The following is a 71657-nucleotide window of genomic DNA, read 5'->3' as shown; positions in this document are numbered from 1 at the left end:
TAAAATGTACTTGTGCCTTAGAAAAAATACTGTTAGAAATTCGCTCAATATATATTACCGTGACATAGGTTGACTTATATTCGGTGTTTTTTTAATAGTATTTTTTCTATTTTATTATTTATAACACCTTTTATCGAACTTACCGTGTTTAAGAGAGAGTCGGCCGCCATTTTGAATTGTCCAATACATCGGTAAACACTGCATGTTTTTCGAGCTGAATAAATATGTTACATCGAATAAAAACACAAAAAATATATCCAGTTTGCTAGAAAAGTAACTTATCTTGCCTTTGATAACATTTATTTGTTATATATTTGTTTTTTTGACAACTTTTTCGAATCTGTGTACAGACAAACCCAAACTATGACTATTGGCAATGTTTAATTAGAAAATCCAGCAGAAAATGCTATAATTGTAGGAAGGGCAAACTTATTTTTGCACCTTTTTCAAAATAATGTACGGAGGCCTCTAATTAATAGTCCGGTTATTTACATAATTTCGTCAACAGAGAACGTTAACATAAATTTATTATGAGTCTGTGCAGTTCATTAAAAAGAAATCTATTAGTTTTACAAAAGGTAAGTCTTATATTATTTTTTATCCATTTTTTTTTATTGTAAATGTTTATTTATTCATAAATTTCTGTATTAAAAAATGCATAAGTATCGATTATCTTTTAGTATGTGTAGATTATGATAGTTTTTGCAGCTTTTATTCTACATTAGTAAAACTATGAATTGTTTAAATTGTCATGAAATCACGTGACGCAACACTAGATTTTGCCGAGTTTATTTGTGCCACCGCCCGCCCGCTCTCTCCACATAAATTCATAAAGTTACGAACTAAACATTCACCGAAATCCCGTCGACTCGTTCTGTTTTGACTCGATCTTGGTTTTTGATCGCAAGGTCAAGACTGCTTTTTGGTTTATGAAATGGCAACTGAAGACCACGTTGATTTTTTTTTTTTTTTTTTTTTGGCTTTTTGAATGTTTACCCATATTTAATCGTGCATTTCTCTAGTTTCGATGGATAAAATAAATCAACGTTTTGCACGAAATCTTCATGTAATAATGTTTAAGATAAGAAACATTTTGAATACCTTATTTGGTACTTGTACAGTTTAATCAAGACATTAAAAAATGAAAATATCGAAAAAAGGTTATATTGCACATATCCGTTTTGAACTGAAGATTCTCCGAAAAAAAGAAAAATCAATTCGATCGAGTAGTTTTGTTTTTGTTTTTTGTTTTTTATGAGAGCGCGTTGAAGCAAGACCGTCTTAAAAGACAAGATGGCCGGTGGGCAAAAATAATTTAATCTGCTGACGTCATCACGGATAGTCCTTACCGGTGACACCGGTAGACACCGGTAGGCACTCGTAACGTCTTGGAGTCAGTGTAATATTTCTTTTTTTATTAAAATGCCTTCACGGTGCGTTCCAAATTGCTGAGGAAATTAACATAAAGGACCAAAAAGTGACAGTATTTTCATTTCCGAAAGATAAAGAATTATAATGCAGTAAAAAAAAAAAAAGATTTTACACCATCTCCATTCAGCAAAGTAAGTTTTAACGTGCTCCCCCCTGTATTTAACACGATGTAACTATAATTTAATTCAATATTTTCATCCTAAATTTTTTACCATTCAAAAGAAGAAGCTTCAAATAAATTGCTAATATTAAAAAAAAAAATTTTACAGCATACAAAACTAATGAAAATGCGAGACAACATCGATTCTTTAAAACACGTGTTTTAAAAATCTAGCAAAAATTAATTTTCCTGAAATTTTTCAATATTTAAAAATAAATTATGCCGGCTGATAAAATTTTTAAACTTTTTTTTTAAAGCTAGAAAGATAAAATTTAAAAATACTTATTTATATATATATAATATATATATATATATATATATATATATATATATATATATATATATATATATATATATATATATGAAACTAAACTAAAAAAAAAAAAACGCGCGTTCACTCGTGGTCTTTTCATTTCATTTCATTAACGTAATTGGGTTTGTATTACTGTACACATAGATTCGAAAAAGTTGTCAAAAAACAAATATATAACAAATAAATGTTATCAAAGGCAAGATAAGTTACTTTTCTACCAAATATTTTTTGTGTTTTTATTCAATATAACATGTTTATTCAGCTCGAAAAACATAGTGTTTACCGAGGTATTCGAAAATTCAAGATGGGGTCTGATTCTCTCTTTAACACGGTAAGTTTGGGATAAGGTGTTATATATAAAAAACTATACAACATACTATTAAAAACCCGTCGAATATATGTCAACCTATGTCACGGTAACATATATTGAGCGAGTTTTTAACAGTATTTTATCCGGTTTTGTATTTATAACACCTTTTCCCAAACTTACCGTGTTAAAGAGAGAATCAGACGCCATCTGGAATTTTCGAATACATCGGTAAACACTGTTTTTCGAGCTGAATAAACATGTTACATTGAATAAAAACACGAAAAATATATCCAGTTTGGTAGAAAAGTAACGGGTTTGTATTACTGTACACATAGATTCGAAAAAGTTGTCAAAAAACAAATATATAGCAAATAAATGTTATCAAAGGCAAGATAAGTTACTTTTCTACCAAACTGGATATATTTTTCGTGTTTTTATTCAACGTAACATGTTTATTCAGCTCGAAAACCATACAGTGTTTACCGATGTATTGGAACATTCAAGATGGGGTCTGATTCTCTCTTTAACACGGTAAGTGTGGGAAAAGATGTTTTAAATACAAAACCGGATAAAATACTGTTAAAAACTCGCTCAATATATGTTACCGTGACATAGGTTGACATATATTCGGCGGGTTTTTAATAGTATTTTGAATAGTTTTTTTTTTATTTATAACACCTTTTTCCAAACTTACGGTGTTAAAGAGGGTGTGAGACGCCATCTTGAATTTTCGAATACATCGGTAAACACTATGTTTTTCGAGCTGAATAAACATATTACATTGAATAAAAACACAAAAAATATATCCAGTTTGGCAGAAAAGTAACCTATCTTGCCTTTGATAACATTTATTTGTTATATATTTGTTTTTTGACAACTTTTTCGAATCTATGTGTACAGTAATACAAACCCACGTATTTTAACAAACTGAAAATATGGATATAAAAAAATGATTTTGCATGTTATTTTTGTTATGTGGTGAAATAATCTTAAATAAGAAACATGATTTTTTCTTTAGGTTAATTATTTTTTTACTGTGCAATATTTCATGAATTTATTAAAAATATTGTTTTTGATTTTGAAAAAATATTGTGGTTCATTTTGATTAAAAAATATTCATTTTGATTAAAAAAAATATTGTTCATTTTGATTAAAAAATATTCATTTTGATTTAAAAAAAAGTTTAATTTTAATATTTGTTTATTGTCTTAACTCATATCAAATGTTTTGCTTGTGTTCTGCTTCAAATATTCATAATCTTACATGCATAATTTTCATTTAATCATATTAAATAACCTTCAAGTTTATTTCAAATCAAATCGTATTCCTTCACTTTTTAAAATGTAATTTATAAGTAATTAAAGAACGCATTCTAATCTTTAAAATCTATAATATAACGAAATATTCAATTGCTAATATACTTAAACAAATAACTTGTTTTTTTTTATTTTTTTATTATTAATATTAGATGAGTTTCAGTATAAATCATCGTGTTCTTTCTTTATTTCTTTATTTTAATCCAATTTTGAAGTTTTATAACGCTGTCTGTAAAAATTACTGTTCATTATTGACAGTCTAAGAGTTCCACATATCTTGCTTGTTGGGACCTCGGCGATGACGTCATTTTTTCAGCTGGCCGGCCATCTTTATAACGAAGGCCACGGTTGAAGGCTTGTAAATTTTGGTTTGAATTTTAGAAGCACAACGGGGGAGATAGCTCCAGTTAAAGCGTCGACACTCCCTCCCCATCTTTGATACTAGCTTTTCTTCCTAAAAATCGAACCTTTTGCTCCGTATCATAACAAATTGTTTTTCGCTGTAAAAAAAAAACAACAAAAAAAACTACTTGATGAAATTTAGTGAAATTTTTTTTTTTCGGAGAACTTCATTCCATGACGGATGTGCAATATAACCTTTTTTTTTTTTTCGATATTTTAATTTTTTAATGTCTTGATTAAACTGTACAAGTACGCCTTATTTTTCTCGCTTTACGTGCAAGCCCTATTTAGTGACATTACCAGATGAGAATAGTAGTCTGAAGAATTCATATAATACGAATAATCATTCCTCATCGCCAACATTCAGAAATATAACAAGAAAAAAAAAACAGAACGTAAAACAAAAGTGAAAACAAATGGTATCAGTCAAGCGTTGAATTTTTCTTTATTTTTAAAATCAATAAATTTTCATGACAAAAATGAATTTATTTTATTTCTGTATAACTTGTAAACATTGCATACAGTACTTATTTATATTAAGGGAGATGCAAAATATGGCAGTTCAAAATAAAATAACAGGAAAACTTGATGTATATTACTTATAAATTGAAAATATGAAAATTACGAAAAATTGTTGAGTAAAATTTTAGTAACTTAGGAGTGTTTAGCAACACCGGTCACTGCTGCAGTGCTGCTATATTTTGTGATACTATCGACCCCCTCCCCTCTCATAAAATATTAGGAAGTGCAAAAAAAAAAAAGAAAAGTAGTTGATCAGGAGAACAAAGGAGCTAATAGTGAGATTGGTACACAGACATTGGAGAGGAGGAAGTTGCTCACCAAAGACACAAAGGAAAGCTGAAATAGAATTGTTAATCAAGGTGTGGCAGTTACTGAGACAAACGATCGGAGGAGTCAATATATTTAAAGTTAGTTTTACGACAGTTTTCAATAGTTAGGGGCAGTCTTGAGTTTGTGAGAGTTGAGGACAGTTTCCAGTTAGGGACAGTTGAATGTAGCTTGTGATTTAGAGCAGATCGAGTTGAGCTGACGTCAACTTGTAACAGAGATGCTAGCGCTGTTAGCAGAAGCTGCAGTGTATGACAGCTAACATATGCAAATGACCAAGCTGTGGAAAAGAAAAAAGATAAAATGAAAAAGTTTAACAAATTATATTAGGATTTATTTATTCATGCTTTTGGGCGAATTTTTTAGTTTTCTTTCTTTGTTTTCTTTTATTACCTTTGCACAGGTTTTAATAAAATTCTTGTAGAGAATTTTTTTTTTGGGGGGGGGTATATGAAGATATGTAACAGAGCTGCTAGTACTGTTAGCAGCAGCATATGACAGCTAACATATGCAAATGACCAAGTTGGCTGCTTGATGTGACATTATAGCATAGACAAAAGGACATGTGGACAAGCACATGACCAGAGAAGGACGGAGAAGCACATGTTTGAAACATGGCTGGAAAATTTCAGCAAGTGACACATGGGCGACGGAAATATCTTAAAAAGACATGTCGATGCAAGAAATGAACTGCTTTAAACAAGACGCAGTGCATTGTTGTAAGTACCAAATGTAAATGCCTTTTGTAAAAACTGAAAAAAAAATGAGTCAAATTTCTTTCCTTTCACTTTCCTCTGTTTTCTTTGTGAGACTTTCATTTACAATGTGTTGGGTCGGTTAAAAATTATTCTGAATCATTAAAAAAAGGTGTACAATAATACAAGCTGATGAACACAGCCTCGGGAGAAAACTAAGATGTGGACATTAGAGGATCATTTTCCACGATGGTGTCACATACGCACCCAGAACTGAATGTGCAAAATAAGCAATGGCACAAAAAAAAAATGACAGAGGACTATGGTTTCTCGCAGCGATGTGTTTTGGATTTTGCGTGTGCTATGTTACTTATTACTTGACGAAAGACTACTAAAATTTACCGTTTTATTAACAAAAAGTCTTTTTGTTTGTTTATTTGTTTGTTTACTTGCTTCCCCACGAGGGCAGAGTTAGACACAGAGTCGGGTTTTAATGTGGGGAGAAACTAGCTCCCCAAAAAGGGGCACTCTGGATAGTAACAAAAATATAAAAATGTATCAGTTATGAAGTAATGTTGACAGGTTTCTTACTGGCCTCTGCGACAAAAAATAGTTTGTCTCAAAGTTGTATCCAGAAGCAGAACGTGATGTAAGAACAAAAAGATGAAATCCTATCCTATGTAAACGAAATGAAACTTCTTCCGTTTTTTTTTTGTTTGTTTTTTTTAATTACTACAATAATTAATTTTAATTATTTTCTTCTGTATCTTCACTTTTAACCGCCACAAAAAATAAAGTAGAAAAACATTTTGTAATAAAAATATTAGGTGCATTCAAAATAATTAAAAATAACAATTCACCATTTTGGGGAGTTATGTTAAGAGGAGCCAACAAACAAAAAAGTGACAAAGGCAAGATAATTTACTCTTCTACCTATCTGGATAAGTTGTGTATTTTAATGCTTTTATTCGGTTCGATAAGTTACTCTTCTACCTATTTGGATAAGTTTTGTGTTTTAATGTATTTTAATGCTTTTATTCGGTACAAAAATGGCCATCACATATAACATTATAACATGTAACATTTACATTGCTTAATATCCAGAAAACTACAACGATGGCTGCTGCGTTACATTACATGAAACATGCAGAAAAGAAAACTTGGAGTGAATAGTTTACTTGTGAACTCTTCTGTTGTGGGAATCTCGTAAAGACATCGCAAAAGTTTAGACAAATATTTCACTGTTTTTACGAACATAGACTAGACTATTTTTTCATTTTGTCGGTTAGCCTTATTTTCTATATTATACCTTGTTTCATTAAAAACTTTTAGCTCAGCTCGATTTCACCTGCCATGTTGATGGTATATTTCCAGGATGCATGCATTACAGTATGGCTGTAGTCGGAGAGAACTAAATACCTAGATCCTTCTAAGGGTCACCTTGGGCACTTAGTCTGTAAGTGCCTAGCTGGTTGGGAAGCTTGATACAAAAGTAGCAAAGGCTTTAGTTCAAGTATCACCTTCTTACTGAAATGCTTCTAAGAAAATTTCTTCAATTTATTGATATTGCTCATCATTGTCCCGACAACAGATATTTACTGAACAGAAGGATTGGTGAGCTTTTTGTTCTGCTGTATGTGCTGGGGAAAACCCTCCACTCTAAGATATCCTATTTTAATTTGGGAATCCTTTTTTGTTTGTGTGTTTTGGTTTTGAGTATTTTTCCATGTTCATTTTTGTTGATGCACATTTCTGCCATATTCTGTGCATATGCGCCCCCGTGTTTGACATTCTCATTTCTTGTCGGATCGTTTGTTGCTACATTGTTTGCAGTGGTTCTATCTGATGGCATCTGCTTTCTGACTCTTTCTCTCTTCGATTTTGACCAATTGCTTTGTATGATTCATAGAAACTTTGTATATCCTATCAATGCGAGAGGTGTGCAATAAGTAATGCCCCTGACCCACTTCCCATAGCAGTAGAGCAACGAAACTTGGCACACTTATTAGTCTTTCTCTACATAGGAACCACCCAGAGTTATGCATTTCTCCCATCGTTTGATGCAGCTTTAGAGACCATTTTTGTAGAACACCCCAGGTTGGTCCTCCAACCACGGCGTGAGTTCAGAAATAAAGGCTGCATCATCTCGGAAACGCTTTCCTTTCAAAAACAACTTCCTGGCTGGGAAGTGGTAAAAGGCAGAGAGTGCAAGATCAAGAGAGTAGGGAGGGTGGGGGAGGATTTCATAACCACACACCCGTGCTTCTGATCTAGTGACATGCAAGTTGTGGACCGGAGCGTTGTCTTGCAGGAGGAGGGTACCTTTGCTGATCTTGCCCCGCCTCTTGATTTTGATAGCTTCCCTTAATTTTCTCAAAAGTGAAGCATGCTCCTGTAATTGGGGTACACTTTGCCAGGAAATCTGTCATCACTACTCCGTCCTGGTCCCAGAAGACTGTGAACATGACCTTGCCAGCGAAGGACTGCACCCTTGCCTTCTTTGGAGGTGGTGAGTACAAGTGCTTTCACTGCATTAACTGGGCTTTGGTCTCTGGATCATAGTGATGGACCCAGGTTTCATCCTGTGTAATCAATCTTTTGAAAAACTTTGACTCATCTTCTTGGCACATCTCCAAATTCATCCTCGAGCACTCGACGCGTTCTCACTTCTGGAATGGCGTGAGCAACCTGGGAATTCATCTGGCAGACACCTTATGCATATGCAAATGGTCATGAATGATAGTTTCCACAGACACTGTACTAATTTTGACATCTTGGGCTATTTGGCGAATAGTAATGCACCGATCTTCCAAAATGGCAGCCTCAATTTGACGGACAAATGCCTCATCAATGGCAGAAGGAGGGGGGACCAGGTCTGGGAGCTGTTTCCACAGACTTCCGGCCATGTTTGAATTCATGATGTCAGCGTTTTACAAGGTCATATGATGGGGCATTACCACCATAAGTTTCTTTCATTTCATCAAAAGTCTCATGTGGTGTACGTCCTTTCAAATACAAAAACCGGATCACTGGTCAACATTCAACAGGCTCCATTTCACACCTGACTCAGTTCAAACACCTGTAAAATAGAAACCACAATTAGTTCAGAGCTGTAATTTGCCACATAACCGTAGAGATATAAATCATTGGATATGCAAAATTTCAGCTAGATCAGACAATTGAAAGTGGGTCAGGGGCATTACTTATTGCACGCCCCTCGTATTTAGTTTCCTGGTATGCTAGTTCTTTCCATTTTGCTTTACGCTTTTTCTGAAATTCCGTTCCAGTGATAACTTGTTCTGTTAACTTTTTTTCAGTTTCCTGGATACCATTAATTCTTAGCTAGCTCAGGAATTAACACCTCATTTGATGCTGTAGGCCAGATAGTATTATAATTAGATATCATGTGCCTAACAAAGGTCATTAATCTAAAAATAAGGACGATTACATATTCAGACCCATGAGTAAGACCATAATCAAAATAAACATTGAGTAATAAAAAAAAAAAAAACAGAAAATCTAAAATTAAAAAAGCACCTAACAAAAATTATTTTTTCACAAAGAAATTCAAACTACTTTAAGGTTAAAAAAAATCAACCGAAGTAAAATGGATGAAAATATATGTTTGAAAGGATGGAGTATTCCCACATCTGGGCAGGGGCTGCTACAAGAACTTATCCTGCCTTGGCAGAGTTCAAAATAGACTTTGTAGCTTAGTGAGGGATGCCCTTTTCTCTTCCCTGCAATCTCTCTCCCACAGAAGAGACGTTGCAAGTCTGTCTTTGCTTTATCATTATTTTCATGGTATGTCCTCGTCTGAGCTTCAATCTATGGTTCTCCCTTGCCACATTTTCATGAGAAACATTCGTCTAGCGGAAAGCGCTATCAATAATTTCGCCCACTCTTTATCTGTGCCTAAACCTAAATGTAGATTCCATGAACAAAGTTCTTTCTTAGAACGGCATACCTGTGGAACTCTCTTCTATTTGCCTGCTTTTCGACTGACTATAATATGGTCATCTTCAAGTCCAACGTAAACAAGTTCTTGATGAACCGTTCCCTTTAAGTCATCCAATTTACCAAATTTCCACTAACATTACTACGACATTGTCTGATTGACCACTGTATGCGTGATAACCCTTATCCTCGATTGGCCTCTGGGCATTGATAAGTGGTGACTCCTTTGTAAAAATAAAAGTTAATGACAGTTGTATCACAAACGAACCACACACACATGAAACATATATCCATATATACACATAGTGGTAAGCATATACATTTATGCATGAACACATCCGGTAACATCCACGCATTCATAATGTATAGAAAGCTCACTGAAATAACATTGTCTCCTTGAAGATGTCCCTGTCCGTCGCCAGTCGGTCTGCCAAATTGGCTCTTAGTTTGTCTACAGTATTTGAACAGAGTCAAATTTGTTGTTCAATCTTTTCTTATTAAGTTTTAATAGTTTCGTTTCAACACGCGTTCTCCCAACATGCTGTCTTCCCACTCGCCGGTGGTTCCTTTCCCTTCCTCTTTTATACCCGCTCAACAAACTCCCTTGCCTCTAATTTGCATATCTCCCATGTAAATTTACATGACCGTCATACATATGAATGCGACGTTGACATTTTAACCTTTTTTTTTTTTTTTTTTTTTTTTTTTGCTTAGAGAAAAAAAACACGAAACTCATGCTATTCAAGTTACGATTTTCCCCACAGTTTGTATTTTATGTTAATTTGTTTTGTTTTTTTAGACAGAAATGGAGGTGATTCGGTTATTACAGTCATAATATTCAAATTCTGATGGGTTAATCAGAGAAGATAACAGCAGGCTTTTTTGTTGAATTCCACAGCCTCGTCTTTCATGTTAAAAATTAAACCATTGGTAGGCTTGTGGACTGGTCAAAATGACTTCGCAAGCCAGATCTGACCCATGGGCCATAGGTTACCAACGCATGAGCTAGCCCGAAAGTTATTGGTGCAGATAAAAATGTGTAATGTGATAGTTTTAGGTAAAATACTCATGAAAAAACAATACTTTTACTTGATGCATTGATATTCAGCTTTTGTTTGTTGATTTCATTATATCAACGCTTTTCAATGGGAAACATATTCATTTTCATATTTATATAAAATTAAATCCTTTGAGCAAAAATATGAAAAGCTCCGCATGAAATAATCTTTCTATGGTTTCTTTCTCAATAAAATGGGACTATGCCTATTCACAACAGATTTTCTCAACATTGGCATATATCAAATGGCAACAAGACAGTTATTTTTTTGTTTTTCTCCAAATAATTAAAAATGAAGAAAGGAAAATTATTTCTTTGTTTTTCTATAACTAAGGCTATAGTTAGATTATTTGTTGTCTCAGGAACAGGTGATATGCTTCCTAGTAATATTGTTACATATTGGGTACCGTATGTCAATAGCAATTAAGTGAACTAGTGTGGATTTTGACAAAGGTCACACTAAGTACATATCATAATGATCTAATAAAACATAATTATTCCCACAGGTGAACCAAAGACAGGTGATGTAAAGTTGAGGGACGGGGCAGCAAGTCAAAGTTCGTAGACACAACATGACATGAGAGGAAGTGGAGTGGTAACATCACATTTTTTCGATAGAAAACAAAAACTTTTCACAAAAGTCTGTCTGTGGAGGTCATGCGAATAATATGAGTTCTCTAAGCATCTGCGAGACACACCACTGATAATAATATAGAAAGAAAACTGAGCGACTCCTAACTTTGGACGTCACAAAGATTTTAGAGGATAAGTTAAATTATTAATTAGCTAAGAGAACGTTAACCTCTCTCTCCTGTGTGAGTTTATTCTCTCCAAAAATACAACCTTTCAAAACTCTCAGCCAACATCTTCTTGTGTCCTTTCTTCGTGAAAAGAAGCTTTATTTGTATAGCTATCACTAGACAAAACTGAAACGATGAATAGAAATGGTGACATCAGTTCACATTGAAAGAGGAGAAATGACGAATTAAGGTAGTCACACGCACGCATACACATAATGAACATTTGCAATTCTGTGAAAAAGAAATGATAACAGACCCACATATAAATACCACGTATAAATTTTTTTTATTTGATTCCTTTTGTTTATTAAGAACATTACAATATAACAAAAATTACTTCCTTAACACATCTACTTGGTCTTTACTAAGGAAACAACCACATTTAAAGTGGGTCAGAAGTTACATCGGCCAAAATGTTGTGAAAATAACATCCAGGATGAAATAGTCTAAAAAATCCAAATTATCCTCATCTAAAAATATTGAAATATGACGTTTAAAAACAAAAGGCTGTATGGCAAAAAGGTGTTGAATTTAATATTTTTATTGTATTTGCACACATTGAAACTAAAGGATAAATCTTTTTAAATGTTTTTCTAACAAGAATGATAGCATATAGCTAACCAAGGTTGATTAACTTTAAAGAACGTGCAATACAATAGGTTTTCTCTATTGAAAGTTATTGCATATAACCTGGTACATTCGACATTTTTGAAAGCAAAAAATATTTCACTGTGAAATGAAAATTGCACAATTAAGAATTTATCGTATATATAAAAAAATAAATGCAACTGAAGTAGATTAACTGCTGTCCTATGGTAGTCATTTCATGGTACTATGATAAAAAGTACTTCCTTCATGCATCTCTGTGGATTTGGCTGATGAAACAAAAATAAATTACCTCGGTTCAAAATTTCGTATGAATTCACAAGTTTAATAAAAGTATTCTCAAATTCAACATACAAAATTTTCAACTTAAAAAATGCAGCTGAAGTAGGCCAGAACATGTATGAGTCGAAACGTTGAAAATAACTCAACATACATTTAATAGCTAAAAAGTGTTAATTTAAAACAGTATTAAAACATGTCTTAATCGTATGCAAAACTAATGAATATATGCACTAAAAATGTACTGATTGCGAGTTTTTTTTTTATTTATAAAAATTAATTGAAACAAGGAGGCACTGCCAGATGATGTGGTTTTCACATAATCATAGGTTTATTTTACATTTTTAAAAACAAAACCAAACATTTCACAGTGTGAAAAGCAATTTGCATATTTTACATAGGTTTTTCTAATGTTTAACTTCGTATATGATTATGGAAATTTTATTCCTGAGTGAATATATTACAAATCTTAAGAGGGTGTGTATTGTAATGTTCTCGTACATAAACAAGAAATTTTATTCCCAATAATATGACAAAGATTAAGTATTGCAATTTTCCTATTAGTAGGAAATATGATATGCAGCAACAGTAAGAGTGAATTCCTGGTTATGTTAAACTTATTTCATTTGGACTTCAGCTTTCAGTCTTGACAGTCTATAGAGGAAAAGTTTCTTCTGAATTATACTTACATAATTCCAGTTTGATTTTAAAACTTTACATAAAAGACTAGTCTTTACTTTGACTTCTTTTTTTCAAAATGGCTATACTTTTAACAAGGGGAAACATTCATTTTCATATTTATATAAAATTAAATCCTTTGAGCAAAAATATGAAAAGCTCCGCATGAAATAATCTTTCTATGGTTTCTTTCTCAATAAAATGGGACTATGCCTATTCACAACAGATTTTCTCAACATTGGCATATATCAAATGGCAACAAGACAGTTATTTTTTTGTTTTTCTCCAAATAATTAAAAATGAAGAAAGGAAAATTATTTCTTTGTTTTTCTATAACTAAGGCTATAGTTAGATTATTTGTTGTCTCAGGAACAGGTGATATGCTTCCTAGTAATATTGTTACATATTGGGTACCGTATGTCAATAGCAATTAAGTGAACTAGTGTGGATTTTGACAAAGGTCACACTAAGTACATATCATAATGATCTAATAAAACATAATTATTCCCACAGGTGAACCAAAGACAGGTGATGTAAAGTTAAGGGACGGGGCAGCAAGTCAAAGTTCGTAGACACAACATGACATGAGAGGAAGTGGAGTGGTAACATCACATTTTTTCGATAGAAAACAAAAACTTTTCACAAAAGTCTGTCTGTGGAGGTCATGCGAATAATATGAGTTCTCTAAGCATCTGCGAGACACACCACTGATAATAATATAGAAAGAAAACTGAGCGACTCCTAACTTTGGACGTCACAAAGATTTTAGAGGATAAGTTAAATTATTAATTAGCTAAGAGAACGTTAACCTCTCTCTCCTGTGTGAGTTCATTCTCTCCAAAAATACAACCTTTCAAAACTCTCAGCCAACATCTTCTTGTGTCCTTTCTTCGTGAAAAGAAGCTTTATTTGTATAGCTATCACTAGACAAAACTGAAACGATGAATAGAAATGGTGACATCAGTTCACATTGAAAGAGGAGAAATGACGAATTAAGGTAGTCACACGCACGCATACACATAATGAACATTTGCAATTCTGTGGAAAAGAAATCATAACAGACCCACATATAAATACCACGTATAAATTTTTTTTATTTGATTCCTTTTGTTTATTAAGAACATTACAATATAACAAAAATTACTTCCTTAACACATCTACTTGGTCTTTACTAAGGAAACAACCACATTTAAAGTGGGTCAGAAGTTACATCGGCCAAAATGTTGTGAAAATAACATCCAGGATGAAATAGTCTAAAAGATCCAAATTATCCTCATCTAAAAATATTGAAATATGACGTTTAAAAACAAAAGACTGTATGGCAAAAAGGTGTTGAATTTAATATTTTTATTGTATTTGCACACATTGAAACTAAAGGATAAATCTTTTTAAATGTTTTTTCTAACAAGAATGATAGCATATAGCTAACCAAGGTTGATTAACTTTAAAGAACGAGCAATACAATAGGTTTTCTCTATTGAAAGTTATTGCATGTAACCTGGTACATTCGACATTTTTGAAAGCAAAAAATATTTCACTGTGAAATGAAAATTGCACAATTAAGAATTTATCGTATATATAAAAAAATAAATGCAACTGAAGTAGATTAACTGCTGTCCTATAGTAGTCATTTCATGGTACTATGATAAAAAGTACTTCCTTCATGCATCTCTGTGGATTTGGCTGATGAAACAAAAAAATTACCTCGATTCAGTTCAAAATTTCGTATGAATTCACAAGTTTAATAAAAGTATTCTCAAATTCAACATCAAGATTTTCAACTAAAAAAATGCAGCTGAAGTAGGCTAGAAAATGTATGAGTCGAAACGTTGAAAATAACTGAACATACATTTAATAGCTAAAAAGTTTTAATTTAAAACAGTATTAAAACATGTCTTAATCGTATGCAAAACTAATGAATATATGTACTGATTGCGAGTTTTTTTTATTTATAAAAATTAATTGAAACAACGAGGCACTACCAGATGTGGTTTTCACATAATCATAGGTTTATTTTACATTTTTAAAAACAAAACCAAACATTTCAGTGTGAAAAGCAATTTGCATATTTTACATAGGTTTTTCTAATGTTTAACTTCGTATATGATTATGAAAATTTTATTCCTGAGTGAAAATATGACAAATCTTAAGAGGGTGTGTATTGTAATGTTCTCGTACATAAACAAGAAATTTTATTCCCAATAATATGACAAAGATTAAGTATTGCAATTTTCCTATCAGTAGGAAATATGATATGCAGCAACAGTAAGAGTGAATTCCTGGTTATGTTAAACTTATTTCATTTGGACTTCAGCTTTCAGTTTAGCAGAAGTCTTGACAGTTTATAGAGGAAAAGTTTCTTCTGAATTATACTTACATAATTCCAGTTTGATTTTAAAACTTTACATAAAAGACTAGTCTTTACTTTGACTTCTTTTTTTCAAAATCGCTATACTTTTAATAATATCTCCTATATATAATGACTGCAGAAATTCCCCTCTGGGCCAAAGTATCATAGGTTTGCAACAACAGATGCCACATACAAATTCAATATATCTAGCCTAATAGCCACTATCTTATGTAGCTTTTGACCACCATTTTAGACATTCAATCGTGATATTAAAATGCTACATTGCATCCAATGAGCAACACCATCACAATCGCAACATCTAGTGTTTTTCTAAATATTTAGTCCTACCACCACTATCAGATATTCCACAGATACTGTGATTACACCGACCGTATCTGGCTCAGAGACAAATAGAGATAAAATGATCTTTCCAATTTCCAATATATAAATAATAAAGTCTCCCTCACCAAATTCCATCCATTCTAATTAGTTGAGCTCTGAAAATTCTCATATTCCAGAATCCAGTTGTTCACTTCATAAAAGAATGTTTACTAACATTACATTATGGCATCACTAAGAGACATATTTTTTTGCCTGGAGTCAAGTTCATTTAATGCACAGGTCATTACAGACATGTAAGAGGGGGAAATACAAGAGAGCAGAAATCATTAAACAAGCGTTAAATAATCCATTCACTTGCTTTCTTTTACAAAGTTTAACATGGGCTATCCACTATGAAATTCTACTTCGTCATTGTCGTTGGTGTCTATGACAATGACGACAATGACGTCTTCATCAAAAAAAAAATAACACTGAGTTCTTTCACCATTAAACACACTCTGTGTACATTGGTAATGTTTCAAAACGATGCATTACATATTGAACATTTTAGCTCCCAAATATTTGTGACTTTTATATCAAAATTTATCCTCAAAACTCTTTAAAAAATGCTGTCTTCATCATAACATCTACAAAACTGATTTCTTTTACAATCAAACACACTGTGTACACTGATGATGTTACAGAACGCTGCATTAATTATGTATACATGCATATATATATATATATATATATATATATATATATATATATATATATTGAAGAGTTTAGCTCCTAAGATTTTTTTAAAAACAAAATAAACGTCTTTGTCATAACTAAATTGAAAAGGTTGCCTTTTTTTATTATGTAAAAAGATAAGTACAGAAATTTATTGAATGAAATAAAACCTCTTTTGTCAGATAAATTGAAGAGGTCAGCTCCCAAATATTTGCGTTTTTTATAATGCTGCAAGATAAATATAGACATTTATAGAACAAAGTAAAACAAACTTATTTTTGCCAACAATTTTATTTACACTACATATTACTTTTAATAAAATTTCATATTTTTTATTGGAAAAAACAATATACTCGATTTTTTGGAAACTAAACTCTTTAATATATATATATATATATATATATATATATATATATATGAAATGCATCGGTACTTCGCTACAGTATATTTATTTTGACCATGGGCGTCAGTGACCACTATTATACTGGGCACGCAGTGGCGTCCACTAACAACTGTAATTTTTTTTACAGGTCGGTTGGAGGCATACTTCCAGTGAGCAACGCTGGTAAACAGGTCCTGCTAGTTTAATATTAAAATGAAACATTTCATAGTGAAGACAATTTTTCATGTAAACTTTCCAAAACATTTCTATGCAAAGAATAAAAAATATCTTTTTATTAAAATCTATTTAAAAGTAAAGACTATTTTATTTAAACTTTTCAAATATATAAAATCATTCTAAAAAACATTTCAAAGTAAAGACTAAAAAATATTTTTGTTTATAACATATTTTATTAAAGCATTTCAAAGTAAACGCGAGTGTCTTTATGTGTAGTTTTTTAAAATCAATCTATAATTATGTAAGTATTAATTAAAAGGGGCTTTTCTTCATATATACCGGCATGACTTCTGTTAAACAATAAGCAGAAGTAAAAAATGAAATAAACTTATTAAACTTAACAGAATTGGTAATTCTTCAGTCGATCTATAGAATACCTAGTTTTTCTTAGAAATCGATTCTATTGATTATATCGATTATATTAAAAACAAATACATACTGGTAATGCTCTTCCATCAGATCAATTCCATGTCGATCATCCAGAAAATTAGGATTTTTAAAACCAATATCCTCAGATTTTGTTGTAACATCAATGTGTCTGCATGATTGTAAAAATTAATCTGTTATCACATTCGCCATATCATTGCGAAAAATTCTGATGCCATTTTTAGATTCCTCGGGTCAAAAACTTAACCAAGTGAATTTTCAGGTAACATCATTTTCCAAACAGAAACTGTTCAAGAAAATGTAATTATTAAAATGGGCGAGATATCACACGATTTATACAAAACAAAAACGACTTTAAATCAGAAACTACTTGGAGTTACATGTTTAAATGTTCAGGATTTAAAAATGTTATGATTTTATCTGTGGTGCAAGTTACAACAAAATCTGAGGATATGGGTTTCAAGCCGTGGATAATTTGACATGGAATTACCCACCAGTGTTATTAAACTAAATAAATAACCATTGTTGAGAAAGCAATGATTTCGCTCTTGTATGTCCACATATTCACTATAAACAGGGGAAATGATAGTAGTGGTAAGGATAGTAACAATTAGAGAAAATTAGGAGAAAAATGATTTGGTTCAACCCCCCATTCACTGAATGCATTAAAAAATATATAACCAATTTTATAAAATAATCGATAATTTTAAAAAGACTGAGATAAACTTCTTAATAAAATACATATGTACCAATGATAAAACTTTGTTGAAACAGTTATTATGTTGTTATTATGAAGTGTGTGTTCGCATATGGACAATTAAATTTGATTTCTGAGTAAAAGAAGAATCACATAATTCACAAGAATACGGTTTCTCACCAGTATGGGTTCGCATATGTATGACTAGACTTGATTTCCGAGCACAAGAATATCCACATACATTACAAGAATATGGTTTTTCTCCTGTATGTGTTTGCATGTGTTCAAAAAGACGTGCTCTATCAGCAAAAGAAGTGTCACATACTTCACAAGAATATGGCTTTTCTCCAGTATGTTTTCGAATATGTACAACTAAATTTGCTTTCTGACTACAAGAATAATCACATAATGTACAAGAATATGGCTTTTCTCCAGTGTGTGTTCGAATATGTCCGACTAATTTTGATCTTGTAGTAAAAGAAAAGTTACAAACTTCACAAGAATGGGGCTTCTCTCCAGTATGTACTCGTACATGTGAGAGTAAATTTGATTTCTTAGCGCAAGAATATTCACATACTTTGCAAGAATATGGCTTTTCGCCGGTATGTGTTCTCATGTGCTCAACAAAATGTGAGTTGTCAGGAAAAGTACTGCTGCATACTTTGCAAGAAAATGGCTTCTCGGCTGTGTGCTTGCGCATATGCCTGACAAAGTTCGACTTCTGTGGACTTGAATATTGACAGAGTTTACAAGAATATGGTTTTTCATCAGTATCTGTTTGAATATATTTCCGAACTTTGGGCTTATTTGAACACGTTTTATCACCTTTAGTTCGGTCTTGTATGTGTTGTGTAGAAGATGAGTCACAAACTTTGAAAGAATATAGTTTCTCTTCACTGTAATCTTGCATTGCTACGTCTTGTTTAGAGATACTTTTAAACAATGAATTAACTTGTTATACTCTTTTTGGTCACTATTCTTTGCTTTTGTTATTCTGTTTCATCTTATGAGTTATTCTGATAAGATATTCAATGAAAAAAGATGAACATATAAATGATTAGCTCATTTCTGAAGTGATTCTAACTTATTATATTCATTAAATAATTTTAACTTGTAATGTCAGTTATAATATATTTTTATAGTTATAAAAGTCAGTATTTTATCTGAGTTTTCTTAGGATCCAAGATGAGTGATTCACGTTAACAAACACAGGTTTATATATTTAATAAAAAGGAAGATGTATATATAGAAAACATTTAAAATTTCTTCATCGACTCTCACTTGATATATAATTTTAAATCTGGCATTCCTAAAGTGGAGGCCAAACAAAATTCATTTGAAATTGGAACAATAATAACAAATGTAAATAATTCAAAGACACCAATTTATGGTCTTTAAAACAAAATGCTCGCATGCAACAGAGTAATAAAATTCATTTTTTAGTCACTTTGTATATCGATTCAAACAGTTGAACAATATGTACTTTTGCTTGAACTATGTTTTTGTCTAAAATTGACGTTTATTTCAAAGGAAATTCTCGCATTGAGCATGTAGGATGTTCTCCTCAATTTTAGAAATTTTGTTAATAGCATGATTCATAAATAATATATCAAAAATAAAATGTTAAATCAAAGTCCATCGGATGTTTTAAGCCATGATATCTGAAAATAAAAATGAATAAAATTTAAATAATAATGGTTGAAAATCCATACAAACATAAGCGTTCATATTACTATTATTGGATTGAACTCATAAATTCTAAATAGAATTAACTCCACAAAAGCCAAGAAATCACTCCAAATTTTTGTATTGAAACTACTAGAGAAAATTCTGCCTCAACAACTAGGAAGTATAAAAATGCTTGAGACATTATGGGAGTACCTAGTGATCTATTCAATTGATTTAACAAGATTTTATAGAAATATTTTGACTTATATAACTTGATAATCTCATCAAAAAGGTTTGTTCCACTTTATGATCATTCCAAGCAACATTAGGTTTTCTGAAGACATTTCATTTCATTGGTTATTGCTTCAATGCAAGATAATAGTTAATACTGAACTCTATATAAAGGGCATATTTTTTTCTTACTTAAATTGATGCTTTCTTTAAATATACTTGTTCTTTACGTTAGACAATGTGAGAACAAGCTTGGAATTACGGTTCTGAATTTTTGAGATGATTGATTATTCATATTATTTGAATTCTTCAGATTACTGTTCTTATCTTGAGTGTTATTTGCACAAGGTTTCTGTTGATTTAACCTCTGACTGTGGTGCCGTGGATAGAGTAGTTATTGAAATTCAGTTGTAAATGTTACATTCCTGGAGATTGAAGGTTCAATTCTTAGTGTGGGCAACCCAAAAATACAATCTCAAATCTATTAAATAAAGGATTCCATTCAGAATTCTGTGCAGATTCCAAAGTTCAGATATACCTGAGGAAAGGAGGTTACATCAACCAAAACGTTATGAAAATAACAATCAAGATAAGGATAATAGTATAAAGAATCGAAATAATACGAACCTTAGAACTTTTTAACAGTTTAGTGAAAGATAAGTCAATAAGAGAATTCAAACCTTTCCAATCTGTTTTATTAAACATTATTATTATTATTATTATTTTTATTACATTATTTAGAAATTAAATTTTTTCTATCGCTAATCTTTACAGAAACAATTCTAACGCGATGTGACACAAAAATCATGGTAAAAAATCATGCAGTTTCTACAAACAAAAGGATTCAAACCACCAAGAATATCCTCATACCAAAGCGTTATTCACTAGGTGGGTTGAACCGATTTCTTCCAAAAATGAAAGTTTCATGGGAGTATGAAAATCCCAAGTGATCCCCAGTCGCATGTCTATTCCCATCAGGGAACAAGTTAGGTTTTTTACAGCTCTTACAGAGAGGTGTTGACATTCTCCTACATACAGCACTTGGTATTCCCAAATGGTTATCCATCTGGTACTGACTAGGCTCCACATTGCTTAACTTTGGTGATCAAATGAGAACTGTTGTGCCAACATTATTATGTGGTATAAAACCACAAAGAATATCCGAGTTAAACTTGTCACAGAGCTCATAAGATTAACCACCCTCTCTCTCCACCCCCTAAAATAAGGTTGTATCCAATAGTGATGTGTTCAGTAATAGTTTCAGCAGAATTTAGCACATATTACAGATTCCTATTTGCTCACAGTAAATCCAAATGTTTGCAACTGTTTCAATGTAAGAGTTTCTGCATCAATATGCAACAATGGATGAAACATGGATCCACCACCTCATACCAGGGTCAAATCAGTTGAGTGTACAAGTGAAAGCCGTTCAAAGTGAGAAAGATGCAAACATCAGCAAGCAAAGTTTTGGTCTCAATATTTTCGAATGCTTAACAATTTTTTATTGATTACTTTGATAAAGACAAATAAATGATAAATGGCAAATATATGGGATTATTGATGTTTCAGAGTTGAACAGAAAGATTGCAAATAACACTCAAGATGATAACAGTATTCCAAATAATCTAAATAGTATGTATATTATTATTGGTGCTTTTGCAATTTGGAAATAAGTTCTTAAAATCTCTTTTCTTATTCAAGAAAATTTAAAACAAAACATTCATTTTTTCAACTTACCTGTTTTTGCTTTTTACAAAATTCTGCCATGAGAGAATCTGTAAAGATAAGAATTAATTTTTTTTCATCTTATTTATGATTTTGAATTATTTCTAGATTGTAAAATTGTTCAAAAGTAGACTTTTAAGCCCATTAAAAATTGGGAAAATTTATAGCGCATTGATTTAGAATGTTTTATGTGAATGTGATGGTTGGATATGGTTAAATGCATGCTAATTTTGCATTAAATATTAACTCCTTTAAATCTCTAACTGTGCATTGAATGGATACCATAATATTAAGTTTGCTATACCTTATCAGTGGCGTATCTAGGGTATGGCAGGCATGGCCCGTGCCATGGGCGCCACTCTGACATGGGCGCTTAAAGCAAGAATAACCATATAATTACTTTATTAAAACATTCATTTCATGGTTTATCTTTTGTTAAAATTGTTCCTGTATTATAATATTATGTAGGTTAGGTATATCTAAGGTATAAATTATTAAGAAGGGGCGCACATTCAAACTTTGCCATGGGCGCCATTTTACATAGGTACGCCACTGTACCTTATTATAATAAAGGTCCATAGAAATTTTCAGCCAGATCATCCTAATAGTTTCCGAGAAAAAAATAGAAACCGACAGATTAAAAGAAATATAATATAGATAATAATGAAAAACAAATGACATTAAAACCAAATCTGAAAAAATCAAAATAACATTCTTTTCTTTTCAACAGAAAATGTCTTCTTTAAACTAAATACTCTCTTCAACATCAATAAAATATTTTCTTAATTACAGAATCAGGGTAAAAAGGAAATATTATTTTACATCCATTTTAAAATAATTTGATTTAAAGTAGTCATAGTAAAAATTAATGACTTCTTACACTAATAATGGCTAACACAGGGATTCAAAATTATCAACAATAGTTATCAACAATGGCTAACACAGGCATTTAATAGATATGTAAAAACGATGTTGATTTTTGTAGTTAGCTATAAAGAATATATTAGTTTGGCAGCTTTCGGGTGGTTAACATAAAAGATGTGTCAAAAGTTGAATTTGTAAATAAACTGAGGCAAAGTTTTACCTTGACATCATATGTTAAATTTACTCAAAAATAAAAAGGACATCCGGATCTTTTTAGGTAATTATGTGTAAATACGGCATAGTCATGTTGACATACTGGTTTCTGCTGGATCACAGAAGTTAAGCAACGTTGAACCTGGTCAGTACTCAATGGGTTACCATTTAGGACTTCCAGGTGCTGTAAACACTCTCCGCTTATATCGGTATTGTTTCCAGTCATCCTGGACTTCTCCTTTGGACTTCTCCTTTGGACTCAAGCAGTGCTAATTCAGAAGTGTGCTTGGAGAATTGTGAAACCCTTGCCTCACAATTACACATGAAGCTGCCCCTACAGGGGGCATCCTTTGTCTTTCATTACTAAACAAAGGTATCAATGTGCGAATAATCTAAAAAACATTTTTTTTTATAATTTGGAGAGGGTATCAATTTCACATATAAATTCTTGAAAATGATTTCCCATTTCTGTGCCACCAGGTGGTAATGATAACCTATTTTCATAACCGAATAGTATTTTAAGGACAAATGGCCTAAGAGTTTCTGTTAGATGTCAATATTAAACTGTAGTAGGGTGGATCAAGAAAGTGAAATGCTAAAAACGCTAAAAACGTTCAAGTTTCATTCCACTTTTTCTGCATGAAGATCAGTTAGATGAGGAAGCATATGAAAACCCAAACGATTCAGATGAATAGCAGAATCAGTTGAGTGTTTGAAAGTCAAGAGAAAACATACTTAAGAGGAATTATGTTAGTTATCTTGTTAAGATTACAAAATTGATGTGAATTATGACATTAGTGAAAGTGAGGTCTGTCAATTGATTTTGGGAGGAATTACTCATGAGTTATTTCTAAGAAATTAACCATTGAAAAAATAATTATCTAGGAATAAGAACTACATAAGGCAGAGGAAGCTATAGCTGTAACCCTTAATATATCCAAAGCTTTTGACAATGTCTGGCATGAAAGCTTCTCATGAAAATGAAATCGTATGGTATTTCTGGACAAATACTGAATATAATCATATGCTTCCTAGACAAAAGAAAAATCCAGGTGGTTTTCGGTGGTTGTACATCTAAACAACATGATGTGCCCAGGAGTCGATCACTTGGCATTTATTATTCTTGATATTCATAAGTGACCCCCCCCCCTAATAAAATTGTGTCCGAGATGAGTATATTTGCTGAAAACACCATGCTCTATAATTTCTCTCCCACAGAAGAGACGTTGCAAGCCTGTCTTTGTTTTATCGCTATTTCCATGGCAGGTGCCTGTCTGAGCTCCAATCCCTCGTACCCACTCGCCAATCTTTCACGAGAAACACTCATCTGGCTGAAACTACTGTCAATAATTTTCCCCACTCTTTATCTGTGCCTAAATACAAACGTAGATTCCATGAGCAAAGCTTCTTTCTTAGAACTGCACGTCAGTGGAACTCTCTGCCGCTTGCCTGTTTCCCACCTAACTACAACTTGGACGTCTTCAAGTCCAACATAAACAAACTCCTGAAAAACCGCCCCTTAAGTAAGACACTATCAAAACCCCCAATACTAATGATTACTACAATACTATCTCATTGATTACTGTACACGCAATAACACTTATTCTTGAGTGGCCTTTGGGCCTTGATAAGTGGTGACCCCCCCCCCATGTGAAAAAAAAAACATGAGGAAAAAAATGAATGTACACATGCCAAAGCAATGGTAGAAATCCTAGAAAACAATATTCAGTTTGTAGTGAAATGAGACTGTAAATGGATGGTAACATTTAAGGTGACTAAGACTAAGCTTTTTCGTTTAACAATTACAAAAAACTTTCAACCACCGATTGCCATGACAAATAACACCCTACCTGAGAACCCACCCTTCAAATTTCTCGGCTTAACATTCACAGGTAACATGAATTGGAACAAATACATTGAAGACATTACCAAGGCTGCTGCAAAGAAGATGGTCTTCCATCTACTGTGGTAGAAAATTACTTACAACAGAGAGTAAACTATATCTTTACCAAACCATAATTTTCCCATGCATGGAGTATTATTGCCACATCTGGGCTGATGCATCTACTACTAGTTTCTCACTTTTAGACAAGGTCCAAAAATGAATTGCAAATCTTCCTTAAAACATATGATAGGTCCAAGTGAAACATATGATAGGTCCAAGTGAAACATATGATAGGTGAAAGTGACAATAAACAAGAATGTGAAAATTCATCTGCAACACACACAATTATTGAAATGATCTGAATAAAAACTCAAATTGGTTATATGCTCTCAAATATGCTGTTTGTCACACGGATGATCATTTAAATTTACATTCAAAATAGCTCCCCCTCAACTCTAAAATAAACTTTTAGTTCTTGTCCAGACTTCTTCCTTGTAAATGGACACAAAATATCAGAATTCCTCATCAGTTTGTACCAACTTCTCTTAACTTAAACTGTAATTCATCCTTTCTTCATCTATGCTATCAGCTGTCTCAAACTCGACTCCCTGTTCTCTCAAACTCGTCCCTTTAATCACAACTATTCCTCACATATGAAAATTACTGCCAAATGTATACAAAGAATCTATCAACAAAATTATTTTTCCTACCCCAATCCCATCACCAGATGGACCAAGCAGGTGTAGTCGCATAAGTAATACCTATTATTATCCCTGTATTAAAAATCATAAAGAAAAATCTGTATGATGTACATAACAAAATGAAAATATCATATTCCAAAAATCATATAAATTGATCAAGTAGTTTTATTTTTAAATAAGAAAATCAAACTTTATTCGTAACAGAAGAGCAGTTGTCTTATCTGCTATTTTAAAAACAATCTTTAAAAAAAATGACGATAACTCAATAATTTAAATTTGTGAGAATTATATTGTAATGCTTACAAATTCCCATTAATCACTTAAAAATGATTTTCTTTATAAAAAATAAAACTACTTGATCAATTCACGTTATTTTTTAAATAATTTTTAATAATGAAGTGTTGAAATTTAAGTTTTAAATTGCTGAATACCGTTTCATGCGAAAAAAAAATCTGTTGTTCTTTTCTCCTTCTGACATGCAAGTTAACTGTACAAAAAAATAATCTGTCATTCTTTTTGCCACTGGCATACAAAGTATATAGAAAATGACTCTGAGTGAGCAGAAAATATCTTCTCACCAATTAAAAAAATACGGGCTTTTTATATGTTCAAATTCGACATATGCAAATTAAGACGCAATCAAATTTGAGCATGTGTCACCTTTTTGTGTCCTATCAGTCGGGTTTCGAGTTTTGAGCATCGCACACACCTTAGTCACTTGTTTCCATCACTGTTGTCACCAATAAATAAATAAATAAGTTTAAACAGTCATTATTAAAAAAAATTAAACACTTCTTGAATTATCTCCCCCTGTTGTGTGGAATTTTGCAAAAATGAAAAAAGAAAAAAATGCCCTGAAAAGCTAAAATGAACCAGTGTTACCGATTATGTTGCTAAAGAATTCCGTTTTTTATACTCAATATTTTAGTTCTTGGAGTCAGTTTCCTCTATAAATTTGACGTAAGATAATCACCTATTTTCTGACCATCACTAATTTCCAACTTGTAAAACTTACAGACATAATAGGACACAATTGATATCGTTATTTTTAATGTTATTATGCAGTAACCATATTTTAAGGTGGTAGGAGGTAAATCAACCAGAGACATTTTCTGGATGGGGGGGGGGTTAATAAATATTGCACATATAACACATGATAGATTTTTAAAGTTTAAAAATTGAAAAATATTTTTCAATTTTTAAACTTTAAAAATCTATCAAAATTTTTCTATTGATTCAATTTTTACGATATTTTCAGTGTCAATGTGAAATTTTATGCTCTTTCCAATAAACGTAATATAATATTGTAGACAATCGTTTTTTTTAAATGCACCCCCCCCATTTTGAAATGTCTATTAAAAAGTAAATAATTAATTTACTCACCAAAGTTTTATATATCACAAATTGAAGATAAAAAATCAATAAATAATATATTCAAATTTAAAACAAAAAAAGAAGTGGTTTTTTTTTTTTTAGAAATTTACCTATAAAGTCCGAAGTTTAAAACCTTATTTAAAAAAAAAAACACTTTGGGTTTTTTTTTTTTTTTTAATGAAACCTTGATCCTTGTTCCTTTAATTATGGTTTGAATTACATTTTTCGAGTAGTTATAAGCTTGGAAAGACAGGGGGTCGACTTATTCAATATTTTTTTCACGCATTCGTAAGGTCACTAGTGCATCGTTTTGTATATGGACGGTGGACTTTTTTTTAATAATAAAAACGGGGGGGGGCGAAGAAAAATGTTAAAAGCCTACCAGCGCTAATTGTGACCATTGTAAAAAAAAAAAAAAAAAAGAAAAAAAAAGGAGAATAAATTTCGGTAAATTAGTTATAATCTGGATATGGATGTTTATTTTACGTTAAATCTATACAGGGAAATGATCCCTACTTTACAGGTATGAGCAAAAATGGACGATTAAAGATAGGAGGCGGATCTAGTTTTGAAAGCCGATTTATCATAATTTTTTTTTTTTTTTTGTGGGTTTCCGACTACTTTTGATTGTATTTGAAAGATTAGAAACTAAAGTTAATTTCTTAAAGGAAACAAAAATATTTGTACACGTGAAAAAAAGGTTATGAAAAATATTTTCACAGCGAGCTAATTAATTTAGCTAAATTTTGAAGTTAAATAAAATCATTGTAAAAATCCTTTAAAAGATAAATATTAGTTTTCTGGGTCTATTTCAAAGATAATTAGTAAAGTAAAGTCCTAAGATATTGAATTAAATAAACAAAATACCTTGTTTGTACAAAAAAAAAAAAATAGCTTAATTAGTCCTCAAAAAGCGAGTAATTCTGGGGGTGTTCGCCCAAACTCAACAAACTGGAGTTTAGTAAACACTACGAATATGAAAGCCCAACATTACAGTCAATCGAAATGCTGTTTCAAAATGAAGTCATGATATTAAAAGGAGATAGGGGTGTCAGTTTTCTTCCTCCTCTCCCAGACGTGCATCCATACATTTCTATCCTGAACATTGGTATCATTTTTTAATTCAATTATTTTTTTATGTTCCTGTTTTTAAATTATTATTTTTTTTTAATTATTGTTCAAGATTATATAAAAATTATGTTAGCTGAAAGTTTCACATTCATGCGAGTAAGGAAATATTATGCGAAATCTTTAATTTAAAAAAAAAGTAGAAATATTTTTGCTTATAATTTTTTTGTGTGAAAATATTAAATAAACAATGCTTTAATTCCATGGTAATATTGGTAGTTCGAGAAATTAATTTTTCTTCAAGTTATATAGAATTCATTAATACGGACTTTAGAGTTTTTTTTCGTAATGTTCCTGTAAAAATTAAATAATTTTTTAAAAAATTGTTATAATTTACGATGCTTTTTTATCTTTTTATAAAAAAAGCAAAAATAAATTCCTTTAATTTTTTGTATTACTGAAAACCATATACTTTAGGAAAGGTATTTTTAAACAAAATAATACATTTCCACTAAGATTTAAATAAAAATAATGGGTTCATTATATTCCGTGATCATTATTTTATAAATACTGAACATTTCATTAAAATTGGTTAATTTCCTGATTTTTGGTGAATTTTTAAGTAAAGGGAGGGGTCAAAACGTTTATACATTTTGAGCATCGGCATTCATTTTGCTCGTACCTACTACTCTAGAATTCTAAATATTGGGGAAAATAAAACAGGCTTTTATAGCAACTTAATAGGGAAATCTACATAGAAAAAAGAATTAGTGCGTAAAAAGTTTTAAAACATGTGAGCGTGTGGGAGGGGAGGGGTATACATAACAAAAAAAGGCGCCAAAATTGCTATAATGATAATTTTTAATTATCTTTATAAATTAAAGTTTAATTTCAGACATTCCAAAATACATTTTACATAACATTTTGTATGGCGGCTAAACGGAAATGTTATATAAAAATAAACCCTGTTGTGTAATAACCGTTTTCTGTCCGTTTGATCTTCCATAGACGTTTATTTGTCAATCATGAAAATATTTCCTTGGTGTAGAGGGAAGCTAAAAATTTTGAAATTAAATGATTTTCTATTTAGTTTTAAAGTTGGATTTTTTTTAATTTTCATTATATGAATTATACTTGACAAAAGAAATATTTTTCAAAACAAAATCTTCATATCGAATCATTTGGTCAAGGGGTTGCTATTTTTTGTTTTTATCCGGTCAGCCACAATGGTAAAATCGAGATTTTTGTTTGATCAAAATTATTCATTTCTTCAAAAAAAAAAAAAAAATGAAATTAAATATCATTAAATAACCAGAAAAAGCGGAAAGCGTCTTACCTTTCATGTGAGGAAATTGAATCCGAAAACTAAAAACAAGTTGCTTTCTTGTTTTCTTTTTGTGATGGAAAAAAAAAAAAGAAATGGTCGGTGTGTTGGGATTTTTTGGCTTTAAATGTACACAATTTTTCTCCTTCTCCCGTCCAATTTATGAAATAATAAAAGATTGAAAAGAAAAAAGAAAGAAAACACTAGTGTAGTTGTTAAAAAAAAAAAAAAAAAAAAAAAATGGCATTTCACTGAATGATAAAGATTGGAAGTTCGCCATGAAACGGTGTAAATCATTATTACGTCCCGTGTGTAAACAGGTCGGTTTAATATTAACGCATCCAAATGGCCATTCTCAAGGTTGGATTTAACAAAACAACATGTCGAAAACGAAAAATGTTCCAGTCTCACATTAATTACCGTAATAAAAAATATATATATATATTTCAGACTATTGTGAGGGGCGTATCCCAAGTGATACGTTTTTTTCTCTCTCTTCCACACGCCTCCGCCTCACTCCTCAGTACCAACGTGTTTCAAAATGTCTACCACAAAGCAACACACCGCTACAACACAAAGTACTGTGTCAAACAAAATTCTCCCCAACTCCTCCAAGCGATCTGCTTTATGAAGCTTGACACACCTCATTTGCATGCGTGTAGCATGACTTTGCGAGATCGTCCAAGACCGTCCAAGACTCTGTGTGTTAAAACCTCATGGACGCCATTTTGGATGTCTTTTCGTCCCAACCCGCAGGAAAGATAAGCACGAACGTGTTTGAAAGGTAGGCCATTACTATTTTCCCCACACTTCCCCCTGATCTCATGATCTCATGATCGCAGAGATAGTAGCAGGAAGGTGGCAATTGCCTCCGCCGAGTGCTTCTTCGAAGGAAGATGGTGCAAGCCTCATCTTCGCATGCACTCTCATCTGCAGTCTGATGATTGAAGAACACTCCATCTCCTGGGAGGCTACTGACATCTGAGTTGCTGCTTGATGGGGCTGGTGCGAACCAGAGCGATGGCCCACTGGCCTCAGAACCAGAGTCAACTGCGTTGCCGGCCGCAGGTTCCTAATGTGACAGAACACACAGGATGGACTGTTGACTCACCACATCGGTCACTCGGCCCTGCTTATAACTGTCAGTGTACCGGTTTTACAGCGGCTCCAACTAGAGAGAATCCACTTTGGTGTACGAACCCTGCTCTTCCTCATTGGCGACTGCTCTGTTGGAGTAGATTCCCTTTTCCCAGACTTAGTATTAGTAGTTTGCGTTTGCAGGTACTGTTCCTGGAGAGATGCCATCCTTTGGCATGATGTTGTGGCAGTACACGACTTCCAAGATTGTGCACTGCTTCCTGGCTGCAATTCTTTTAATGCTGCAATGGTTTCTCTCAGGATACCATTGCCAGATGGCACATAAGCACATAACCACTCCTCTAGGAACTGCCTGACCTGACGGCTGCAAAAGGCTTGGTCATTGCCCGTCAGCACCTTTTCAAGCACGCCTCTTTCAAAAAACACAGATGACAGCTGATGAATAATGTAGAAGGAGTCTTGGCGTTCAAGTGGTCTCCAGACTGCGACACACGTAGGTCCACAACTGATTAAGATGAGGAGGTCATTGCCACCATAATGTGTCATATTTATGCCCACTCTCTGCCTTCTGCTGCTCACTCCCAATTGCCCCCTCTTCCACTGTATTGGAACTGGGTCGATTGAGTGGCATGCCACGCAATTTTTCACCACTCTTCTAGCATCTGTCTTTGCTACTTCTGGGTAAATCATCTTGGCAAAATATAAGGTCCGCTTGATCCAAGGATACCCACACTGCCAATGAATTTCCATGATACGATCCACATCCACATTATACGCAATGGCTGCACACAGTCGTTGAAGAGTCTCAGAACCTCCCTAAGCCACTGTTGAAGTACTTGTGTCAGCGCATCTGCTCTGTTGATCATAGACCTGATCAATGTTATGTCTACAGTCAGATTATACTCTTTGATGGTCTTGACAAGGGTAGCGAGCCGACTTCGTATTAACATCTCACTCACTACCCATAGGGTCAGCCTTGCTCTTCCAGTCAATGCATCGGTGAATGCACACATAGTCTGTGATAATATGTTGTACCTTGGCTTACCACTGAAGAACCAGGTTAACTCCCTTCAACGTGGCATCAAGTTCGGCCAGGTTTATGTGCCTAGAATTATTGTCTGGCCAAAGCCAGCAGGCGTCTTCGATAATGTAATTATCAGCTGCAAGGGAAACTCAAAAGGCTAGTGAACTGGTGTCCATCCAGACTGTGAACTCGTTCTCATTGATGCATCAATTCCTTTGCACAGGGTCGTCACGGGTCACTCTGGGCACAGTCTCCATCAGCATGCTCCGTAGGGTGGCATGGTGCACTTCATCATCCTATCCCGATGATATAGATGTTGCATGTCGTTTTATAGCCGCCACTGCCACCCTGGGCCAATCACACACAGAGAAGTAGCTCACCAGCTTTCCACAAACAGAAAAAACACTACAATGAGTGATGTTTGAAGGGACCTCCAGAACGTCACCACCTCTTCTCCAGCAGAGTCTCTCCTCACTACCGCTCATGAACTGATCAAGCACTTTTGCCTCATCTCGCAGATGCTCCGGTTCCTTGCATGTCAGTCTGAAGTTCTGGAAATGCTTTTTGACCGATTGCGCAGATATGAGGTTCTCATTTACAAAGATATCATCGATGTATGATGATGTTGCCTGTCGCACAGCCTCATCCTGTTGCCGGATCGCATGCATAACCGCCATCATAATGCCTTGTGCCACATTGAGACTGAACACTAGCCTAATCAGATAATAGCAGGTTCCCTTAATTTCAACAGTCTGAAATAACCACAGCGTTTTTCAATGCATATCTGCAGGTGGGTCCAACACAGGTCCAAAATTGCCACATCTGACCCCTGCTGCTGCCACTCTCTTAATTTGAACGTACAAACATCAGCCCCTGCTATGTATGGGTCGATGTGGTCATTAAGCTTACGGTAGTCCATGATGGGTCGAACCTTCTGTTTGCTCTCTTGAAAGATTACCATCAAGGAAATCAGCCTTCATAGGAGCCTGAGCCCATCCTCTTGGTATGAAAGCAGCCAGCCGTTTTTGATCCAAATCTGCAGTTCTTGTATTGTACCCCTTAGCAACATTGGAGGGGGTACACGGATAGTTGGATAGGATATTAGTAGCTGATCACCCAACCACTTTCAAGATGCCGTCCATGTGTTGGTGTCCCTGCCATACCCGCATGAAAGTCAGACTCATCAAGGATAATTGCAGTGCAAACGCGTTTCTCATGTCGGAAAAACTTTATCTTGCCAGTGCCGTCCATACTGATTCCACCCAGTACTTCGACATTAATAATTATCCTGTGGAACTCTGAATAGTACAATTCCCGCTAGAATAATATTCACAACTTTCCCAGATTCAATTTGATATGACACATGAATATAAACCTCGAATAGATGACTCCCTACAGTACTTTAAAGGCACAAAAACAAACACAAATCAAAAACGAAAATGATGATCAGTGCTGCAAGCCATGATGTCTACAACTACATCTGCTGGACGAGTATAAATACAGCATTTTGTTTTCAATTTCAAGCAATTCAATTTTTTCAAGACTATCACGTGGAATGAGAAATGTAACTGCCGAACGTATAAGTAAAGAAATATTGAATATATTCTTATTAAAAACAAAGCTACATACTACCTAATACATAAATTATGACCAATAAAATAAATAAAGATCTTGGATTCTTACCTCGTTTGCACTTTTAGGGGCTAAAAAAATAAGAACTGCTACTACATTTGAAACTGGCCGAATGACGGACGGACGGTGAAACGAAGCAACCTGTTCTCTCCAGGGTCAAATCTCAGAAAGGCTTGGCATCCTTTTTGTGATATCATTTCGCCTGGGGCATTGACCAAATCACGGCGCGGAAGTAGGAACACCTATCTTATTTTGCTTTCTAAACTATATATATAACACAAATGAATAATTATTTATTTTATTTAAATATATTTATACCACTTTTACGATATTATTCTAACTAGAACGGTATTTTTCCTATCCTTTTGGCCTCATCTTAAGGGCCTATTTTACGATGACGGATTTAGCTAGGGTCTATTAGGCTTTGATATTCATCATTAAGGGGCCAGAATACCAAAACCCATCTATCCTAAGAAAAGATGACTCTGGCGGTAGCCACAATCACTGCATGGCGAGGTTGGGCCCATTAGCGGCCCAACCCAACTCAGCAGCAGCAGTCATATCCACATAGAACGGTTCAGACTAGCTCACCAAAAACGGCCGAACCCAGTAGCAGAAGCAGCGACCATTCGTTGTTGACTCGCTCGATTTTCAGCAGACCAGCATCCCAAGTCAGCGTGTATGTCCTGTAGCCACTGGAGACGACCTCGTAGCTGTGCCAGTTCAAACATTGGCTGGACTTCAACCCTCAGCCTGAGACCTCCTACCACCATTCAGTTTCTTTTTTGGAAAATAAACCTGAACGGATTTATATTCATTCATGACGTTTGCGTTTGTCATCTCTTCTTTGTCATTGTTGTGTTTTTGTCTTTTTCTTGCCTGTCATCTTTTCGTTGTAGGGTCGATTGCCACCGACATTCGGGCCCACAACAATCCTTAATTTTTGGTGTAGTAAGCGAATGTTTTAGAGTATGTTTATTATTTACAATGTATAATTAAGACATGAAATATTACATATACAGGAATGACAAGAGGGCACTATATTTTGGATATTAACTTACAACACGTGTAAATGCCTTAACCTCTGCCTGGAAGAGTTGCCCTAATGCAAGAGCACATACATCGGATATTATGTTAACATACAATTTATTTTATATAAATCTTCATATCTTCTGAAACATACAGAAAATGATTTGTCCCTCTCTGGGGGATAAATGAAATTGTCCCTTAGAATCTAAATGGCATTTCCAGAAAAAAAAAACACTTTCATTCTAGTTATTTTAGTAATGATCCTTCCAACTTATGTTGCCTTTTTTCGTTTTTTTTCTATTGTTGTTCAAGTAGTTTTGTCTTTTTTGCTGTTTTTCTTCGTTTATTTTTCATTTTTACTGGTGTTCAAATAGAAGTTGTTGAAAATTTTCTTCATTTTTATCTGCTTAGCCATTTAACAAATTCGAGAATAGTAGATTTTAAGTTTTCCATGTTTTCTTTTTTACAAAGAAGTCACCTATCGCTTATCAAGGCCTAGAGGCCACTCGAGGACAAGGGTTAAAGAGTATACAGTAGTCAATGGGACAATATAATAATCGTTAGCAGTGTAATTTTTTTTAATTGAATTACTTAAGGGGAACGGCTCATCAAGTACTTGTTTACATTGGACTTGAAGACGACCATATTGTAGTCAGCTGGAAAGCAGGAAAATGGAAGAGAATTCCACAGGTGTGCAGTCCTAAGAAAGAAGTCTTGTTCATTAAATCTACGTTTAGGTTTAGGCACAGATAAAGAGTGGGGGAAATTATTGATAGCAGTTTCAGCTAGAGGAGTGTTCGTGTATGGGGAGTAGATAATACAGTGGATGTGTTATCGGCAGCTCCAGTAACTCTCACTTCTCCTTTTTTGTCCCTCAGTCCTCATGTAAATGAGTGATTTTTCTGACAAGGGGTGAAAAGAAAGCTGCTTTAAAGGTCGGTAGCATATGGTAAACAGTAGTCTGAGATGTCGGAAATTTTTCTGTCTCTATGTCTATCCTTGTGGCCATGTCACTAGTAAGGGTGCTGGAGGTAAACGTTTTGTCTGGACTGATGTTATCCGCCTGATAGTCAGGGGCCCGAACCTTGGATTAACCACTAAGGAGGCTGTCCTATCAGCAGGCGCAAAGTACTGGGACTGCTGTATCGCCATTTGGTGAATGGACTCTGGACCATGCAGTAGTCTCTGGTGGGGCCTCTCGATGCCATACTAGTGGGTAATTGTAATGGCTTTACCTTTTCATATGCTACAAAAAAAAATTCCTGTCTTTTTTCTCTCTTACTTTCCCTCTCTGTACTGCTCTAACCAAGTATGCCGACCTGTTCCACAAGTCCCAAAACCTCAACATGTTTGTGGGTTTTCTTTTTCCTTCTGGTTCCCATGTGCGAGTGGCAGAACGACCCCCCCCTTTGTCTCTCTGCGACTACTACTATATTCCTCCTGGTCCTATGATCACACATGAAACAATCGGGAGGTGCTCTTTTGCGTCGAGTACTTCTGTTGCAGGGCTAACAAGTGTCGATGTCAGTCCCACAAGCGCTCACAAAAATAAAAATGAAAATAAAGTGGAAAATGGAGTTGAACAATTAAGCAAAGATGACTGAGGCGGAAGAACAAATTAAATACAAAATTTATTTTTTTTAAATTGTAAATAAATGAAAATAGAAGATAAGAAAGTTTGTTCTAAACTGAAAGTGTCCTCCTGCAACTGAGGTAATAAAATGAAATGAAGGAGAAAAGTAAAAGTTCTTGGTTAGAAACAACCAGTCCTTTTTTGGGGGGAATAATTAACCAACATAAAAGTCCATCGCTTACTTTAGCAGAGAAATAGAAAAAGGTAAAAGGTCCATTTCCGTGGAAAATTAATTACCTGTTGCGTATGTGTTTAATGGAAAATTAATTACCTGTTGCGTATGTGTTTAATGGAAAATTAATTACCTGTTGCGTATGTGTTTAATGGCCCATAGGACGGAGTGGATGATAATGTCTACAGCATGCTGATTGAGGTTGACTGATTTGTTTGGGCGCAAAATGCCTTTTTTATAGATCCAAACCGGCTCCACAAATGCAGTTTGAAAAAAAAACATTTCTGAAATTTGTTTTCTTCATAATCCGATTGGATGAAAAAAAAAAACATCCTTGTGACGTAAGATGCTTCCCAAGACGTCATACAGAGTTTCATTTATATGCCCACAGAATTTGTGTAGATGTAAAAAGACGATGTGTATGTGGCTGAAATTATCCCTACATAACCGCTCATGCGCAACTGGGTTTTACAGTTGAAGAGCACGCATACACTGCATGCCATTATTCTATTTGAGTAGTCTCGATGTGACAGCAGTGAGGCTACAATACTTCTTCGTAGTGGTATCGTTACCATTACTGGATCTCCATTAGAAGTATTATCAGAAGAGATATCACCTTTATTTATGCTTGGTGCCTCTTCACGTGGTCTCTCTCCATTTGTTACAAATCTCTCACTCACATCCTCTGAAGACATTTGTATGTAGTGGCATTTCGTCAATCAATATGTTCTGTACACTGGTAACTCTAATTACACGACTTGCTCTATATTTCATGGTACATCGTCCATATGGAGCCTTTACCAACATTTGGTCACCCATTTTGAAGACAGTCTGCTGTTGATTGCGTGCTGGTGCTGATGTTTCATTGAGTCCTTTTAGCTGTATGCAGTACCGATAGAGCATATTTACAGGTGCTGTGGCAGAGAACATGTCATCCTTTTGGTGACATTCTATTAATCTACTGCTTTTGCTACAGTACAATGTTTTCTGGCAGCAATTTACAGTTTTGTGTATTATTTGGACTACTTATCTTGAGAATTATTTTCAGGTATACCTTGTTAGACTCAGTATTTTTTTTTTCTTGAACTCAAGAATTTACATGGAATTTTTAATCTTTTATTAATCCATGCAGGTAGCATGCTCTTGTTTCATAAGGCATAACTAAGTAGGAATTCAACTTTTCCATTGCATTTTGACTGTTGTCCACACTGAGGATTGATAAACTCCAGAAGAGTGTAACTAATAACTGTACTTACCAAGTACTTCATCAACTATGTCACGGGTCATTGCAGACAATTCAGGTATGAATTTTGATAGCCTTAAACCCATTTTTGTTGTTAGATTTACAATCTTACGACTTATTTATATACATCACCAGTTATTACTCTTATCACTACAGATTACTATATATATATATATATATATATATATATATATATATATATATATATATATATATATATAATATATATATATATTAAAATAAAGCTTCCGTTTGAAATTCTGTGCAGATTTCCGCATCCAACAGAAAGATACCCAGGTTCAACAAGATACACATGAAAAAGATCGGAGATTACATCGACTGACGGTGTGAAAATAGCACTCAAGATGAGAGCTGTAATCCTAATAATCCAATTAATTAATACTCATCTAAAAAAAAATCAGAAACATAAGAATATTGCTTTTCTGAAGTTTAGGTTTTCGTATGAATAACGAAATTTATATTATGAATGAAAACTGAAAGAAAAAATTATGCATTGTAATTTTCTCATCGGTAGAAAACAAGTTTTTCGATCAGTGCTACAATGAATTTGTCATTTTCAATAAAAGAATAAAGTGAATGACATGTTGGGGTATGTAGTGCCTAGTGTCTGTAGCTCTTTCTTCCCCTCTCTTTCTCTCTCTCTCTCTCTCTCTCTCTCTCTATATATATATATATATATATCCAGATCTATATATGTAATAATAATGTCTGTGTCTATATGTTCCTTAATATGAAGATAAACTAGGATGGTTAACTTAAATATAATTGTTTAACGTGTCAAATGCTGTTATAGTCATTAGACGAATAGTCCATTGTCTATAGCTGCTATCTGCAGGATCTGAATACTTTGTCATGGTGCACTCACATCGTAGCTTATGTTTTGCCGCCCATTTTCTTACACCCTTCCTTAACTACAGGAAGCTTAAACATATTTTGACATATTAAGAAAAAGAGAAAAAAGTTTTATATCTTTTTTTCAGTCTGGGGGGAGTATTTGTACAGTCACTCACACACGTATGGACACACACACACACTCGCGCACAAATAATGAAATATTATTCATTCCATTTTCCCATCTTGAGGAAAAACATTCTCTCAGCAACGGCTCAAATTCTAATACGCCCACACACTTTTCCCAAAACAACAAAAGTGAAAAGAACCTATTTTTGGCATACGTAGTTGAAAGCAGGTCACGTGACACAACCAGCCAATGAAAAAATTTAGAATATAATTTCTTTTACAAATTTCCAAAACGTCAAAATATCAGCAGAAGCTAATGTTCTCTGGAGGCGGTCGGAGAGGTATAAAAAGGGCATTTTTGTGCTTAAACGAGAGTCGACCTTTGAGCACCATGGCGTAAACATCAACATCGACCCGTCTGCGTTTGGACATTAAACACATGCGCACCCAACAATTCCTCCACGTGTATACGGACTTGCAACCCTAATGGACTTTTTATTACCCTTTTCTCTCTCTCCACTAAGTAAGCGGTGGACTTTTTATATTGTTTAATTCTTTGTAAAAAGAATGGTTATTTCTAACCAAGAACTTTCATTTTTCTACATCTTTTCATTCAATCACCTCAGTCGCAGGTAGAGACTTTCAGTTAAGAAGAAACTTTCTTATCTTCTCTTTTCATTCATTTACAATTTTTAAAAAATAAATTTTGTAAATAATTTATCCATTCGTCTCAGTCATCTTTGCTTGTTTCAACTCCTTTTTACACTTGATTCTTATCACTATTATTACTATTTTTTTTATTTATTTTTAGTCCCGCAACAACTTTATTCACTATTCATCAAAATAGAAAAAAAAAGAATTCACAAGAAAACCTGTGTTGCAAACATGAAGCATATATTCATAATTCATATGTAATAATATATTATAATTGCTTTTCTGTTTTTATAAAGAATTACGTTCTCAAATGTGACTTTCCTAACGGTTTAGAAGACAAACTCTTTTGTCTTTTGCGTTTACATATTTACAATTAAATTTGACATATAGAAAAACATGACAGATATTTCCAAGACATTTTTTTACTCCATTTTCCTTCAGTCGAAGTTATGAGAAATCAAGTGGTGCCTAACACTTTAACTCTATATCATGTCACATAGATATTCGAATTTTCAATTAAAGTATTTTATCTCTCAAACACTGAGGTAGTATCAAAGTTGAGAATATAATTTCCTCCTCCCCAGTTGACTATTTTAATATGTTTTAGTATATCTCTCTATTTAGTCTCTTGGTCTTACTAAAATCAGATCAAGAATTCATCTAGTCTGATGGAGTATTCAGCTTAAAGCAACATCACTTAGAGATGCATCATTACTTCGAGGTAATCTTATTTTTGCTGCGCATACTGTGATTTTTAACAATTTGGTCAGGGTTTACTTCTAGGAAAAAAGTATTCCTATGCCAGGTTGTTCTAATAATCCCCTTTACAGAAAGACCTTAGACACTTGAGGATCGTGTCTTACGGGCATTCTAGTTCTCTTATGGCATATGTGAACGCATATGTACAAGTAAATTTGATTTTTGAGCAAAACAGGAACTACACATTTCACAAGAATATGGTTTTTCTCCAGTATGTGTTCGCATATGTGTGATTAAACTTGATTTTTGAGTACATGAATATCCACACACTTCACAAGAATATGGCTTCTCTCCAGTGTGTGTTCGCTTGTGTATTGCTAAAGTTGATTTCTGAGCACATGAATATCCACACACTTCACATGAATATAGCGTTTGTCCTGTATGTTTGTACATGTGTTCAACAAGACGTGTTCTCTCAGAAAAAGCAGAGCTACACACTTCACAAGAATATGTCTTTTCTCGAGAATGTTTTCGAATATGTACAGTTAAATTTGATTTCTGACTACAGGAGTAATCACATACTTTACAAGAATATGGCTTTTCCCCAGTGTGTTTTCGAGTATGTGTAACTAATTCCGATTTCTGAGTAAAAGAAGAATCACACATTTCACAAGAATATGGTTTTTCTCCTGTGTGTGTTCGCATATGTATAACTAGACTTGATTTCCGAGCTGAAGAATATCCACATACTTTACAATAATTTGGCTTTCCTCCTGTATGTTTGTGCATATGTTCAACAAAATCTGTCCTCTCAGCAAAGGAAGCTCCACACACTTCACAAGAATATGGTTTTTCTCCAGTATGTCTTCGCATATGTGAGGCTAAGTTTGATTTCTGACTACACGAATATTTACATAATGTACAAGAATATGGTTTTTCGCCAGTGTGTGTTCGAATATGTGCTGCTAATTTTGCTCTCGTAGTAAAAGAAGAACCACACACTTCACAAGAATATGGTTTTTCTCCTGTATGTTTTCGTATATGTGACACTAAGTTTGATTTTGTAGTACAAGAATATCCACATACATTACAGAAGTGTGGTTTTTCTTTTGCATGTGTTCGCATGTGTTCAACAAAACATGATTGATCAGAAAAAGAAGTACCACACACTTTGCAATAAAATGGCTCATCTACAGTGTGTATTTGAATATTTTGTGGAACTTTAGACACGTCAGTTCCGTTTTTCATGTCTTGTGTCGAATTTGAGTTAGGAATAAAAGATAAATCACATACTTTGAAAGGTGACTTCTCTTCGGTGTGATTTTGCATTGCTTTATCTTGTTTTCAAGGCACTTTTTAAATGGTAAATTACTTTTTAGAATATTCTTATTTTTCACTAAAAATATTCAAGCTTTTTGCTATAGATTAAAATTCAATGATTTATTTGGTTTCTCTTTTATCTTATGGAGGTCACATTCACCGAATTAGTTTTATAAGATATTCAATGAAAAACATATAACAGTTTAGATCATTTCTTATTGACAGTGGCTTTTTGTCAGTTTTTACTTGAATATATTTCTGAACTTTGAGCTTATTTCAACACATTTTATCATCTTAAGTTTGGTCTTTTATATGTTGTGTAGAAGATTAGGCACAAACTTTGAAAGAATATAATTTCTCTACACTGTAACCTTACATTGCTATTTCTTGTTTCGGGCCACTTTTAAATAATGAATTAAGTGATCCCATATGAATGGTTCATATTCGCCATTCAAGTTCAAGAGATATTCAATCAAAAAGAAGATATATATATATATAACACATTTATATCATTTCTTAATCGATTCTTGAAATATCATTTTAAATTTTATATTATTACAGCAAAGGCCAAACAAATTTAATTTAAAGTTGAAAGTTCAGAAGCCATAATAAAGTTGAATAATTTAAATCAACAATTTACCTGCTCTGAAAAGAAACGTCTACATGCAACATATTAATTCAATCAAATTCTTTTCAGTTTCTCCCATCGTATATTACTCAAAATTGAACTTTAAAACAATTTATATTTGGATTAAAGTTTGTTTTAAAAATGATGCACTAAAAATGATATCACATTCAGCACATGGAAATGTTCTAACTATTTTGTTTCATAATACAACCCAGATGAAATCTTTTTCACAATATGTTCGTTTTAGTTTAATATATAGAAATTTTGTCTTTCTAATGACAATAAATCCAAATCCACCAGATGCTTTCTATCCGGAACATCTGTAAGTAAAAATGAATAATATTTAGGTTTTATTGTCTATACTTTCATGCAAACATATGCATTAATTTTCATTATTATTGTTGGATTAAACTTACAATTTCTTGGTAGAATTCCCTTCAGAAAACCTAACTAGAGTATTAAAATAAACCACAAAAGATTTTAATAGTGAAATAATCGAGTCGGTTAAGAGATATGTAAATCAAATCTACTTAGTTGAATAAAGTAAAAGTTTTAATTGAATATGATTTTATACGAACATTATGTATTTTGTCCTTTAGTTGCAATTATTTGCATCTTGTTTTCAATATTTGTAACTTTTCATGATTATTATATTTTTAATTATGCTCTATTAGTAACAAAACATTGCTGTAGTTGTAGGATTTTGATAATTAATATGTTTATGTTCGAGTGAATTCTTAGTTTTGGGATTTGCATTTTCAACAGAAGGCCACGTTTAAAATATCAGTTTCAATTGCTTAGGGTTACATTATTGATAACATTTTATGATGTTGAGCATCATACAATTATTTGCAATGAACTATAAAAAAAGGTATAAATCTGATTGGCTAATTAATTTTCAGATTGTTGTTGTTGTTGTTGTTGTTGTTGTTATTATTGTTGTTGTCATTGAATTAAACTCACAATTTCTAGATAGATTTCATTATTAGAAAATCACTCAAGACTATCCTATTGTTATTATTTCCAACGCCTCCAGGATAGAGTTAGACACCACTCCACTGACTGAGAACACGAAACTGAAGTGCAGCATCTGAAGAACAGATACTATACTGTGATCTCGGCCCAAAGGCCAAGTAAGCCCCTGCCAAATTGTTATTGTTGTTATTATTATTCTTGTTATTGGATTAATCTCACAATTTCTAGACAGATTTAATTCTAGAAAATCTAACAGGATATATTAAAAAATCACTCAAGATTATTATATTGAAACAACCGAGTTAAATTCTTATTATGTCATAAAACAAAAACAACCATGAGACGTTGAATGTGAACAATCTAATTAGTAGATTAAAGTAAAAGTTTAATTAGAAATTCTTAGGTTTTAGATGAGTTAATATAATTTTGGTATATTTATGCAGATAACATTACTTAATATAATTTGTTCTTCAGTTGGCATGTGTGAAACTATGTGATATTTTCAATAGTTCTAACTTGTATAATGTATGGTTTCCATTGTTAATCTTTTTTATGTATAAGTTATTTTCGAATAGTGAGTGAATTTTGGGGATGTAGACTTGTATCTTTATTGGAATGTTTTTAAAATATCATAATTTTATAGGTGAATCCAACAGATATTGCGAAAAATTGAGCGAAAGAGTACATACAAGAAAAAGATGAGATTTTGTTTTCTGTTGAGCAGGTTTCTTGCCAAATATAGCAGTTTTCATATTAACAGTAATAAAATCGAGCTTATCCTGCAACTGTGGAGATGAAAGCAGATCTTATGACATCTAGATGCATTGAATGCATCTAGATGTCATAAGATAGCAACTTCATCTGGACGAGATGACTAGGATCATTGTGAGAATGATAGATGATGTATTTATTTGTGTCAGGGTTTTCACATTAGTGTTTGTTGTTTTAGGTCTTAGAATTAAACATTTATTCAAGACTGATTTTCTAGCACTTGATTACCGTTTGTCAACCAATACTAAGCAGGTATATAAGAGATGGATTTTGTTGATGGGTAGTTTGAAATGAAACATGAAATATGAATTTAGCCAATAAATAAGTATGAAACAATCAATGTAAAATTAAATAATAAATATTTTTAAAATCAAAACGAACAATATAGTTTTTTTAATCAAAATGACCAACAATATTTGTCAGGAAATCAACCAATTTCAATGAAATTTTCAGTATTTATTAAGTAATGATCACAAAATATCAATCAATATCACTGGAAACCTATTATTTTGTGTAAACAAAAAACACCTTTACTAGTTAAATACTAAAAAAACGCATGAATTCAATTTTGTTTTTCATGAAAATAAAGCATCATAGATTGTAATAATTGGAAAAAAAATTTTCAGGAACATTACAAAAAAAAAACCTAATGTCTGTATTAATAATATTATAAATTGAAGAAAAATCAATTTTTTCAAACTAACGATATTACCATAAAATTAAGCAGTTAATTCAATATTTCATAAATGTGTCATAGAGGATACAAATGGAGACTTACCTTTAAAAGGTTACTTTTTAGAGTTATTCAGGTGTGGTATGAATGAATTAAAGTAATTTTTATAATATTACAACCTTCATATTCCCATGTTTTATCTAATACTTTAAAATGGCCACAATTTTTTCTTGATACATAAGACACTTGACATATGCTCCAAACAAGACAATACAAAACACCTACTCCCATGTTAAGAAAACAATAGGAAATGCATTGGATAATGAAGGTCTTAATGTCATAAAAAATACTTGTCGGTGGCAAATTTAACTGTGATATTCGTCCATACCAGTCCTGAATACTCCTAGAAATCAAATTTTTAATTGTGAGTCTTCATTGGGTCCTCTAAAGCATATTGATGCAATATTGTTACCCCTAAAAATAAAATAATTGCAAAAACTATTTCATGTTATTAAAAAGGTAACATTTTAGCTTAAATTTTACAGATTTTAAGATTTCAATACTTTCTTTTCACATATGAACATTTTTCACTGTAATTTTTTTAACACATGAATATAGATTTGTTTCTTTTAAAACACAATCCAAATTTAGATGTAAACTAACAAAATGATTTGATAAGCCTCTTTAAAAAGTATAGCGGGTGCGTTTTTTTTTCAGTTATTTTTGCCCGTACATACTGTTTCAATCTGCCTGTTTACATTAACAGCTCGGCACAATTTCTTTTTCAAACCGGATAAAAGCTTTAGATTCCATTAAAATACACAAAACTTATTCCAGGTAGGTAGAAAAGTAACTTATCTTTCTTTTGGTAACATTCATTTGTTATATTGATCTCTTTTTTTTTTTTTTTTTGTTGGCTTCTCTGCTAAATCCCCCCAAACGGTTTCATCATTAGAATTTATATACTTCCGGTTGTTTTTGGAACATGTGACCAGATTCACAGGACCAACGACAATGACATCAGTAGGTTACATGATTTTAATGCTTAGGCCATCTTAATATTACAGAGGGCCATGGAGAGGTCCACTTACAAAAAAAGTTTTTCAACAACCCTTAAACTGTCTCAGTAAATATTACACTTTCATAATGGATGGCAATACCTTGGATAACGGCCTGTTTCCAGAATTCATTAACCCTACAACTGACATGGGAATTGTGAATTTTATAGAATACATAGAATTATGCTGTTAACTCTGCACCTTTTCTTTGTCTCATTTAAACAAATTTAGTTTTTCATGACTTACCTGTTTTCACTTTTTAGAAGATCTTTCTAAGAAAGAATCTGTAAGAAAAAGAAAGAAATCCATGATTTTTTTTTTATTATTCAAAGTTGTTTTCATCTTTTCAGGAGATTTGCTAATCAATTTATAGAAGTTATCTTTTTTAATATTAATCAAAACAATAACAAAAATAGAACAATATTAAAAATCAAATCTGTAATCATAAATATGTACTCCTACTGTTCTCACCCTGAATGTTATTAGCACTACATTTTGGTCGATATTACCTCCAACCTTCTTTTGGTGTATCTTGCTCAACTCTGAGGTTTCTATTTACAATGACTCCCAACAAGGGCAGAGTAAGACACCAGGGTCGTCTTTTGACATGGACAATGTTTCAGTTAATGTAATCAAGTACTTTATCCCCTACACCATGGACCCTTTCATGGCGTCATGGATAATGTACTTGGTAAAATTTACATTAATCACCAGTGTGGGTAACACTAAAAAACACTACCCAATCATGGCTGATGGAACAACAGCATGATCCTCCCATGGATGAAATAAAGGTTCTGTTTGAAATTCTGTACAGATTCCAGACTTTGAAGAAGGTTAGAAGTTACATCAACTAAAACATTGTGTGAATAGCATTAAAGATGAGAACAGTAGCTCAAATAATCCAAATCTTAACTTGTCAATACTTTTTTTTTACATCAACAAATTCGGTTTAAAGGGGGAATATAAAGCCCATGCAAATAGGAATTTTAATTTTTAAAAGATAGGATCTACTTTCATCTAACAATTTTGTTTAGTGTAGCTTTTATAAAATAACTGCTTTTTCAACCAAGCTAAAAAAAGTGACACCGAGATAAGCTGTCTAATTAACTGATCAGTTTCTTGTATTTTTCACTTTGTACATGTTTCCGGTACTAGTAAATATCAAAACTCTGGGCATAATGTATGATAACATTTAACATGTAAAAAAAAAACAGGCATAAAGTATAATATTTAATAGCTATGTAAAAAAAATACAGGCATAAAGATATAAGATTTAATAGATATGTAAAAATCATGCTTGCTGGTTTATATAGTATGATATAGAAAATAATTGGGTATGGAAGTTTTTGTGGAATGTAAATGTGAAAAATGTGATAAAAGTGAAATTTGCAAAGGAACTGGGATCAAGTTGTCTCACACCATATGTGAAATTTATTCCAAAATAAAAATGAGATTCTACTTTTTGTAGGCGATTATATGTAAAAAACTGAAAATTTTGATGTTAAAAATAAAAACAATTATTTTAGAATTTAGTAGAGGGCCAGTTTTACATATAGGTGTTTTTTATGGTTCAATTGTAATTTAAACAGAAACATTCATTTCGAACACACCCCTGTCATATCAAAAAACCTACTGTTGATTTTATATGCCGGACACATTTGTTTGTGCAGTGATAAAATTTTTCAAATGCACTTGTGATGTTAGACTGTATAAAAGTAGTGCCTTTTGTCAAAATCGAATTGTTCCATCTTTAATTTTTTTTTTTGGAATTATCGATTTTTGATAATTATCAGAGGCATTGTGGTATAAAATCAATCTAAGAACACTCCCAGACACATAAGGTACATTTGTGTGAAATTTCTATAAACAATAAGCCCAGCCGTTTTGGAGTCCATAAGGAACAAACAGACAAATTCCTTTCATATAATAGTAGAGATCAAATGAAAAATGATTACTTATTTCTGAACCACCAGGTGTTTTTTTTATCGGAGGGGATCATTGCTTTTCAAGGTTCAAAGGTCAATTAAGTTTAATGAGTGTCAAGTGGCAAGTAAAACAACATCGTGATGATCTGTAATGGTTGAACTTGATATTCAGTATAATTTGATTTGAATTGAAAGTCATTTTTCGTTTCAGAATGAAAGAAAAAATCTTGTTCCAAACAAAATGGCAGTCGTCAGTCAGAGAAGCTTTGAATTGTAAAAGCCAAGATGAAGACAAAGAATCGGGTTTTCTATTGGGTAGCTGATCTGTACAGGTGTTAGATTGTAAAAGTCTGCAGACAGAAACCAAATTTCTTCTCATGTTGGACCTGAAAAAAATCATGTGCAGGAATACTGAAAGATTCAATATTTTTATGGAACAACTGGTTTCTGATTGGTTGCTCGCAGAACGTGGCTCCATTTGATTGGTCAGTTGCTATCACGAGTGTCAATAAGTAGAACCTTCCAACTTTCTGTAATCATACCCTATTATATGCCCCATTCCCCTCCTCAATTAGGTGACAGATTGCTTGATTTGCCAGGGATGTGGGTTCCCTTTTGGAATTTGCATAAGAGGTCATTGTAACAAAGGGTTTGGGTCCGCATCACTCTTTTGACTGACAAATTAGCGAATCTGGTATAGTTCAGTAATGGGGGGGTCTTTATAGGAAGATTGTAAATAGTATTTCATGTTGTAAATAAAATTTTTATGCCTCTATCCCCTTCATTGCATTTTCAAATATGAGTTTTAAGTAGGTTACTCATGGTATGTTGTTTTTATGATGATCTATGAAGGATGTATATGCTGATGGATGTATCGTATGAATGCGGTATTGTGATGAGAGTAGAGTGAAAGATGGAACTAGCTAGGTTAACTTAGTTAGCAATAGTTTGTGAAGACTGTCTCCCCTCCTCCCATTTTTTGGCCTTGTGCCAAATGTTTCTTTTAAAATTTTGTATTTTAAACAAAAATAAATATTTACCCTATTATATCCAAAAATATTGCAACAATTTGTTTATTTAGAAGGACGGCTTAACAGGAACTTGTTTACATTAGTCTTGAAAGCAACCATGTTATAGTCAGTTGACTTTTTTTTTTTGCTGCCCAGGAACACTTTTATTAAGTACAATACTTAGTGTTTAATTAATAATCATTGTTCATGATACAATCTATTTCTAGTGTTTTAAGGCTTCTTATAAAATTTGCGCGTGGGAACATGTGCTTCAATTGCCGTTTTGAACCATTCAGTGGCCTCATTTGTGCAATGTTCAGCAGGAAGCGAAAAGATATTTTCCATGGCGTGTCCTTGATGAGATCCCTGATGGCTCCCAGTCAGCCTTTTTATAATATCTCGTTGTTTTGAGCAGTGGCTCTTCGGCTTTGGCTCTAAAGTTTAGGGCTATTTCAACCATTACCACTGCATGATCGGCGTTCTCAAGTGGGCTGTGGGCATTAGTTACACAGTCATCGGGAACTGTGGTCAGAAACAGATCAAGAAGTGATGCATGTTGTTCTTGCTGGTCTGGGAAATGGGTTGGAAATGTAACCATCTGCGATAGGGAATGAGATTTGCAGAAGTTATGTGCTTCTAAACTGTTTGATTAAAATTATATTTTCTTACACAAACTTTTCAATAAATGTTAGGTATAGGCAAAATGAATGCCGATGCTCAAAATGTACAAACCCCTCCCTTTACTTAAAAAATCACTAAAAATCAGGAAATTAACCAATTTTAATGAAATTTTCAGTATTTATCAAATAATGATCGCGGAATATAATTAACTAATTATTTTTATTTAAATCTTAGTGGAAATGTATTATTTTGTTTAAACAAAAAATACCTTTACTAAAGTTATGGTTTTCAGTAGCAAGTAAAAAACACAAGAATTTATTTTTGCCTTTTTTATATAAATAAAGCATCGTAATTTGTAACAATAAACAAAATAAAATAAATTTTACAGAAACATTACGAAAAAAGACCCTAAAGTCTGTATTAATGAATTCGATATAACTTGAAGAAACATGAATTTCTTGAACTACCGATATTACCATTGAATTAAGCATTGTTTATTTAATATTTTCACACAAAAAAATTATAATAGCAAAAATATTTCTTTTTTTTTTTAAATTACAGATTTCGCATAGTTTTTGTATGCAAGATTTTTATAATTTCCTTGCTCACAAGAATGTGAAACTTTCAGCCAACATAATTTTTATATAATCTCGAACAATAATTAAAAAAAAATTAATTTAAAAACAGGAACATAAAAATAATTCAATTAAAAAATGATAAAAATTTATATAAACGTTCAGAATAGGAATGTACGGATGCACGTCTGGGGAAAAAAGAAATCTGACACCCCTACCTCCTTTTACTATCATGACTTCATTTTGAAACAGCGTTTTGATTGGCTGTAATTTTGGGCTTTCGTATAATCATGTTTACAAACTTTTATTTGTTGCATTTTTAGCGAACGGTAGAATTACTTGTTTTTGAGGACTAATAAAGTTATTTTTTGCACAAACAAGGTTTTTTTTTATTTAATTCAATATCTTAGAACTTTACTAATTATTTTTTAAATAGATCCAGAAAACTAATATTTATCTTTTAAAGGATTTTTACAATGAATTTATTTAAAAATTTAGCTGAATTAGTTAGCTCGCCATGATAACATTTTTCATAACTTTTTTTGTCACGTATACAAATATTTTTTTTCTTTAGGAAATTAACTTTAGTCTCTAATCTTTCAAATACAATCAAAATGTAGTCGGAAACCTACAAACAAAAATTATGATAAATCGGCTTTCAAAACTAGGTCACCCGTATCTTTGTCCACCATTTTTGCCCGTACCTAATAAATGTTTTTACAATTATATCTTGATAAATTTTTATACAGTAAATGTTTTGATTTTCAAATGGCGCTCGTCCAGTGTAGACAATTATGAATAGGTCATTTTCATTTTCTGTTTTTAATAATATATATATATATATATATATATATATATATATATATATATATATATATATGTGTGTGTGTGTGTGTGTGTGTGTGTTTCATGAAAAATTTTCCCGTTTTCATTAATTAAATCAAAACATTTCCAAACTAAACAATTACAGATATATGTTCTCTTTCACTTTCTTTATTAACTTTTTTTTTGGATAGTTCTTTCCAGAAGTAATTAATATCTAGTTTAATTTTTTTGTTATTTATTTCTAACTTCAGTCATAGTTTAAAATACTGATTTCGGTAAATGTTACCTTACTCTACAACATCCACTCTAATCTGTTTATTTAGGGGTATTCGAAGTCGCTGACAACGAATCTGATAATCAAACCTGCCACAAATTTACCATTTGCATTGTATTAGCCCCTGGACCGAGTATTATGCCATTTCAACGCCTTCAGTAGTGTTTTTCTTACATGATACATTCGTGTGTGAACGGGTGTAGTGGAGTGTCTTATGTCACATAGAAATCTTTAAGCGACCATTTGAAATAAGAAAATTTAAAAAAAAAAAAAGTGGATAATTCTGTAGCAGTGTCAGAAAACGCCATTAAAAATGCGTGATAAAAAATTGAATAATTCGACCTCCTATCTTTCGAAGCTTATAACGACTTAAAAATGTAATTCAAACCCTAATTTTTTTTCAATTAAGGAGCAAAGACCAATTTTTAAAAAAATAACAGGTTTAATAGCAAATTATGCAATATTTGTTTTTTTAAAATCGGTTTTCTTTAAAAAAGATTTAAAGAAAATCAACAAATTTTAACTTCCTTCAATAAAATATATATATAAATTCCAAAAAATCACTTACCTATAAAAAATACTATTCAATGGGTACTTCCAGTCTTCATTTTTAAGAATTTATCCATATTTATATTTTATATTCAATGTCCTTTTCAATTAAAATACTTTTTTTAAGCGAGTATTAAAAAAATACCGCAACTTCAGCTCGTCACAAATGGAAAAAAAGGGAGATAACCGTTTCCCTTTCTTAGAGTTGTGAACTATGGTGGCCTGTAAGCGACAAAATTAATGTCTCTTTCTATTGCTTGCTGTAAATAAAAGTTAGTAAATATTGGTCACCATAGTTGAAAATAGTACCATTTCACTTCTCAGTTTTTGTCGATAAAAAAAAAAAACAGTCAAGCGATTTTTGATTTTTCTTTTTTTATTCTCTTAAAGAAATACGTGAGATTTTGATTTAATATATTTTATTTCTTCTTTATGGAGTGCATTTTTTTTTTTTTTTAAGATCTAAAAAAAAAAGGAAAAACATTGAATGAAATAGAAATAATTGTCATAATTAAACGAAACTTTCTGTGCAATATAACAAAATTATAAGGTTTCGCATGTTTTTTTTTAAAAAAAGGTTTAAAACTTTGAACTTTACAGGTAAATTTGCAAATAACTGTTCTTTTTTGTTGTTTTAAATTAGCTTATTTTATTTATTGATCTTTTATCTTCAATTTGAGGTGAGAAAATTATTTTCATTTTAATAGACATTTCAAAATGGAGGGGGGGTGAAAAATTCCCCCAAAATTCTGACACACCTAATAATTCTGTTTACATTCAGGAGGGGAGGGGGGGGCAAAAAAGAACGAAAAGCAATGTTTGGTGCTTATGTTTTTGTAAACCGCTCGTGAAATCTTTTTAGATCGATTAAAAAGCATTAAAAACTATGCAAGACAAAAAAAAAAAAAAAAAAAAAAATGAACCACCTTTTTTTTATTTTTGGAAAACTTTCTTATTTCAAATGGCCGCTTAAAGATTCCTACGCGATCTGATGACACTTCGCTACGTATCATATAAGAAAAACACTACCCGACCGAAAGCATTGAAATGGCACGAAATAGTCCCAAGGCCCAGGGGCTCATACCATGCAAACGGTAAATTTGCGGAGAGTTTGATTATCAGATTTGTTGTCAGCAACCTCGAATACCCCTAAAAAAAAAAAATTAATAAAAAAATAAAAACATTAGAGTGGTTGGTGTTCTGTTGTAGCGTAAGGTAATATTTACTCTGATTACTCTCTTGGATTTGGACGACAGGTGTGCGAAATAAAATGGCGTCTCCAGTTTCGGCGATAAATTGTAGAAGCACCATATATATATATATATATATATATATATATATATATATATATATATATATATATATATATATATATATATAATGCCATCAATCCATAAGAAAAAGTGGGAAAAAATCTTACCTTTCATTGAAGGAAGTTGAATGTGAAAATCAAGTGAAAAAGAGAAAAAAAAATGGATGTTTTATTTGTTTGTTTTGTTTTCTGATGAAAACAAAATAAAGTTTTGTCAATTTGACAGAATTTCTACCTTTTCGTGTCCAATTCATTAAACAATAAATGATTAAAATCAAAATTAAATAGTGGAAGTATTTAAAGAAAACATTTCACGGACAGATAAAGAAAGTCGTTGTAAAGCGGTGTAAAACATTGATACGTTCCGTGAGTAAAAAAGAACCTCTGTTCATTAATAACGAGTAAAAGGAAATGTGGTAAAGTTCAAATTTCGTTATTTATCATTGCGGTGGAATGTGAGTGTGATGTCAACACTTTAACACCGGTAACAATTTGAAAAGAACCCGAGCTTACAAATGCTGGCAAATCACAATTTGTTTGCTGTTTTCCCGGCGCTTTCTTAATGAAATAGGCCAGAAACTATTTGCTTTAATAACTTTCAAAACAAATTCATGAAAAATGTTTCGAGATGTTATTTTCAAGTTTATTTGGTTAAGCGTTTGAATAAATATAAATAAACTAGTGAAAATACTATCTTTAAAAAAAGGGGGCACGGTCCTTAAACTCCCGAGGAGGGGGGGGGGTCACCTCAAACATACAAAAGGGAATAAATCCGAGAAAGTAGAATCTCCACTCCCGTTCGTTGCACCTACTCTCTTGCCAGATCTGGAATCTCTCCAGCATTGAAAAATGAAGCTCGTTTTGTAGTTTCCAGCTTCACGCGCACACAAGATTTTGCGAGAACACACATAATAAAATGCTGGTCGCCATCTTTGTTTTTTCTTTTCTCGGCCTGAACTCACTCGCTCCACACCCACGGTAAGACTTCTGTTTTTCTTAGCTTCTGATTACACGCCCCCTGAATCTGAAGATCATATTTCGTAGTCTCTCATCCACTGTGGCAGTCGCCTCTGTAGAGGACTAGAATATATAAATCCTAATCCCATTACAAAAGAAAATAATGAAACGAATGGAATGAAGGAAACAAAAATTCAGTTGCTGAATGAAATAAACGTGTCGTTTATTTTCTGTTGAAAAATGAATGTTTTAGGTATAACACGTGTTCATCATGTCCACGTTCGGGTGTCACCATCGTTTGTTGCGGGACTGGTGGTATAGAAAGAAAAGGAAATGCATGTTCATCTCACGTTCAGGTCATCATTGTTTGTTCGCGCGTGGACAGAGGAGTGAGTAATGTAGTGGAACAAGAAATGGCCATCCGGCATGTAGAAAGAAAAAGAGAGAGAGGGTTGATATTGATTAAGCTGTGCACTATGTTAGCAGGTCAGCTACGCGGAGGTGTTCTCTGGCACAAGTTGTAGTTAGAGAGAGAGAAAGAAAGTCAATCCAGGTTATGGAGATAGAAAGCGTATAAAGTGTACATACTGTTTGTTAGCTCTTTGCCCACATAGTAGCAAGTGGCATGAGGCGCGCAGTCACGTGCGCCCCAAAAGGGCAAAATGGTTTGTAGACCACTTAGCTCAGAAGGCGAGTTGAAAACGGAGGAAGCAGCTTATTGCTCTTGCTTTTATAGTTGTTTCCAGTGGTCTTTTGTGCATGTGTGGATTTCCCTCAAAGGGGAAGTGACGTTGCCCATGAGTGCGTACGTGTGCGCGTATGTATGCATACATGTGTATACGTTAGCGTGTGTGTATGCACGTGAATGTGGTTGTATGTACATGAATGTGAAGACATCTACGTATGTGTACGTGTGCGCACATATGTTTGCGTGCGTGTATGTATATGAGAAGAAATATGGCTTGAGATGTGAACGCATGTTTTTGTGTGAGACTAGAAAAGGCTCGCACAATACTCCCCTTCCCAAGAAAAAAAATATATATGCAGTGTATATATATATATATATATATATATATATATATATATATATATATATATATATATATATATTTTGTAAGTAATGTTTTCGGTAATTGACTTTTTGTCTTGTTTTTTTTTTTTTTTTGCTGTTGGTGTGGTTGTTTAAAAAAAACGTCAAAAACGGAGTGTGTTCGTAAAAAAAAAGTATTACTCACGCATGCACAAGACGTTTACTCTTTTTTTTAGGGTGACATTTGTTTGTTTGTTTGCTTTTTTTTGTGCTGACATGTACAACAGTGCGCCTCTCGAGGGGGGGGGGGTCACAAAATGGAATAAATCCGAGAAAGTAGAATCTCCACTCCCGTTGCACCTACTCTCCTGCGAGATCTGGAATCTCTTCAGCACTGAAAAATGAAGCTCGTTTTGTAGTTTCCAGCTTCACGCGCACACAAGATTTTGTAAGAACGCACATAATAAAATGCTGGTTTTCCTTTTCTCGGCCAGAACTTACTTACTCCACACCCACGGTAAGACTTCTATTTTTCTTAGCTTCTGACCACAACTTGTAAGGCCACCTGGTGTTGCTTGGGATCGTATGATAATGAGAAAAATTTTGAACATACCAGTTATTCTTAGGACAGAGGAAGTTTATATATCTATGTATCATTAGGTGTGTCAGAATTCGCTATTAAAAAAGGAGTGATTATGTAGACTCGCTATTTTTCGAAGCTTATAACAATATGAATAATGTAATTTAAACCCTATTTTTTTCACTAAAAGGAGTAAAGACCAAACTTTAAAATAATAAAAGGTTTTATCGAAAAATATGCAATATTTTTTTTAAATCGGTTTTCTTTTAAAAAGATTTCACGAAATTCAACGAATTTTAACTTTATCTAAATATGATACATATATATAAATTCAAAAAAGTCACTTACCTACATAAAATACTAATCAATGGATGCTTCCATTCTTCATTTATGAAAATTTGTCCATATTTATATTTTATATTCCATGTATTTCTTAAATAAAAGAATTTTTTAAACAACTATTTGAAAAGACTCCCATTATGTAGGCATTAGCCGGTCTTAGCAAAGCAGTGTTTCTTCCTGTTTTGAAATACAGATGGACAAAAGGACATAAAATCAACACATACACGTAAGCTGTGAAGCCTTGTGCATGAATAAATATGTGTCACCGTTGCTAAAAAATAATCATATTTTACTTATCAGTTTTTGCCGATAAAAATAAACACTCGACGAATTTTTTTTTTTTTTCTTTTCCAAAAAAAAAAAATTTGAATGAAATAGAAAAAAATCGTCGTAATTCTACGCAATATTCTGGATAATATAACAAGATTATAAGGTTTCACTTAAAAAAAAATTCAACGTGGTTTAAAAAAAAAGGTTTAAAACTTTGGACTTTACAGGTTAATTTGCAAATAACTGTTCTTTTTCTTTTGTTTTAAATTAGCTTATTTTATTTATTGATCTTTTATTTTCAACTTGTGAGATATAAATTTGAGGTGAGAAAATTAATTATTTTCATTTTAATAAACATTTCAAAATGGGGGGGGTCAATTTAAAAAAAAAAACGCTTGTCTAGAATATTGTATTCGGTTTATTGAAAAGAGCATAAAATTTCACATAGACCCTGAAAATCTCATAAAAATTGAACCATTAGAAAAATTTTGATAGATTTTTTAAGTTTAAAAATTGAAAACAATTTAACTCGTGAAATTCAATTGATTTCATTACGTATGAAACATGGCTGCATGAACGCGCGCAGGCACTTTGTAAATACTGTTTTTTATAAAATAAAAAAATGATATTTCTATTATTTTTTAAACAACTTTAATTATTTATTTTGGAAGTATATTCCATAAAGAAAATAAACAACCCACTTTAAAAAGAGACATTACGAGTTTTTTTTATATTTTATTCGCAGTTTTGTGTTAGGGGTCTCAAAAATCCCCCCTCCAAAAAAAAAACATTCTGACACACCTAATGTATTATTTGCCATCTTTAGCAGAAGAATATTTTACCTATCCTAGGACGGGTATTACACAACATATGTATGAAATAATTGTACCTTCCCTAGGACAGGAAATTTACAGCATGTATGTGGGAAAAAAATGTCCTTTTATATGTTGTGTTTCGACCTGACACTTTGGACTCACACGCAAAAGAAACACGAATACAAGTCGGAGAACAATAAAAGTGTATTCAACACAAACGTTTAGGGTTTTAAATGCTTTTAGGGCACAACCTAATAAAATAAATAATTCAATACAAGCTTCTGAAATGACGAACACAACAACTTCATAAAAGGTAACAGAGAAAAGGTTTATTAAAGAGAATGCGATATGTTCCTTGTCAAAAGCTGGACTCCAGCTACCTGGTGCTATCGTGGTAGTGTTGCGGACCAGGATATAAAATACCCTAACTCGCTACAAGAAAAAATAATGAAACGAATTGAATGAAGAAAACAAAGAACTCAAATGCTGGAATAAAATAAACATGTCGTTTATTTTCTGTTGTGAAATGAAAGTCTTCGGTGTACACGTGTTCATTCAGCCGTTGACGACTACGCGCATGGAAGGAAAGGGGGAATGCAATAGAGAAACGCAAAGTGGCAAGCCGTCTGTAGAAAGAAAGGATTAAGCTCAGTAGAACGTCGCGTACATGTCTGTATCGATGGGCCAAAACGAAGGGGAGATAGAGTGAGAAAAGTCAATCCAGTTCATGGAGAGAGAAAGCGTATAAAGTGTGCTTGCGCTTGCCCCACATCACAGTAGCAGGGAAAGTGACGTAAGAGCATGCGGTCGGTTCGTCGACTAAGCAGCTCGAACGCTGGTCCAGACGAAAAAGGGAAGTTTACAGGTTTTGTTGACTTTTATACTGGAGTTAGTGTTCTGGGTGCGCATGTCTGGTTTTCACTTAAAAGGAAGTGACGTCACAGCTCGTGTGTGTGTGTATGCACATGAATGTGAGTGTGTGTATGAGGATGTGTATATGCGTGCATGTGTCTGTGCATACATGCGTGCGTACATGTGGCAAAACATGTTCGAACAGTAGTTATTCCAGTGGAATCGTCGATCCCGGTAGAAATAACGTTGAGGTGGAGAGAGCGAAGAAAAGGGTCCGTTCTGTTTGGTGTCTCTCTCAGTAAGGACGAGTTCTTATTCCTCAAACCAGATGCTGGCCGAATTCCTTAGGGGATAGGAAGGATCAATGTTATTGGGATTTCCCAAACGTTTGAAGTAACAAAGTAATGTGACGACGTCAAGAAGAAAGGAAAAACAAACACAGAGTTAAATGTTATAAAAAAACTGTATTTACAAAAAGGGAAAATAAAGGTGTTGCAAACAATTGGGTTTGCGGGAAACTTATCTCACAGATGTGATGTGTCCGTTTATCAATTAAATCTTTCCTGTGTCCTTAGTTGGTATGAAAGAGAAAAGGTGCGGCCTTGGTCTATGCTGCTATTACGGCTTGGACTCCATGTGCGTCCCGTATTTCTGGTGGCGGAGAGCTGGCGAAATGGATGTACTCGCAATCAGGTCCCAACCGCAAAAGAGACCGAAAGTTCGAAGGGGCCGCGCAAATAGGGGTCGGGGAGGAAACTAGAATGGCAGCCCGTGATTGGTTGTTTTTCATCCAATCACAGGGCACCACACTAGTGACTCCGTAATAATTCCAATATTCTCCCCCAAAACAAAATTGCAATATGAAATCATTGCAACATAATTCTCTGCAGTTACAGGTCCTTATGCTTTTAAGCTGGAGGTTCATAGCAGGCTTATTGTAAGGCAACTATCCCATAATGAAAGGTCGCAGAAACTTGGATTTGCCTCCCTTTGAAGGCAAATACGGCCCATAGTAAAGTTCATAGGAAAATTGATTTTTTTTTTTTTTAAGGCAGACATAGCCAATAATAAAGTTCATAGAAAAATTGATTTTTTTTTTCTTGAAGGCAACCATAGCCAATAAAAAGGTTCATAGGAAAATTGATTTTTTTCTTTTGAAGTCAAACATAGCCAATAATAAAGTCCACAGGAAAAATAGATTTTTTTTGGAAGGCAAACATAGCCAATAATAAAGTTCACAGGAAAATTGATTTTTTTTTTTTTGAAGGCAAACATAGCCAATAATAAAGTTCTCAGGAAAATTGATTTTTTTTTTTTCTTGAAGGCAAAAATAGCCAATAATAAAGTTCACAGGAAAAAGATTTTTTTTTGAAGGCCAAACATAGCCAATAATAAAGTTCAAAGGAAAATTGATTTTTTTTTAAGGCAAACATAGCCAATAATAAAGTCCAGAGGAAAAATAGATTTTTTTTTTTGGAAGGCAAACATAGCCAATAATAAAGTTCTCAGGAAAATTGATTTTTTTTTTTTTTTAAAGGCAAACATAGCCAATAATAAAGTTCACAGGAAAATTGATTTTTTTTTCTTGAAGGCAAAAATAGCCAATAATAAAGTTCACAGGGAAAAGATTTTTTTTTTGAAGGCCAAACATAGCCAATAATAAAGTTCACAGGAAAATTGATTTTTTTTTTAAGGCAAACATAGCCAATAATAAAGTCCAGAGGAAAAATAGATTTTTTTTGGAAGGCAAACATAGCCAATAATAAAGTCCACAGGAAAAATAGATTTATTTTTTTTTTGAAGGCAAACATACTAGAATATAGAAGAGGTGAAGATTGTATTCACAAAGAGCTTAAAGGTTTGAAAGAAGTGAGTGTAGTGATTTATTTTGTATGTAAAGAATTCTCATTTTGGTGCACCAATAGGACTATAGAGATTTCATCCCTTCAATAATAAGGTAGGATATCATTAACAGTTATTATTTTTTCTTCTTTTTACAATAAGTACCTATAAGCTAAGGTATGTGAAGATTGTTTTAGATAAACTGAATTTAATAGTATATATAGGGGTTAGTAAGAGAGTTTTTACTACCTTTTAAATTTTTAGTCCTTTTAGGACGTTGTTTCATTGGAACAGATGAGCTATTAGTATTTGGTACATCATTAGGAGATTTTGAATTTGCAGCATCAACTACTCTCTTGGAGTCTGGAACAATTCCAGGATGGTGTGCGTGAGTTAAAGATAATTCCAGAGGATACAGGAGCTTGATGGAATGGACCTGAACCGACCCGTCACCTCTTTTAACTTTTACAGAACGAATTTTTTTGTCGTCACCAACAATTAATTCCAAAACTCTTCCCAGCAACCAAAATGGTCTAGCCTTGGCAGGATTTTTAACAAGAACCACATCATCAACCTTGATACGATTGTGAAAATTGACCTCGTGCAAATCTTTACATTGCTCCCTCAAACTCAACAAATAGTCTTGATACCAAAGCTCACGGAATCTAGTTAGCATAGAATCCCGTGCTTCAATGGATTTTACTACATTTAATCTTGAAGGAGGGTCAGATTTCCAAACATTCTGGTCATCTAATTTTAGTACAAGTCCTAAATTGGCATTAGGACGAAGAAAACAGTTGGGGGTTATTATTTCGAGGTCTGAATCCGAAGAACACCTGTAAGTGAGAGGTCTTTGATTTATGGCATTTTGAATATCCGAAATTATAGTAAGGAGATCAAAATATTTAATTCGAGATCGCCCAATTGTTTTATACAAACAAGATTTAATGGTTCTGATCATGCGTTCCCATGTGCTCCCCACCCAAGCAGCATATAAAGGTATTCTGATATGCTTAATATTATACACTTGGAAGTGTTCATTAAATTCAGAGGAGGCAAAAACTTCCTCTATAAGGTTACAACCAGCTATAAAGGATCTGGCACTTGTACAAAGGAGGCATAAGCCCATTTCTCTACACCTAGAACGTCTCGACTCAAGGGAGAAATATTTTGGACAATGGTTCATAGTGTGTCCATTGACGCTGCAAAATCTGCAATGCTTAGTAACTTTGCTAGATTTTATAGCAAAGTTTTCCAACGTTGGGACACCCTTCCTTACATTATTATTTTTATTATAATTTCCTTCCCTAGATTTGAAATTGTCTTGGTGGGAATTTGGAGTTTTTTTAAAACTGGTTTTTATCAAGGTTTTTATGACCTCATTATAACTATCAAAGATCTGATTAATTTTTGGATAGTTACTATCAACTTTTCTTATTATCTCTTTTTGAAGAGTTGGGGGTAATTTCGAAAAAATTACATGGCTAATCAGTTCGTAGCCAGGAGTGTTTTCTTCAAAAAAATCCAGACCATACGAAGTCTTTAGTTCAGCTAGGTCAGCCTTTATTTCTGACAAAAAACTTTTTATGTTAGCAAACTCTGGGTCATATTTAGGAGTATTACCCAGCAGTTGTTTAAAAATTTCATCGATAATGAGAGGAATATCCAAAAACTCCTTTCTCAATAAATTGATGGCCACTTCAAAGTTTTCATCTTCTAACGAGAGGTGAGACACTAACTGAGACGCGTAACCTGTCAAAAAACTTTTTAAAAGTGATAGTTTGGCTTTTTTTGAATGTACGGCGTCCACACAATTCTCAAATTGAGCTAGGAAATTTTTAAATTCAAATTTACCAGCTCTTATGCCACTAAATTTTGCACACTGCAACCGTGGGGCTGAAACGCACGCGGCTGCGAGTGGCATTTGTGGATTTTGTACTAGGACCGATTCTTTATTGGAAGGAGAAATATTCTCTTCCAGTTCAGTGAGCCTTTTGAATATGTTGTAAACGAACTCCGCCTGTAACTTTTCGTCTTCCAACATACCGCTATCTTCTAAATTGATATCGGCCTTTTCACAGGCTTCACTTATTCTATTATTAATTACGTCGACCTCCGTCAACCATTTGTTAATAAGAACTTCTTGCCTTTTAAAACAAATGTTATTGAGCGACACTTCTGCTGACATTAAATCAACGGCCGAAGTTATTTTCCTTTTAAAGGAATCTCTATTAAAAATCAAGGCTCTAACGCCCTTTATCTGTTTAAAATCATTCATACTGCTGAGAGCAAATATCTACAAGCAAAATAAAGGAAGGAAACGGAAGGAAAGAAAGAAAAAAAGGGGGGACGGACGAAATTAACCTCTACAGATCCAGTAGTAACACCAAAATAGCATAGGCTTGTATTCCCTTCCTCAAGCGACGTCACGGTTGAATTGAATTTACACAAATCTATTTCGTGTTAAATTATTCCACGTGTTATTTTTAGTCTCTAGCGTAAAAGGCTAGTTTCAATTGTTTGCAAATTATTGGGATTTCCCAAACGTTTGAGGTAACAAAGTAATGTGACGACGTCAAGAAGAAAGGAAAAACAAACACAGAGTTAAATGTTATAAAAAAACTGTATTTACAAAAAGGGAAAATAAAGGTGTTGCAAACAATTGGGTTTGCGGGAAACTTATCTCACAGATGTGATGTGTCCGTTTATCAATTAAATCTTTCCTGTGTCCTTAGTTGGTATGAAAGAGAAAAGGTGCGGCCTTGGTCTATGCTGCTATTACGGCTTGGACTCCATGTGCGTCCCGTATTTCTGGTGGCGGAGAGCTGGCGAAATGGATGTACTCGCAATCAGGTCCCAACCGCAAAAGAGACCGAAAGTTCGAAGGGGCCGCGCAAATAGGGGTCGGGGAGGAAACTAGAATGGCAGCCCGTGATTGGTTGTTTTTCATCCAATCACAGGGCACCACACTAGTGACTCCGTAATAATTCCAATAATGTACCATAACTCTGATTGGTCAGTATGTGGCCAAATCGCACAGGGGAGAGGCATTGATTCGTTAAAAGAAAAAAGTTCCATTTGTTTCTGCTACAGAACCCCCTGCTTAGGCAGAAAGCCGACGGAGAAAAAAGTAGCATAACAAATGGCGAAAAATAAAAATGTCTTTTTATTGTATTTATTTTTACGAGAAAGAAAAAAAAGTTCTTACTTTTGTGTGAAAAGTAGGAAATATTTGCAACTTTTTTTGTAATATTTTATTTTATTTTTTTTTTCTTTGAAAGAAGGGAAAACAAGGAAAAAAATATTTTCTTAACAGAAATACAAAGTTTTACACAGTCTCTTTGGCCAATGTATCCGTCGACCACTATGTGTAGTGGTGACATGATTGTCTTCATTTGGAGCATTTATTTCAGGTGTATGCATATTTTGATGCTGTGTGAAAGTAGGAAGAATGTGTGGCTCGTGTGTTTTTGTGTCAAGAAAGGCTTTTTTTACTCTATCAATAGAGAAAGTTTCTCTTTTACCACTGATATCTTAAGTAAAAAGTTTATCGGTACGTGAAAGCACACGATAGGGGCCAGTATAAGGTGAAGTTAGGGGGGGCTTTCACAACGTCCTTTCTAAGAAAAACATGAGTCCATTGGGACCGAAGCTCTAATTGCCTGTTCCCTAGTGTGCATCGGTGGGAGCTTACTAAAATAAGCTCGCAGTCTGTTGACATACAGAGCTGAATCATTTGTTGTTAAATCTATTGAGCTGAGCATTTGGCCTGGCAACGATAGAGGTACTCCATATACAAGTTCGGCTGAAGAGTGTCAAGAAGGACAACCAGTATATATTCGCTCCATCACTGCTGGTCAGGGTAAGCACGTAATACTGCTTTCAATTGGCGATGGAAGCGTTCAATCATCCCGTTAGAAGCAGGGTGATAGCTTGTAGTGCAAATACGTTGGATCTCTAGAATCCTGGAGAGTTCCTGGAAGCGTTCAATTATCCCGTTAGAAGCAGGGTGATAGCTTGTAGTGCAAATACGTTGGATCTCTAGAATCCTGGAGAGTTCCTGGAAGCGTTCAATCATCCCGTTAGAAGCAGGGTGATAGCTTGTAGTGCAAATACGTTGGATCTCTAGAATCCTGGAGAGTTCCTGGAAGCGTTCAATCATCCCGTTAGAAGCAGGGTGATAGCTTGTAGTGCAAATACGTTGGATCTCTAGAATCCTGGAGAGTTCCTGGAAGAGGTGGAATTACAATTGTACGCCATGATCAGTGGTGATGGTGGTGGGAACTCCGTAATGCGATATCCAGCCTGATATAATGGCTCGCACTACAGACTCAGCCGAAATGTCTGTAAGGAGAATGGGTTTAGGCTACCATGTGAAACGGTCTATACAGGTCAGGAGATAAGCATATCCCTGATTGACCGGCCAAGGTCCAACCAGGTCGATGTGCACATGGCTAAACCGAACGTCTGAGGTGGTGAATGTTCCAAGGGGTGCACGGATATGCTTGTGCACATTTAACTTTTGGCAGGATATACAGGAACGTGTCCGTGTCCAGGCAGTGATATCATGCCTCATATTTGGCCAGAAAAATCTAGCTGTAATCAGCTTCACTGTGGCTCTGCATCCGGGGTGTACCAAATTGTGTAGGGTGTCAAAAACAACTCTACGATGAGTCATTGGAATGAATGGTTAAGGTGAATCCGTTGAAGTGTCACAAATGATCTGTGTGTCCGAGGTAGGCACGGGCAGGTATGCGAATTTGCAGGTTGTAAATTCAGGTGACAACGGATCCAATGTATCCAGGCTTGGCTGATCTAAGGCCATCTGCTGCAAGTCGATATCCGATGGTGAGGACAAAGAATTAATGGGAAGGCAGGACAAAGCATCTGCCGCAGCATTCTGCTCACCTGAGATATGTTGGATATCGCTGGTGAATTGCAAAGCAAAATCCAAGTGGCGTGTTTCACGGGGAGAATATTTGTCCAGCTTAGAACGCAGTGCGTATGTAAGTGGACGGTGATCAGTGTAGATCACAAATTGACGGCCCTCGAGTGAATATTGGAAATGTTTTACTGAGAGGTATGTTGACAGGAGTTCACGACCAAACGTGATGTAACGTTGTTCTGCCAGTTTCAGCTGTCTTGAAAAGTATGCGAGAGGTTGTAACTGTTGTTTGTGCTGCTGTTGCAACACTGCACCTACAGCTGTGCCTGATGCATCAACGACCAGAGAAAACTGGGCATCGGGTACAGGATGTGCAAGTAGCGATGTTGTCGCCAGTTTTGTTTTCACTTTATTAAAAGCCATAAGCTGGATCTCATTAAGTGAGATTTGCTCATTTTTCTTCTTCCTGTTATGTAACAGGACGGAAAGTGGAGCTAGGAGATCCGCGCAGTGTGGGATGAAGCATCTGTAATAGTTTAACAGACTGAGGAAGTGCCTTATTTGGCGAAGTGAAGTGGGTTGTTGAAGGTCTTGTAGAGCCTTCACCTTTTCCGGTAACGGAGATATACCATCTGGGCTGATAATGTGGCCCAGGAAAACTAGTGACGACGCACTGAAAACACATTTACCAGGGTTAATCCTCACCTGGTATCACTGAAACCGTTCAAATAGTAGGCAGAGGTGAATGACATGTTCCTCAGGTGAGACACTTGCCACAAGAATGTCGTCTATATAGTTATAAACGAAGTCCAAGTCACGCACTACTTCATCCATGAAGCGCTGAAATGTGCTAGCCATGTTGTGGAAACCAAAGGGCATAGTTAAGAATTCAAACGCTCCGAATGGAGTCATTACCGCAGTTTTAGGTATGTCGGCCGGATTCACTGGAATCTGATGGTAAGCCTTAACTAGGTCTAGTTTGGAGAAGGTCTTACAACCATGTAGAGAGAAAGCAAAGTCTTGTATATGTGGGATTGGGTAAAGATCAGGTACCGTCATGGCATTGAGTCGTTGGTAGTCCCCAGTCAGACGCCAATCTACATCTCGATTCGGGACCATATGCAAAGGGGAAGGCCATGGACTGGACGAGGGACATATTATTCCTAACTGCAGCATATAGTTGAATTCTGCCTTCGTTGCTTTAAGTTTATCGGCAGGGAGGCAGCAAGGGCGTGAGAGAACAGGAGCACCTGTGGTCTCGATGTGGTGTTTTGTAGTGTGCGTGGGTTCACTTACCACAAAATTTAACTTTGTTAACTCCAGATAAGAGTGTAAGGGGGTCTGATACGGGTTATCTGAAGCGGCAATGAAGAATACTGGGCTGATAGAGGGGGTGTTTGTTTTTACACCAGAGACAGAAAGTTCCGTATTTACGTCTATCAGCTGGTGTCTGTGCATATCCACTATCAGGTTGAAGTGGTGCAGGAATTCCATGCCTAGTATGAGGTAGGGTAAATCTGCTTATAGTGAAGACCCACGTAAAGTCTCTCCATAATTCCAAGTCCAGAGAATGAGAAATTTGACCGTACGTGGAGATGGGGGAGTGATTTACTGCCTGTAGTGTGATGGACGACACTGGAGGCTTCTCTGTGAGAAGTTCCAGTGGCCAGATACTGCAGGCCGCTCCGGTATCAACCAAGCAACATGCTTGGGATCGAGAGTCTGTGATGAAATAGGCACATTTGTTGTATTTATCCATGGAGAGCCTGCCGTGCTCAGCTCCCCAGACCTTAGTTTCCATGGTTCATGTACGAACAGGGGTTTTTGCATTTCCGCACCTCCATACCAAAACGACTGTGATAAAAGCACAGTTTCGGCTTGTTTGAGTGGCGACAGTAGTGGTTTGAATGTAAGGAGTTAGCCTGGAATCGGTGCCTGCACGACTGCGGCTCCAGCTTGCCAAATTTTTTTACCTCCCGAGTGAGTCTCTCAATGGCTTTTAAAATAGCCATATCCACGATGTCGTTAGGTTGTGACATCATTGCTAAGGCTCACGTCAACTATTTTATATACTCGTATATATAAAGAAAGCGACAACAGATCAAAAAAAATTAACTATCCGAAATATAGATAGGATATTGTCGAAGGACCACATGAGGAAAAAGGGGAAATATTTAATAGAAGACAAAAATTAGTGAGAGAAAATACATAATAAAAATAAATAAAAGACGAAAAAGAGATTCTACAATAAAGTAAAATAGAAAAATATACTCTTGAAAGGAAAAGGCAGTGGTAAAAGAGTTAATATATGTATGTGTTTTTTTTTCTTTTTTTTGTGAGTATATATATATATATATATATATATATATATATATATATATATATAGAGAGAGAGAGAGAGAGAGAGAGAGTTTTTTTTAAGTGTGTGTGTATACGTAAAGCCTGAAGTTAAATTTTTTTGAAAAGGTACTTATGTCTTTTGGCCAAGAGACGAAGAGAAATGTTATATATATATATATATATATATATATATATATATATATATATATATATATATATATATATATATATATATTTGGAAAAGTTATCTTTTCTGTATCGGCTGACTCTTGCTTGAGTGTGTATGTGTACGCCAAAACAAAAAAAATGTTTAGTCACTTCTTTTTTTTTTAAGAAAATGTTTTGGGCAATTGACTTTTCATCCTGTTTTTGTTGTTAGTGTGGTTGCTCCAAAAACGGAGTGTGTTCATAAAAAAGGTATCTGAAGCGGCAATGAAGAATACTGGGCTGATAGAGGGGGTGTTTGCTTTTACACCAGAGACAGAAAGTTCCGTATTTACGACTATCAGCCGGTATCTGTGCATATCCACTATCAGGTTGAAGTGATGCAGTATGAGGTAGGGTAAATCTGCTATAGTAAAGACCCACGTAAAGTCTCTCCATAATTCCAAGTCCAGAGAATGAGAAATTTGACCGTACGTGGGGATGGGGGAGTGATTTTGATTTACTGCCTGTAATGTGATGGACGACACTGGAGGATTCTCTGTGAGAAAAAAATTTTTTCCTTCCAAACGAACAATTCACTTCTCTGTCCAAACAACTCATTGCACATGTCAGCACACAACAAAAACCAAACAAACAAATGTCAGCCAAAAAAAAAAAAAAAAAGAGTAAACGCTTTTCCACGCATAAGTAAATACTTTTTTTACGAACACACTCCATTTCTGACATTCCGTTTTTGACGTTTTTTTCAAACACCCACACCAACAAAAAAAAAAAAACAGGACGAAAAGTCAATTGCCAAAAACATTACTTACAAAAAAAAAATATGTATATATATATATATATAAATATATATACACTGCATATATTTTTTTCCTAGGAAGGGGAGTACTGCGCGAGCCTTTCCTAGGCTCACACAAAAACACACGTTCACATTTCAAGCTATATTACTTGTCATATACATACGCGCACACAAACATACGCACCCACGTCCACACACGTACATATATTCACGTTCGCATACATACACTCACATTCACATGTATATACACACATGTACTCACACACGCACACACATATGCACACAGATGGACGACGTCCCTTCCTTTCAATGGAAATCCACACATGCGCAAAAGACCAGTGGAAACGACTATAAAAGGAAGAGACAAGCTGTTTCCGGCCCTTTTCAAACCCGCCTTCCGAGGTGGTTGGTCGGCGCACCAACCACCGCCGTTTCGGCAGGCATGCGCACACGCATACCTCACACCACTTGCTACTATGTGGGACAAAAAGCTAACAGACCGTATGATGTACACCTTTACACTCTTTCTCTCTCTACATATACAACTTGTCACTGAGAATACCTTCGCATAGCTGACTGCTAACATGGCGTACAGCTTAACCCACTATCTTTGTCTTTGTCTACACGCTGGACTATCATTCTCATTTCTACTATATTACTCACTTCTTTTCCCATGCGCGAACAAACGATAGTGACCCGAACGTGAGATGAAAACACATTTCCTTTTTCCTTCTACAATACCAGTCCTCTACAAACGATGGTTACACCCGCGCGGACATAAACACATGTTATATCTAAAACATTCATTCTTTCAACAGTAAATAAACGACGTTTATCTTATCCATCAATTGAGTTTTTGTTTCCTTCAATTCCATTCGGTTCATTATATTTTCTTGTGGCGAGTTAGGGTATTATTATATCCTGGTTCGCAACATGGTTAACTGTGTCATCTCTTTGTCGTGGAGCCACACATCTTTGAAGATAATCCGTTTAATATTTGATAGCACTGATTCTATGGCACTCAGATTTAACACATAGATGGCGCAACAACGGTAGGTAGGTGCATATTGCTCGACAGGCAATAAATGTGTGTTATTTCTCCTACATGGCAAGCTATTGATACTGCATTTGGACCGTGGAAGTTATTGGGTCGATTTCGTATTGGTTTCACTGAGTATTGTAGGTAAAAAATAAAAATGAAAGGGGTAGAACGTATGAGACGCTAATGAATGAATGGTAGAGTTAAGGTGTAAATATGGGGTAAGGGTTTAAGAGATATTTAAAATTACCACGTGCGTCCATTGGCTCCGGTGTGCATCTTTTCCCCTTCTTGACTTGAGAGGGTTGTTATACTCTCGTTTTATTTTATTTTGTTTTTCTTTTTAGTCCTACTTGTGAAACCATGCATAATTAATATAAAAGAATACCATACATCCAGGAATAACAACAGGGCATGGACATTTAATAACAACTTACGACGCATGTGTTTGCCTTTATTTGTATCACAGTTGTTAGCCATACCTGGAAGCGTTGCTCCATGGGAAAGTAGAGAGTTCCATCAAGAGCATATAACTCGAGTATTACAAGGGACGTGCAATAAGTAATTCACCTGACCCACTTCCAGTTGTCTAATCTAGCTGACATTTTGCCTGTGCAATGATTTATATCTCTACGGGTTATGTGGCAAATTAGAGATCTGAACTAATTGTGGTTTCTCTTTTGCAGGTGTTTGAACTGAGTCAGGTGTAAAATGGAGCCTGTTGAATGTCGAGCAGTGATCCAGTTTTTGTATTTGAAAGGACGCACATCACATGAGACTTTTGATGAAATGAAAGAAACTTATGGTGATAATGCCCCATCATATGACCTTGTAAAACGCTGGCATCGTGAATTCAGACATGGACGGAAGTCTGTGGAAACAGCTCCCAGACCTGGTCGCCCACCTTTTGCTATTGATGAGGCATCTGTCCATCAAGTTGAGGCTGCCATTTTGGAAGATCGGCGCATTACTATTCACCAAATAGCCCAGATGTCAAGATTAGTACAGAGTCTGTGGAAACTATCATTCATGACCATTTGCATATGCATAAGGTGTCTGCCAGATGGATTCCCAGGTTGCTCACACCATTCCAGAAGCGAGAACGCGTCGAGTGCTCGAGGATAAATTTGGATATGTGCCAAGAAGATGAGTCAAAGTTTTTCAAAAGACTGATTACACAGGATGAAACCTGGGTCCATCACTATTATCCAGAGACCAAAGCCCATTCAATGCAGTGGAAGCACTTGGACTCACCACCTCCAAAAAAGGCAAGGATGCAGCCCTCCACTGGCAAGGTCATGCTCACAGTCTTCTGGGATCAGGACGGAGTAGTGATGACAGATTTCCTGGAAAAGGGTACCACGATTACAGGAGCGTATTATGCTTCACTTTTGAGGAAATTAAGGGAAGCTATCAAAATCAAGAGGTGGGGCAAGATCAGCAAAGGTATCCTCCTCCTGCAGGACAACGCTCCGGTCCACAACTCGCATGTCACCAGATCAGAAGCACGGGCGTGTGGTTATGAAATCCTTCCTCATCCTCCCTACTCTCCTGACTCTGCGCCCTCTGACTTTCACCTCTTCCCAGCCATGAAGTTGTTTTTGAAAGGAAAGCGTTTCCCAGATGATGCAGCCGTGATTTCTGAAGTCATGTTGTGGTTGGAGGACCAACCTGGGTGTTCTACAAAAACGGTCTTCAGAGCTGTATCAAACGATGGGAGAAATGCATAACTCTGGGTGGTTCCTATGTGGAGAAAGACTAATAACTGTGCCAAGTTTCGTTGCTCTACTGCTATGGGAAGTGAGTCAGGGGTATTACTTATTGCACGCCCCTCGTATTTTAACAATAAAAAATTATTAGATAAACATCTCTAACCCTACCGTATCAAAACAATAGATAACTATTATACCGTCATCACACATCAAACAGTATCTCAAGAACGAACTCAGGGCTCGACCTTATTTTCGAGGATGCAACTGCTCATATCACCCACCTTGAACTCAAGCACAGGCTCATATTGCAACAACGAATGATGACATAAAGGAACAGGATTTCCACGTCGAACTAAACAAAATTTTATGCCTTGTTCTTCCTATTCCCACATCAGTCATCACATTTTTAACTTCCCGGGATTCGTTCACAATTCACCACTCGCCCAGTCCACCTTCAACATCAAGGATATAAGCTTCTCTGGCGTCGCAATGTCAGACTCTGGATGCTCAACCTGCATCATACCAATATATCATTCACATAATGATTCTAAGAAACACATGACCTTCTCTGACACTGGGGTAAAAGGAATCAGTGGCAGCATCAGTGGCCTTGATAAACTGATTTGCGACATCACGATTGGCAGCGGAGGCTCTCACATATTCAAAATGTTAATCATCACATATTCAAAATGTTAATTATCAAATATTCAAGATGTTAATTATCACACATTCAAAATGTTAATTATCACATATTCAAAATGGTCAACGTTCTGGTAATGACCCAAACTACATCGATTTTGACCAGCTAAAATATCCTATGTCACCAAATTTTTTTTTGTTAGACTTATATTTGGGAATATTCCACTTTTCTATTTGGAATATTCCACTTCCTTTTAAAGGGGTGGTCAGGATGATAACGGCCATATTGAATTACGATATTGATATAAAGATTTTATTTGAGTTGTCATTTTTTATCAACATGTATATTAAACACATGTTAATTGACAGTTGAAGTATTTGATCGTCAAATATTTGATGATAAAGTATTATTTCTGTGCTGAAAAAAAAACTCTTTAACTCCCTCTCTTCGGAAGTAAGTAACTTGAGCTTTCTTTAATTAAATAAATTGTAGTATTCATACTAGCTTGTCCCTGCATAGTTCTCAGTAAAATAAAGCTTCTTTCAAGCAACCTCAGGCTTGGGCTTTTTCATTACATTTTATTTTACTGAGAATGGAAAAATAATTGAAACCCGAACGTCTGGATTTGGACCCCATGAAAATGGACGCTGCCGACACATGGCGATATTGGAAGAGATCGTTCACTATATTTCTCCAGGCGGTTAGCAGTTCACAACTAATGGTATGATTTAAGACTCAATTTATTAATTAACCTAGTGTTTCTGACAATACTCAAACACATTTCTGGCATGAATGACTACAAGACCGCCATTAATGCCCCCGAGGAAGTTTTTGTTCGGCCTAAAAATAGCATTTTCTGTTGACATTTATTGGCAACCCACCGCCAACACACAAACGAAAGTATGGACCATATCTACAGTCCTTGAAAGAACTTGCCAAGGACTGTAATTTTCACGCCTTGATGGCGATACAAGTGAGGGATGAGTAAATCAGGGATGCATTTATAAACGGAATTTCGTCATCCATCATCAGCCAGAGGCTTCTGGAGGACAAGAAACTCGACTTACATACTGCATACGACCAAGCTCTCATGTTCGGCCCAAAACAATTGAAATTCAGTATGTAAAATCTGTAAAAAGAAGGGGCATTTCGTCTGCAGATCTCCAACAGCAGCTGCTATAAATTACAGTGAGTCTCTTCTGGCTTCATCAGTTCCTTCTTTAAATTTCTCTGAGTGTCTATCTAAGTCGTCCTTATGGGGAAAAATCGAAGATGAACCTTTGAGGATACTCGTCGATACTGGGAGTTCTGAAAATTTCAACCATCCTGAAAAGTTAACATACTCTGATTAGCAGTCTCACCAAATTCTGAGAGAATTCTTATGGCCAGCAGTTCCCATTTTTAGAAATTATATTGTATCTCTGAGTCTGAATTGAAGGGGAAACTATAATGTCAAGCTATCGATTATGGCTGTCCTATGCAGTGATATTATTCTCAGGCATAAATTTCTAAACCAACATTCTTCAGTATAAATACCTTTTGGAATACCCCTTCGCCCTCTCACTGTTTGTGGACTAACCGCCATTAAAAATGTTCCTCACCCCTGTCTCTTTACAAATCTAACCTCAGATTGTCACCCAATAGCAGTTAAATCCAGGAGACATGCGCTCTTCAATGCTGAATTTATTAAATC

At 34.2% G+C, this 71657-nt stretch overlaps 2 long non-coding RNA genes across 2 annotated transcripts; both read right to left on the bottom strand.

The window, feature by feature from the left end:
* Positions 1-11568: 11568 nt before the first annotated feature.
* LOC145270040 (uncharacterized) lies at positions 11569-29480 on the bottom strand. The gene is made up of 3 exons (XR_013865294.1): positions 29028-29480; positions 21599-21636; positions 11569-19623 (listed from the first exon to the last, which is right to left on the bottom strand). It is a non-coding gene; the product is annotated as an uncharacterized LOC145270040 (long non-coding RNA).
* An 8026-nt stretch (positions 29481-37506) lies between these two features.
* LOC145270050 (uncharacterized) lies at positions 37507-52059 on the bottom strand. The gene is made up of 3 exons (XR_013865296.1): positions 51805-52059; positions 44852-44889; positions 37507-41448 (listed from the first exon to the last, which is right to left on the bottom strand). It is a non-coding gene; the product is annotated as an uncharacterized LOC145270050 (long non-coding RNA).
* Positions 52060-71657: the final 19598 nt, after the last annotated feature.

The sequence above is a fragment of the Euprymna scolopes genome, chromosome 4 (genome assembly GCF_053919585.1).
Source record: "Euprymna scolopes isolate OS-2025 chromosome 4, ASM5391958v1, whole genome shotgun sequence".
In the NCBI taxonomy this organism is placed as follows: domain Eukaryota; kingdom Metazoa; phylum Mollusca; class Cephalopoda; order Sepiida; family Sepiolidae; genus Euprymna; species Euprymna scolopes.
Note: the sequence above shows the minus strand (reverse complement) of the source record. Positions and strands in the feature narration are given on the sequence as shown.